The sequence below is a fragment of the Aedes albopictus genome, chromosome 2 (genome assembly GCF_035046485.1).
Source record: "Aedes albopictus strain Foshan chromosome 2, AalbF5, whole genome shotgun sequence".
Lineage (NCBI taxonomy): Eukaryota > Metazoa > Arthropoda > Insecta > Diptera > Culicidae > Aedes > Aedes albopictus.
This window is the reverse complement of record NC_085137.1, coordinates 224,849,387-224,921,475: the sequence shown is the minus strand read 5'-3', so window position 1 is coordinate 224,921,475 and position 72,089 is coordinate 224,849,387. Positions and strand designations below refer to the sequence as shown.

Below are 72,089 nucleotides of genomic sequence, written 5' to 3'. Positions count from 1 at the left end.
TAATGGAACCAACATATCCAACGACGATTCCTCGGCTGCGATTGCGATGGCGTTGATGATCTATGGCGTCCGGAAGATCGACTGTGCGAGCGATTTCGCGGTCGTTGACGGTGGTGGAAATTTCCGGAGAGGGCTTGTTCCAGGCGTTGTGACAAGGCTTCGATGCGTTGTTCCAAGTCGGAGGGCTGCGAGATGCTTGGTGACTGGACTGCCGAAATCTCGTTCTTCGGGGCTTCCATGATTTTGTCGGCCACCTTCGCTTGTTCGTTCAAGGTGGCGGTGGGCATGGCGGCGATGATGGAACGCACTGTAGTAGGTAGAGCACGTAACCACAAATTCGGACAGAAGAATACTCGGTTTCTGGTCACCGAGCGTAATGACAGATAGCAAGCTGGTTAGCCGTTGGGCTTCCGATGGTTGGAAATGAGCGATAATCGCGGCTTTCAGTGTGTCGTAGCGATCGTTGTTGTTCGCATTGTTACACTGTGCGATAGTGCTATACACGAACTTGGCGCGTGGACCGAGAGCGACGATAACGGCGTTGAACTTTTGTTTGTCCACCTTCACCTGATTGACACTGAACGCGGCTTCTAAGCACATATACCAGGTGTCGATATCGTCGGCATCGAATTCCGGATAACTGATTTTCGCGACTATGGTTGGTTCGCTCACTTTTGGCACAACCAACGGGTGCAGGCAGTTCTTTTTGTTCGTCTTCAGCCATTGTTCACGGTAACACGGTAACACGGCGATGGCGAGAGGTTCACAGAAGTGGGTTTTGGTTCACAAATGTGGTTGGAATTTTAGCATTCGCGGCGGAAATTGGCAAAATCATGTATAATTACAAATTCGCGACTCAAGGTATCGATCACGTCGGGGTCACCAAAATTTGGGGTAGACCAATAGCTTCGAGATTGAAGAGCTGCGTGTTGTCGGTTTAAGAGTTAATTTATTACTAATTATATTTTCATATGATCGATCGTTTCTGTAGTTACTGTGTGTACATTATTGATGAATGGATGTTGCGTGTATGTGTTGAGTGTTTGCTGTATGTAAGATGTAATCCGCCACAAACCTCATGAAGACAACCAAATACATCAGTAGATCCAGTGACCTATACGCAAGGCAGCTCTTGGATATCCTCTCGTTCAATTAGTACCTCTCGTAGATTCAATGGCCTTTATTTGAGGAAGTTCTCAGAGTCCCTTAAATAATCATTGAACTTATCACTGTATAAATTACAGATAATTGAGGCTGTGTAAGTATGTATCACAGTCATTAAGCTCGTAGAGTTAGCAAATTACGTTGGTAGAAATTTGCATGAGGCTATGCAAGCATAAATTTCATTCACAATAATCCAATGTATCACTGATTACGCTAGTAGATCAGATGGCCTAAACTTCAGGATGCTCTCGGATAGTCCTATACAATCATAAAACCCATCACTTGATGGAACATGAATGCGTGGATTGCAAGTTTCGTCTGGAAAGTTGTTGACTACCAAGCAGTGGTGTCATCGGGGTTACTCCAAGTTACTCATTGAGTAACCAGCTCTTGAGATAAGCAAAATCCCCAAAATGAGCGCCATTGCCTAAAAATGAAATACGTATTTTTTGCGCCTCTACATGTAAGACATGTAAGAAAATAGCTTCCATGTGAATTATGGAACAGCTTCCGCTCCACCGCATACAAGCGAGTCGCCTTTGAGATTTTTTCGATATGTTTGCGCCCCAATAAATATAAGAAACATTATATTCTATGTAATTGTTTTAGCCCAAACTTGTATATTTTTTTTTTGTGATATTGCAATTAACTGATTTTTTTTTAAATTCTTCGAGCAATTCCTACAGAAATTTATAAGGATTCATTTAGAAAACCATTCTTGAATATTTTCAGAAATTCGTCACTGAGTTTCTGTAAAAAAAATCTTCTGGTATTTTTTCGGAAATTCCTCCTGCTATTATTTCAGATAATTTTCCAGGGAGTTGTTAACATTTTTTTTTTTCAGGAATGCATCTGGAGATTTCTCAGAGAAATTCATAGTTTTTTTTAGAATTAACTTAAAAAAAATCTAGAGGTTACCCCAAAAATGAGTTTCAACCATCTTTAATAAAACCTTCCTTCCTTTACAACTTCCTTTACAAAATACTTCAGGAATCCCTTTCAGAAAGTCTTCCACAGATTCCTTTTGAAAGCTCCCTTAGAACATCTTCACGGAAAAAGATGAGTCAACCTCGAGCTAAAAATCTATTTATTAAGAACATCTAATCTTCCATGGATTGTTTCAGAGCCTGGAGGAACCCCCAGAAAATTCTCCAAGAACTCTTCTAGAAGAGCTTCCTCAGTTTTTGTTGGAAATTCCTTCAGAGGTTCTTGCAGAAATACATACAGATATCTTTCCATCCACCGATTTCTTAAGAAATACTTACAGAGATTTCTTCAGAACATCAAAAGCTCAGTTACTCCAGGAATTCTTTCAGGGATTGCTTTCAGAATTTTCTTTGAATTCCTTCCAAAATTGCTCCATGCATTCCTTTAGAGTTGCCTGCAGGGATCCCTTCTAAAATTTCTTTCATACATTATTTCAGTGGTTCGTCGGAAAATCCTTCTCAAATTCCTTTAGGAATTCGTACTAACATTTGTTTATGAATATTTAGGGATTGTTGATTTTGTTCGGTGATTTCACCGAACAAAATCAACAATCCCTAAATATACAACTCAACGGTGACCAAAACCCTTAAGAATTTGTTTATGAAGTTTACCAGAGATTTTTTCAGGAATTGTTCTAGGGATTGCATTGAAAATACCTTCAGACGTGTGTCTAGGAATTTCTACAGGGTTTCATCCAGACAATCCTGCAGGCGTTCATCTAGAGATTGTTGCATTATTGCTTCCAGTGAAGAAGAACTGGTGGAAGAAATTCCACCAGAGATTCCTTCAGGATATACTCCAGATATTCGTCCACGTATTTCCCCTTCTCAAGATTTCCAGTCAGGGTTTTCTTCAAAAGTCCTTCCATGTAGTTTTCTGGAATTATTTTAAAAATTTTCTTCATAAATACAATTTATTGAGAAATTAATAGAAGAGCTTTTTTAGAAATCCTCTGGTTCCGTCACATTTTCCTCTTAAGATTCCTCAAAAGATTTCAGCAGGAATTGATTTAGATTCCTCCAGAGATTTTTCAGAAATTCTTCCAGAAATCGCACAAAACATTACTGGAAGAATTCTGGCCAAAATTCTAAAAAGATTTAAAGATTCTTCGATAAACTTCTAGAAAATTTAGGAAATCTAGAATTTTCATTTCTGTACAAAAATTCTTGAGGAAATTTCCGAATTTATCATTGGAAGTAATCCTGGATTACTGCCTGGGTAAATACCCTGAACAAACTTCTTGAGATATTCCCTTAATTGTGAAGGAATTCTGAAAGTGATTCCAAGGAAAAGTTGCATAAGAAATTTCTAGAAGAGGTAACCGTAGAGAAATTTTTGAATGAAACTCTAAAAACCCAGATTAATCCACCTAGTGGTGATAACGCCTTTCTCGTCGACTATGTACTCATGATATTTCCTTCGACGTAAACCGAAGTGTTCCTGAAACCTGAGAATACTTTATTGATAAAAGCAAGAATTTTATCAAAGCCATCATTGAATAGGAACACTTATTGATGGCACACATTCCGAAGTTACGTTCAACGTATAGACAGAGCTGAAAAATATCATACGTCTCAGTTGACTGCTTGACCACCTTCACTGTCACTGGAGGCCGATCAATATCAAGACGATGATTAGAAGCTAAGATATAATTTGCTTCACAATCACAGATCCTTTTGCGGTCTTCAACAACGTTTTTTTCTGCACACTACTAACCGTTCACCAGGTTATTGAAAAAGCCGTGATTTCATGTACGGCATGCATGAGTTTGATTCAATTTTACATTTTACCACTTCCGGAGGGACATCCGGAACCGGTTCCAGGGCAGTATCGATTGTCCCAAATATGGCATGAGAATAGTTTCTGCCTAACTGTTCATCAGGTTTCCTAAAAATCCACGAATTGATATGTCGCATGCATGGGGTTGATTCATTTTTACATTTGACCAATACCAGCAGGCAGAGATGGCATAGATGCACTGCTAAACAGCTCTGCGAACACATCTTCAATAAAATGCGCGCAGCTGTGTTCTGCTACGAATGTGGCCCGGTAGCAAACACACACCACTCAGCCGTAAAACTTTGCGTGAGAGTGAGAGTGTGTAAAAGGTCACATCAGCTGCGCGAAACGCTGCAGAGCTCAAACATTATTTAGCGTGAGCTTCGCTCATTCCTAGCGCTGCGCGGCGCTCTGCGCTGCAGGATGTAGGCACTCGGCAATACAGAGAAGCGCATCATATGCGGTGTGCGGTGTGTGTTGAATTGTACTTTCTCTTGCTTTCCTGCGCGCACCGTCCTGCGCGATGCGACAACGATGCCGAGTGCGTACAGTTGAACTACGCAGAAGATAATTCTTAACACGCACTCTTACTCTTCCTGATGGTTGCGTGTAATGTGTATTTTTTTCTCTTCTCACTTTAGGCTCTGAGGAGCAAGCCATCTCTGCCAGCAGGGCACCCGAAACCGGTTCTGGAACACTACCGGTAGTTTCAAATGTGATCTGATATTGTTTACTTACTGACCGTTCTTCAGGTTATTGAAAAAGCCACTATTGAATGAGCTGCATGCATGTGTTTGGTTCCCTTCTACATTTGACCACTTCCAGCGGGACACCCGGAATCGGTGCTAGAACACTACTGGTTTTCCCTAATATGGTCTAAGTTTTTTTTTCTTGTTAACCGTTCATCAGGTTACCTAAAAGCCGCGGTATGCTGTGACGCATGTAATGTATAGGTTTGGTTCTCTATTACATTTGACCACTTCCGACGGGGCACTCGCAACCGGTTCCAGAATACCGCCGGTTCAGATATGAACTAAGACGTTTTAACTGCCGTTCATCAGGTTATCGAAAACCCCGCGTTTTGATGTGTCGCATGCATGGGTTTTTCCCACTATTATATTTAACACTCTCGGCGGGACACCCGGAACCGGTTCCGAAACACTACCGGTTCAGATATGGCCGAAGACGTTTTTGCTGCTTAACGTTCATCAGGTTATCAAAAAACCGCAATTTAATATGTCGCAAGCATGGGTTTGGTTCACTTTTATATTTGGCCACTTCCGGTGGGACACTCGGAACCGGTTCTGGAACACTACCGGTTCAGATATGGCCGAAGACGTTTTTCCTGCTTACCGTTCATCAGGTGGTCAAAAAAGCCGCGGTTTAATGAGTCGCATGCATGGATTTGATTCACTTTTGCGACACTCGGAACCGGTTCCGGAACACTACCGGTTCAGATATGGTCTGAGACGTTTTTACTGCTTACCGTTAATCAGGTTATCAAAAAAGCCGCAGTTTGATGTGTCGCATGCATGGGTTTGGTTCATTTTTGTATTTGGCCACTTCCGGCGCAACACTCGGAACCGGTTCCGGAACAATACCGGTAGTTTCCAATGTGGTGTAAGCCTATTTTATTGCTAACCGTTTATCAGTTTATCAAAAAAGCTGCTATTTGATGTGTCGCATGCATGGATTTGATTCACTTTTATATTTGGTCATTCTTGGCGGGACACCCGGAACCGGTTCCGAAACACTACCGGTGCAGATATGGTCTAAGACGTTTTTCCTGCTTACCGTTCATCAGGTTATCAAAAAAGCCGCAATTTGATGTGTCGCATGCATATGTTAGGTTCACTTTTATATTTGGCTACTCCCGGCGAGACACCCGAAACCGGTTCCGGAACACTACCGGTTCAGATATGGTCCAAGGCGTTTTTGCTGCTCACCGTTCATAAGGTTATCAAAAAAGCCGCTATTTGATGTGTCGCATGCATGGATTTGGTTCACTTTTATATTTGGCCACTTCCGGCGGGACACCCGGAACCGGTTCCGGAACACTACCGGTTCAGATATGACCTGAGACTATTTTCCTGCATATCGTTCATCAGGTTATCGAAAATGCTGCGGTTTTATGTGTCGCATGCATAAGTTTGTAGCATTTTCATATCTGGCCCCTTCCTGGGGTACCGGTCCGGAACACCTAAATGGCCATAACTCCGGAACGGCTGGACCGATCCGAACCATTTTCAATAGGAAACAATGGGACCAGATTCCCCATCGAATGAACCATCGGTCATTAAAATCGGTTGAGGTTTACTGCCAAAAAGTGATGTGAGTTTTTTTGTCCACACACACACATACGCACACACATACACACATACACACACACACATACACACACACAGACATCACCTCAATTCGTCGAGCTGAGTTGATTGGTATATGTGACTTGACCCTCCGGGCCTTCTATCAAAAAGTCATTTTTGGAGTGAACATATAGCCTTTCCAGTACACTTAGTGTACGAGAAAGGCAAAAAATGTCTACAGAAATTCCTGCAAAAATTGTATACCAAGTTACTGGTGGAATCTTTGCAGAAATTCCTAAGAAAATTTCATAACGATCCCTGGAGGACTTTCTGGAGAAATCCTAGGAAGATCTCATGGAAATACCTCTGGAAAAAGTCATACAAGCATTTGTTATACAATCTCTGATGCAGTAAGCACACAAAAATCCCTTGCAAGGGGCGATTTCTCTTGCAGAAACAGAAAAAAAAATCCCGGAGAAAGTCTTTAGAGAAGCACTGAAGAAGTTCCTGAAAAATATATGTTTTTTTTTTGAAGGAATCTTATAAATAATACGCAGAATAACTAGAGAACCCTCTGCAGGTATTCACAAAAGTTTTTTATTTAAAAATTACATGAAAAATGCAAAGGAATAGATTCTGCAGTGATTCTCCAGGAATTGCTGAGAGTATCTTTGCAATAATTTCTGAAAAAGTTCCTGAAGAAAAGTCTGGATAAATATTAAACAATCTCTGAAGGTTCGCCCATCGTGCTCTCTGCCTCCTAATACATGGAGTAATACCTGAAGGAATCTCTGGAGAAATTTCAACAAAAGTTTCTGAAAGAGCTATTGGAAAAAAATCTGAATTTCTAAAGGATACGCCAGCAGAAATTTCTGAAAGTATCTCTAAATATTTATAAAAACACTAGCTGTCCCGACAAACGTCGTATTGCCTGCTAACAATGTTTTTTACTTGCAGTGCTGGAGAAAAATGGTAAAAAAAAGAATTTCATATTTTCCTGTTTGTGTTGCTTTCCCGGTCGATTTTAGTAATTAATTTATCTTACGAACACTTCGCAACCCTGCACAAACGCTACAGTGAAAGAATTATGTAGATCCGTTGATGCGTTCTCGAGCCAAATCGTGACATACAAACACCATTCCATTTTTATTTAAATAGATTTCTTCAGGAATTGCATATTTGTAAGAGGTATTCCTGTAGAACCCCATAGTGGAACTCCTAGAACAATGGAGGGGGTTAGAAGCAAAGGGGTCTAAGAAACAAAAAATCACTTTCGAGTAAATGGAGTTTAAAGTCTTGCCAATTTTCCATTCCATACAAATTGAATGGAACCGATGGGCTCCGATTTATTGTGATTCTTCTTTTTTTTATGTCTTTATTTATGAGATTTTCAGCCCGAGGCTGGTCCATCTCAGCGTGATTCTTCTAATCATCGTAGAAACAATCTTAGAAAAGGTCCCAAAAGCTTCAAATCTTATGAATTATATGATTTGCTCAGTCGACAATATGAACAAAATGGCCACTAACACCACTTTGCGTCTGGGCCCCTCAATTACTGGAGAAATTTCTCGAAAAAAAATTAGAGTAATTCAAAAATAACTACTGGAGGAAATTCTAATAATGATCCTTGAAGAATTTCTTCAGAAATGTTTCAAGAAATAAATAAAGGAATGCATCCACAATCTTCAATAGCAATTTTATAAATAAATATAAAATCCTGAAGGAGTCCCTGAAGGAATCCCAGGAGGATTTTCTGAAGAAACTCGTGGACTTGTTTCAAGATGAATCTTTCAAGAAATTTCTTGAAAAAATCCTGAAGAAGACCCAATGCGTTCAAAAGGGATACCTGAAGGAATCTTTCGAGAAATTCTTGCTGAAATCATTCTAAAGTCCTTTATTTCTTCATTCGATAACACTTCGAAAAAAAATGGTTAAATCTGAAAGAATCCCAAAAGAATTTTCTGGAGGTGTCCCTAGAGAAAATTCGTAAGCAGTACATGGGAAGAAAATTATTTTAAAATAATTCTCGGAGGAATCTTTAGAAGAACTCTTGCTGAACTTATGAAAGGAATTCCTGCAAGAATTCCCCTTCCGTGGTAATTATAGAAATCGTGAAAAAATAATTCATGGATGGGACTCCGCGGGTTATTTTTAATAAGATTTAATATTGAAGTAATTTCCATAGGGGCGTACCAATACAGAAGGCGCTAAAATTAGGAAACGTTGAGTAACCAGCTCTGATTTTACCATGACAGTACTGCTACCAAGAATTCTCGGTTTGGGAATTCTCTAGCTGGTACTCCGATACTATCTGCTAAGCCGGTCGGTACAGATTATTGCCTCTACTGTTTTGTTTAGGAGAGTAAGCAAGAAAAAAAAGAAAAAGCTAGATGCTAGCGAACACAACCAGATCCACCTTGGTAGTATCGTCACGATAGACGGAGATACCTTCGAAGGGTGTAGGAATTTGTCAACCTTGGATCCTTACTGACGGCTGACAACATTGTGAGTCGTGAAATTCAAAGGTGCATCATCAGTGAAAGTTGTGCCTACTACGGGCTTCAAAATAAACTGAGGTTTAAAGAGATTCGCCCCATACCAAATGCACCATGTACCTACAAATAACTAATAATACCGGGGGTACTCTACGGCCGCGAAACATGGTCCGTACTCGAGGAGGACCAGCAAGCTTTAATTTCCGAGTTGCGCGTGCTGAGGACGATCTTCCGTGGTATGTGGCGGCGAATGATGCACCACGAACATGCTGCACTCTACGAGACATATTCATTCATTTATTTAGTTAACATCAAATTCATGATAATACTGAATCAACAATTTGCCGCCATAATACTCGATTTGCAGCTGCAGCTCTCCAACGTCGGTCACGCCCAACTCTCGCCAGATCACGCTCCACCTGGTCCGCCCATCGTGCTCTCTGCGCTCCACGCCTTCTTGTACCAACCGGATGGTTAGCAAACACCAACTTTGCAGGGTTGTTGTCCGGCATTCTTGCAACATGCCCTGCCCACCGTATCCTTCCAGCTTTGGCCACTTTCTGGATACTGTGTTCGCCGTAAAGTGCAGCGAGCTCGTGGTTCATCCTTCTCCGCCACACACCGTTCTCCTGCACGCCGCCGAAGATCGTCCTTAGCACCCGTCGCTCGAAAACTCCGAGTGCTTGCAGGTCCTCCTCGAGCATCGTCCATGTCTCGTGTCCGTAGAGAACCACTGGTCTTATTAACGTCTTGTACATGGTACATTTGGTGCGGGGGTGAATCTTTTTTGACCGCAGTTTCTTCTGGAGCCCATAGTAGGCACGACTTCCATTGATGATGCGCCTTCGTATTTCACGGCTCACGTTATTGTCAGCCGTTAGCAAGGAACCGAGGTAGACGAATTCTTCTACCACCTCGAAAGTATCCCCGTCTATCGTAACATTGCTGCCAAGGCTTGTCCTGTCTCGCTCAGTCCCACCTACCAGCATGTATTTTGTCTTAGCCGCATTCACCACCAGTCCGACCTTTGCTGCTTCACGTTTCAGGCGGGTGTACTGTTCTGCCACCGTTCCAAATGTTCTAGCAATAATATCCATGTCATCCGCAAAACAGACAAATTGGCTGGATTTCGTGAAGATCGTACCCCGGCTGTTGAGCCCGGCTCGTCGCATCATACCTTCCAGGGCGATGTTGAATAGTAGGCAGGAAAGTCCATCACCTTGTCGTAGTCCCCGTCGAAATTCAAATGAACTGGATAGTTCACCCGAAATCCTTACGCTGTTCTGCACACCGTCCATCGTTGCTCTTATCAGTCTAGTCAGCTTCCCGGGAAAGCTGTTCTCGTCCATAATTTTCCATAGCTCTGTGCGGTTGATACTATCGTATGCCGCTTTCAAGTCGATGAACAGGTGATGCGTTGGGACCTGGTATTCACGGCATTTCTGGAGGATTTGCCGTACGGTGAAGATCTGGTCCGTTGTCGACCGGCCGTCGATGAAACCGGCTTGGTAACTTCCCACGAACTCATTTACTTTAGGTGAAAGACGACGGAAGATGATCTGGGATAGCACTTTGTAGGCGGCATTCAAAATGGTGATCGCTCGAAAGTTCTCACACATTAACTTGTCGCCTTTCTTGTGGATGGGACAGATTATCCCTTCCTTTCACTCCTCCGGTAGCTGTTCGGTTTCCCAGATCTTGACTACTAACTGGTGCAGACAAGTGGCCAACTTTTCCGGGCCCATCTTGATGAGTTCTGCTGCGATACCGTCCTTACCAGCCGCTTTGTTGTTTTTGAGCTGGTGGATGGCCTCCTTAACTTCCCTCAGCGTGGGAGTTGGTTCGTTCCCGTCCTCTGCTGCACCACCATAGTCATTTCTTCCGCCGCCTTGGTCCTCCGTGCCTACATTCTCTTCGCCATTCAGGTGCTCGTCGAAGTGCTGCTTCCACCTTTCGATCACCTCACGTTTGTCCGTCAGGAGGCTCCCGTCCTTATCCCTGCAGATTTCGGCTTGCGGCACGTAGCCTTTGCGGGATGCGTTGAGCTTCTGATAGAACTTGTGTGTTTCCTGTGAACGGCACAGCAGTTCCATTGCCTCGCACTCCGCTTCTTCCAGGCGGCGCTTTTTCTCCCGGAAGAGACGGGTCTGCTGCTTCCGCTTCTGTCTGTATCGCTCCACATTCTGTCGGGTTCCATGCTGCATCATTACCGCCCGCGATGCATCCTTCTCCTCCAGAACCGCTCTGCACTCCTCGTCTAACCAATCGTTTCGTCGAATCCGTTCTACGTACCCGATAGTGCTCTCGGCTGCGTTGTTGATGGCTGCTTTGACTGTACTCCAGCAGTCCTCTAGAGGGGCCACATCGAGCACACCCTCGTCCGGCAACGCTGCATCTAGATTCTGCGCGTATGCGGTGGCGACATTCGGTTGCTTCAGTCGCTCTAGATCGTACCGGAGCGGCCACCGGTAATGTACGTTGTTAATAACGGAGAGTTTTGGGCGCAGTTTAACCATCACCAGGTAGTGATCAGAGTCGATATTAGCGCCACGATAGGTCCTGACGTCGATAATGTCGGAGAAGTGCCGTCCATCAATCAAAACGTGGTCGATTTGCGATTCCGTTTGTTGTGGTGATCTCCAGGTGTAACGATACGGGAGGCTGTGCTGGAAGAAAGTGCTACGAATGGCCATGTTCTTGGAGGCGGCGAAATCGATGAGGCGTAGGCCATTTTCGTTCGTCAGCTGGTGGGCGCTGAACTTTCCAATCGTCGGTCTGAATTCCTCCTCCTGGCCTACCTGAGCGTTTAGATCCCCTATGATGATCTTGACGTCGTGGTTTGGGCAGCGGTCGTACTTGCGTTCGAGCTGCGCGTAAAATGCGTCTTTGTCATCATCAGTGCTACCGGAGTGTGGGCTGTGCACGTTTATTATGCTAATGTTGAAGAATCGGCCTTTGATCCTCAACCTGCACATTCTTTCGTCGATCGGCCACCAACCGATCACGCGCCTCTGCATATCACCCATCACGATGAAAGCTGTTCCCAGCTCGCGTGTGTTGCCGCAGCTCTGGTAGATGGTATGATTACCTCTAAACGTTCGCACCATAAATCCTGTCCAACACACCTCCTGCAGCGCTACGATTCCGAACCCGCGGTCCTTCAGTATATCGGCGAGTATGCGGGTGCATGAGCATGAGCATGAGCATAGATGACCGCACAATTCGTAGTTGCTACTCCGTGATTGACCAGAGAAATCGAAATTGCACAAGGAACCAATGAATAGGGCTTGGGACTAGCTTGCTATTCTCAATGTACACAGGTCGAGAGCTCTCAACTTTAATAAGGTCAATACCGGCGCCGGCCACGTCCTTACGGTCATCGAGGATGGAAGAGAGTGTTAGTAAGACAAACGTTGTTATAAAGACCGCGACTCGCTGCATTTCCACGTTTGTCTCAGGATGGAATTTTTTGTTAGTAGGGTAAGGTACATTGTCAGTCCGGGAGTCACCTATGGTTGGTGATATGATTTGACAATGGATCAATATACACAAACCGCCGTTAACAACCGACCACTTTTCGACGCAAGAACTAGCCAAAAAGAAAATTCTATCGCGCGTCTCCACTCCACTAGGGAGCAGAAACCTTTAGTCTATTCCACACAGAAATACACTGAACGCGACTCACTTGTCGGCGCCCGGATTTTTTCTCGACCGGCGAACCCGAACTAACATTTTTCACTCTTTTGTGTAAATGCAAAAAATGAAAGAAAATATTTATTATCAACTAAATCTCATCTTGCTTATCTGTGCTTATCGAATGACGTGCTTACGGTTTGCTCGCGATTGAACGCAAATTTCTCGCAAATTTGAACGGTTATATTCCTACCGTGATCAGTAAAACATCACGCCGTATGCATACTACAACGATTCAACGAGTGATTTTATCTAAGCTGTGATTAAGCTTTCAAAATCTGCCTTTTTATACCCGAAATTTTGCGGTACATGATCGTGACCAGTAGTGCTCCATTGTGTTGCTATTCACCATGAAATGCGAAAAGTGTTCGGAAATCATCCACGAAGGAGACATGTATACAGTGTGCGAAGGGAAGTGTTCAAAACGCTTCCACATATCATGTGTCGGTATGGAAGAAGAGCAATGGAATGCGCTATTCAACAACGTCATTTGGATGTGCGATTGCTGTATGTCCGATTTCTGCAAGTATCGCGATCGTCGGGAGCCAGCCCATGTACCCGATACAACGCGATCCGTAAGCGAGGAGATCACGGACTTGAAAGCCAAAGGGTTCATTCAAATATTACGTAACACTAACGGGGGAGGGAGGGGGTCTAGCGCTGTGTTACGCTTCATACAAAATTTCGAAATCTCTCATACAAAATTTGTTACGTGGGGAAGGGAGGGGGTCTAAAATTGCCAAATTTTGCGTTACGTAATATTTGAATGAACCCAAAGTTGCAACCAAGGTTGTTAATCGATAAATTATCGTTATCGGCGATAACGATAATCAAGTTCAACGTTATCGCCCACTGCGATGATGATAAATTATCGCAGGATTCATCGGCGTTCGATAATTCAACGTAAGTTAACTGAAGTTAACTTTGGAAGTTTCGATCATAGCAATCTTGGTCGAAAACGTTTGACATTTACATAGCTGTTTGGACGGTTCGGACGTTTAGGGATTCGAGCGATAATTCTAAAAGGGATTTCATTGAACATTCCGCGTTAATCCCCCAGGGGTTCTACCAGGAATTTCTCGCTCGTCTTACGGGGATCCTGCCAGGAGTTCCATCGATAAATTCCACAGAGATTGCATCGGAAATTCCTCCGATGAGTCCTTCGAAAATCCCAATTCCGCGCTATTCCTACGGGGACCATGTCTGGGGTTCCATTCACAATTTGCGTCATCCAAAATAAATTCTACATTGATTGCTTCGAGAATTCCTCTGAAGATTCCTTCGAAAATCACGCCAGAGATTCCGAGTATTTTGCTAGGAATTCTATCGCAAAAGTTGTAACGTATTTTTTTCAGTTATTCTTCGCATTTATCGGAAGTTCCAGGACCCCAACTATTCCTCTAACCACGGTTCCATTTGACATTTTTCCAAATGTTTCATCTGACCAAGCATTTTTGTAAAAATTCCTTCGAGAATCCTACCGGTTCCTGTTCATCACAGTATTAATCCTAAAAGGGATACCTCCATGGGCTCAGTTTCATCACCTCGCTGAGTGTGTTCCATCAAAAACGAGCTCTAAAAGGCGCCTGGGGTCCATTGGACCCCAGGTATCCCTTTTAGGGTTAAGCTAGAGATTTTTTCCCTGGTTGTTACATTTTACTCGTAATACCTAGGTTGCGATGCATATAATTTAAGTTAATCTTAAAAAAAAAATACCCAACATGTTCATACTTTAATCACACACACGGACGGGAAGAGTACAAAATCTCCACTCAAACGATTTTTTTTCTCTTGACATTCAACAGTTAACTCGATAATTTTCGATAAATTATCGAAGGCGCGATAACGATAACGTTAATGTAACGCACTATTTATCGTTAACGTCGAATTATCGAAAAACTGTCAACGAGGTCATAGTTGGCGTTAAATTATCGATGATAATTTATCGATTAACAACCTTGGTTGCAACGATATGCGAAACGTTAGCTGCTATCACCGCACCGAAGCCGCCTTCGTCCGAAGAGAACACACAACTGCATTCTACTCCAGTGTCGTCGCCCTGCTTTCGTGGAGGAGCTAGGCCTGCGTGTGTATATTCGCATGTGGATGGATGTGAAGCAGACGAACAGCATTCGCGGAACAACGACGACAATAATTTTGATTTGTTTCTTACAAATATTGGCCCGAATGTTACAGAACATGAAATAAGTTTAATGGTATCTCGGTGTTTAGGAACTAATTCAGCCGATGATTTAGATGTAAAAAAACTGGTATCGAAACAAACGGATAGTTCCAAACTTGACTATGTATCATTTAAAGTAGTACTGAACGAAAAGTATAGAATGAAAGCTATGAGTGGTGCTACCTGGCCCAAACGAGTTAAGTTTCGCGAGTTTGTGAATCGACATAACGATACATGGAGGAGGCCGTAACTGATACTTTTTTTATTGTTTTGTTGTCATTTGTAAATGCTGTTTCTTGAAATTGATGTATTTGCTATTGTATGCCGTAATGATTGTAGTGTTTAGAAGTGATATGTTTGATTGATTATTGATGTTGATTTGTATGTATTTTATGTGAATTTTATTTTGTTATGATCTAATCTAGTTTTTAAGATTTCATTGAGACCAGTCAGGTCAGATGGATTTATAAATAAATACAAATACAAATACAAAAGTGTGTTGGAAACTAGCGCCGAAGGGAAGCGGAAAATTCGGAACCGACTCGAACCACGGCGCGCGCACACTCGTCCCGTCGTCGGAGCCCCGCAGAGAGAAGAGAAAAAAAAATCGTAAAAATCTAGCAAAGCGAGCGCGCGAAGCTTTCCTGCTGCCAAACTACCGCACACTACTGACTGCTTGGCGTCCCGTCGTCGGAGCCCCGCAGAGAAAAAAAAATCGCAAAAATCTAGCAAAGCGAGCGCGCGAAACTTTGCTGCTGCCGAACTACCGCACACAACTGACTCTATATCGGCGAGTATGCGGGTGCTCCCGATGAAGTTGAGAGATCTGCAGTTCCACGTACCGAGCTTCCAATCGCAAGTCCCTTTTCGTCGCTGTGGTCATCGCCATTGGTATCGGTTCGCATTCTTCTCTTGTTGATTTTCCGGTGCTAGTCTTTTTTACGGCTGGCTCGCAGGGCCTGACACCAACCCACTAACCCAGGGAGCTGGGCTTACCTTCCCGGCTACGGGTTCTGCATTGGCATTTCCTCCAACTACAGTGCTAAATAGCTAGGCTCGAGCGCCAATCTTCGGACATATGGTGTACCTAAAAGTGGCCCATTATTAGATGGTCCAATCATGGATGGCGTGCGTTTAATTGAGAATGCCTTCAAAGTCCTAGTGAGTCATAGTGAGAAGCTCGGAGATTAGGGACTCCGCAGTCCTCACAGTGCTATCGGAAACATCAAAGATGTCAACTCTCGGCAACTTACTTACATTTGTACCACTTGAATCTCCTGAACAAGTGGTGCTCTCTTCGAACAGTTTTCTTCTGATGAGCACCAGTGGAAAGTGCAATCTCCTGCGCATTGCCATCGACCAGCCGATTTCACTGTGCACGAGAAAAAACCCCTCCTTTACTGCCCTTTTTGTGCACGGGCCTGAATTAAGAAGTAATGAGTATAGACCTCTTGGGCCAGTTTTGGAAAACCAGGATCGAATCATACCAATGCACCATGTTCGTTCGCTGCCGACGCTTGGACTACGTAATACATAAACGTCGGCAATACCTGTACATTAGGCCTGTCCAGCTTTTCAAAAATGTTCTCTGATTCTCAAGTCCACCCCCATATTTTGATTGGCATCCTAAAAGAAGTAACTGGTCAAAATTTCAGCCAAATCCATTAAAATTAAGAGGTGCATCAAATCAATTTTGTGTTTTTCGACTATTTTTGAACTTCAAAAAATCATAACTACACTAAAACATGTCAAAACTTAATTCTTTCGGCAGAAATTGAAAGCTATACTTGTTTGCTACAACTTCTCCGAACAACGTGTGCCAATAAAATTGAAGGAAACAGGTGTAATTATCACATTTCTAATCAGAAAAACCTTAAAAAGTTGATTTTTTGATAGATTTCGTTCTGGAATACCCTTATATACGTAATAAGTTGGATTTTTCAAAACGGCATCATATTCTCCAATGTTTTTTGGTTATTTGCTTCTTTGGCACCAATGCTGTAGGAATTGAGCAAAAATTACTAAAATTCGTGAAAGCCAAATGTGGCCTAAAAACTTGCTTTTCGGGTGCAATCACGCTTTGGCGCGCAAAAAGTGGCATCGCGTCAGCACTGATATGATAGCCAATACCTGTCATCGCGCTTGTTTGTTATCATCCGTGGTAGGGGGTAGCTAAGGCAAACTACACGGAAGCAAAGCTACTACGTTCAGTACAATTTCGCGCCACAACGTGATTGCCTCCAAAAAGCAAGTTTTTAGGCCACATTTGACTTTCACGAATTTTAGTAATTTTTGCTCAACTCCTACAGCATTGGTGCCAAAGAAGCAAATAACCAAAAAACATTGGAGAATATGATGCCGTCTTGAAAAATCCAACTTATTACGTATATTAGGGTATTCCAGAACAAAATCTATCAAAAAATCAACTTTTTAAGGTTTTTCTGATTACAAATGTGATAATTACACATGTTTCCTTCAATTTTATTGGCACACGTTGTTCGGAGAAGTTGTAGCAAACAAGTATAGCTTTCAATTTCTGCCGAAAGAATTAAGTTTTGACATGTTTTAGTGTAGTTATGATTTTTTGAAGTTCAAAAATAGTCAAAAAACACAAAATTGATTTGATGCACCTCTTAATTTTAATGGATTTGGCTGAAATTTTGACCAGTTACTTCTTTTAGGATGTCAATCAAAATGTGGGGGTGGACTTGAGAATCAGAGAACATTTTTGAAAAGCTGGACAGGCCTACTGTACATATGCTGCTTGAAATGACAAGGTGTGCTGCATAGTTTCCAACAATTATATTCAATTTGAAAAATAATTTGCTTTTCCATTCCTAAGGCAGCAAAACTATTACAACTTTGTTGTACTTCAAATTGAAAAACATCTTGTTTTACCCGTTATACTAGAACTAGACAATACGAATAACGGTCAGACCATTAATCGTTGTTTTGCTCTGGGATCCATAATCCCATTTGCTTGAACAAAACAATAAATCATGCGTAAATCTGGACTTACTGCCTTCAGCAGTGCATCGTCAACCTTTGTCAAGTTCAGTGCTAGATCGAAGCCATGATTGTAACGTTCAATCAAATCAAAGTATTGTTTCTATCGCTAGCTCTCCCGACTTTAGTGCTATCAATCCAAGTAAAATCGGACCAACATCGATACGCCTGCGGACAACGTCCAATCAACGGCATCGGAGTAATAACTTCCGGGCAGTCAACATGGCCAGGACAGTTCCCGTGGCATGCAGCCCTCTACCGGACAAAAGGCTTGGGAAGCGAGTACATCTGCGGGGGGTTTACCATTGCAGATCGCATTGTCATAACGGCAGCTCATTGCGTCACGGCTCCCAATGGCTATCAGGTTGTTGCAAGTGCTATTTCCGTACGGCTTGGGTTGTACGAACTGTTGAGGATGACCAAAAACACTCAGGAACATCGAGTGGAGAGGGTCTATCGGCATCCTAATTACACCGCCAGCTCATATAAGCATGACATTGCTTTGTTACTGCTCAGAACAGTGATTGAGTTCAACGACTACATTCAGCCAATTTGTTTATGGGATCAGGAGAAATACGGCCCAGGAGAAACGCTTGTTGGTATTGTATCAGGATGGGGAATAACGGAGTACGATACGTTGGCTGATGATCTGAAATCGGCCAGGTTACCTATGGTTAGTCTTTTGGAGTGTCTTGAGAGTGACCGGGACCTATTCTCCCACGCAATCTTCGATGGAATGTTTTGTGCTGGAATTGCAAACAGTAAGCTGAACACGGTTCATATTATACACATAATTGTAGCATGGAATGATAATCGCTTGACATATAGAACATATCTAATTATCTACCTTGTCATCATTTACCTGATTTGAAATGTGTAAATGGCACTTTAATCTGTTTAGATATTTAGCCATAGATTTATAAGTGTTGCTGTTTGTACTAGCAGAGTGGTCTGAAATATGCAAATCTGGATTGTTAAACTTAGCACTCGAAAGGTGGTCCTTGAAAATTTTAGCTTAATCGATACATGAGAAAACCTAACTTCACGAGCTTACAATCATCAACCCTCTTTATTTTTATATCTGGGCACTACAAGGAAGTTTATTGGTATCGTGTAGTATTCTAGCAGAGTAAAACTTCGCACTTTTCGGGTATTCGGTGAAGTGCTACCACCACATTTCAATCACCTTACATCTCAGAGGACAAAGTTCTTTTATCACCAGAAAAAAAACATGTAAAGTACACCGAAGTTATAAAATAGATTTCAACGTATTTTTTTTCCTTCGCTAAAATATTATTTGAATCAAAAACTATGTGCTATGGCGATCAAACAGTTTATCGTCATTAGAAAACATCATGTTAACCCGCTGTTTCATCTTGCCCCACCCGTTTCAACTTGCCCCGGTGTACCTTATGCTTGTGACAATAGCCATGCTTAAAATCTTTAACGATAATTCAATATACCTAGCTTAGCGCGTAGGGTAATTCATGTATTTTGGGCAGGCTGAAGACAACGTTGGAAAAATCATCCCCTAGCTTCCTTAGAAAGTAATTGATTATTTCGCAAAGTTACTAATACGCTTATAATATGACTGTACTTTGCGTTCCTGGTGACAAAAACCTTAACGAAAGCATTTTCAGCTGAGAAAATCACAATTTCCTATCGCCTGTTAGAATTGCTTTTTGGACACCGAATATATGTTTTGGACACCCTCAGGTATATATAATTTGGACAGGGCAATTATCTCAATGTTTAGCCAGGAATAATGCTAAATCATGGAAATAGCATAAATTAACAAACATTTTCTTACGAATAATCAAATTTCTCTGCTTAACAGGCATTTATTTTGATAACTATTACAGTTTTTGTTAAAATCGAGGAAATATTGCCAGACCCATAGAATACGCCTCCAAGTATGCAATTGTGCAGCATCCCAATGTAGTTCGTCAGATGACCAAAATATATTTACAGTAGAAAACTTGTAATGTATTTTGGACACCACCTATTTTAAGCGTTATAGATGAATGTTAAGAGATTGGCTGCCTAATGCTTCTTTATTGAACATTTTTCATTGTAATGAGGCTTTTAAATTTCTTACAATTATAAATTCAACGATTTTGAAGCGAATATTGTATGTGACTGCGAAGTGTATGTCGTCTTGCATACCGGTGCATTTGAGGGGTTTTAGTGAAATAATTTACATTTTCGATCATTTTGAAGTAAATTCTTAATTGTTAAGCGTATTTTCACCGTAAGTCATCAGAATAGGGTCTACTTGATCCAATAATCGATATTGAGAAGTATCTACTTTTATAAGCTCTCCGGAACAAGGCATACAACGCCGTGCCTGTCCAAATTACATACATGTCCAAATTATATTTTTTACCCTATTTTGAATATTTTCTACAGGTACTAATGTTTGCAATGGAGACAGTGGCGGTGCTTTCGCGGTAGACGTCAATGGAACATGGGTTGCACGAGGAATAGTATCCTTCACGGGCCTAAGAGATTCATCGGTAACACTGTGCAAGACGGAAAGCTTAGCCGGTTTTGTCAACATCCCTCGATACGTGGAATGGATTGAGAGGATGGCAAACAAAGATCGCTTCGTGGCAATTGAACCCCCTGAACACAATAGCGGAGAAAAATCCTATTCAGATGCTGTGGTGACACCCACTACGATAGCACCTTCCTACAGCATTAGTGAGAAAAGTATTGAAATCAATCACCATCGTTAGCTAGACGCAATACAAAATATCTAATTTCTCGTTTGAAATGTCTAGAATGTGTCGAATACCACAGCGGCTCGAAGAAGAAATCCCGAGAATTGTCCTATTTGGCATACGTTGCAAGATTTTTTCTATTCATGCGTAAGATTGATTGTTTCGCAGTATTGATAAGCGAGCGATTCCTCCTGGCAAGGGCTGACTGCCATTCACCTAGAACCTCACAATCTACCTATTCAGGTGAGTTTCAAATGTGATGAATGATTATATGCTCCAGATGAACACCGGTTAGCACTACGATAGACAGGAGCAAATAATAGATCGAATATTTTATGTTCGCCACTCCCTCCTTTTCCCCCCAATACGTAGAAGGCGAGCAATTTATTATTGTCGAAATGGAAGGTCGAGCGCTGCAGTACGAAATAGAGACCTTCCACCAGCATCCAGCCTTCGTACGAAATCCAGCCGAAAACAACCTTGCACTAATTGAGCTGAACCGGAACGTATCGTATGGCCGCACTTTGCACACATGTTTAGCATTTTAGTACCAAACCCCTTTAGCTTTCACACTCGTTTCAGGATTTGCAGCAGCCAGTTCGTGTGCCTGTGGAGCCGGGGCGAATTCGGTTTGGGTAAAATATTTCTTTACTCGGCGATGAATGAGACTGGCAAACCACTAATGGATTCGGTAAAATGCTTCAATCAGTTACTGGCGCCATCAGTTATGATAGAGCGAGATTACTATCATTTGGTCGGAATTGTGGTTAACAGCACGTGCGCGACGATAAGATTTATTAAGCTGGAAAAGTTTATCCCGTGGATTGAAAGCATCGTGTGGAAGAGTGGTTGATCAATGGGGTTTTTAGTGTGACGGAGATAAATCTATATTCTGGATTCAGAGAATTTTATTGCTTTTTGCCTTTCTCGTACACTAAGTGTACTGGAAAGGCTATATGTTCACTCCAAAAATGACTTTTTGATAGAAGGCCCGGAGGGTCAAATCACATATACCAATCAACTCAACTCGACGAATTGAGGTGATGTCTGTGTGTGTGTATGTGTGTGCGTGTGTGTGTCTGTATGTGTGTGTACAAAAAAACTCACATCACTTTTTGGCAGTAAACCTCATCCGATTTCAATGTCCGACGGTTCATTCGACGCGGAATCTGGTCCCATTGTTTCCTATTGAAAATGGTTTGGATCGGTTCAGCCGTTCCGGAGATAAGGCCATTTAGGTGTTCCGGAACGGTACCCCAGGAAGGGACCAGATATGAAAATGCATCAAACCTATGCATGCGACACATCAAACCACTGCATTTTCGATAACCTGATGAGCGGTAAGCAGAAAAATAGTCTAAGACCATATCTGAACCGGTAGTGCTACGGAACCGGTTCCGGGTGTCCCGCCGGAAGTGGCAAATATCAAAGTGAATCAAACCCATGCATGAGACACATCAAACCACGGCATTTTCGATAATCTGATGAGCGGTAAGCAGGAAAATAGTCTCAGACCATATCTGAACCGGTAGTGTTCCCGAACCGGTTCTGGGCGTCCCGCTGGAAGTGGCCAAATATACAATTGTAGCAAACCCATGCAAGCGACACATCAAACCACGGCATTTTAGATGACCTGATGGACAACGAGCAGGAAAATCATCTCTGATCATATCTGAACCGGTAGTGTTCCGGAACCGGTTCTAGGCGTTCCACTGGAAGTGGTCAAAAATACAATTGAACCAAACCCATGCATGCGACACATCAAACCACGGCATTTTCGATGACCTGATGGATAATGAGCAGGAAAATCATCTCAGACCATATCTGAACCGGTGGTGTTCCGGAACCGGTTCTAGTCGTCCCGCTGGAAGTGGCCAAATATACAAGTGAATCAAACCCATGCATGCGACACATCAAACCACGGCATTTTCGATAACCTGATGAGCGGTAAGCAGGAAAATAGTCTCAGATCATATCTGAACCGGTAGTGTTCCGAAACCGGTTCTAGGCGTCCCGCTGGAAGTGGCCAAATATACAATTGAACCAAACCCATGCATACGGCACATCAAACCACGGCATTTTCGATGACCTGATGGATAATGAGCAGGAAAACAGTCTCAGATCATATCTAAACCGGTAGTGTTCCGGAACCGGTTCTAGGCGTCCCGCTGGAAGTGGCCAAATATACAATTGAACCAAACCCATGCATACGGCACATCAAACCACGGCATTTTCGATGACCTGATGGATAATGAGCAGGAAAATAGTCTCAGATCATATCTGAACCGGTAGTGTTCCGGAACCGGTTCTAGGCATCCCGCTGGAAGTGGCCAAATATACAATTGAACCAAACCCATACCTGCGACACATCAAACCACGGCATTTTCGATGACCTGATGGACAATGAGCAGGAAAACCATCTCAGACCATATCTGAACCAGTAGCGTTCCGGAACCCGTTCCGGGGTTCCCGCCAAAGTGATTAAATCTGAAAGAGAAACAAACCCGTACATGCGTCACATCAAATAGCGGCTTTTTAGATTACCTAATGAACGGCCAGCAAGTGTTTCGGAATCGGTTTTGAGTGGCCGGAAAAGGCCAAATGTAAAAGTAAACCAAATCCAGGCATGTGACCCATCAAATCGTGGCCGTTGCGATTACCTGATGAACAGTAAATAGCCTTACGTCACACTAAAGACAACTGGTAGTGTTCCGGAATTGGTTCCGAGAGTTCCGTCGAAATTGTCAAACCCTGCATGTGACACCTTCAATTTGCAGCGTTTTTGGTTAACCGATGAGCAGTTAAAAAGACAATAATGTTAGACCACATTTGGTTCAGCCGGTAGTTACCCGGAATCAGATCCGGGTAGTAAAATGTAAAATTTAACCAAACCCATGGATGCGGTACATCAAATCACGACCAGTCTTGTAAACATTCGACACTTTTTACTACCTTCATTTCGTTGCCGCAGTCGAGTTTCAGTCGGCTTTGTTACATTCGTGCGCTATCGTTACCTCTTACCTACACACAATACGAGCAGTAGAACGAAGATCAGTAAACATAAGAAAGGGCCAAATCAATGTCATCTGACACGATGACATGTGTCTAATTCTAGCTTCACGCATAGATTTTCAGCCAATTCCGATTATGAATGTTAATATTAGTTTATTATTGCATGTTGCATTGAATACTACACAGATGGGCAACATAGCTCTTATTATGGAAGAAGACAGGAATAACAAAAGCCGAACCGTCTCCCGAAGCCGCTATCGTGGTGAAGTGCATTCGTTTGACATTTTTGTTTCGAACAGTAGTTTGATTGCTAATGTTGCGAATGTCGGAGACAAAGGAGGCCGAATATCAACGAAAAGGTTCAAATGACTGTGATCTCTAACAAGACTGATCACGACTTATCGACAACCTGATGGGAAAATAGGGTCAGACCACATTTGATTCCCGGTAGTGTTGTGGGTTCAGCTGTGGCTTCGAAAGTGGTTAGAAGTAAAAGTGAAGCAAACCCATTCATGCGATATATCAAATCGCGGTAATTAGATAAAGGTGAATAAATAGCAATAAAATATTCTCAGACCATAATTGGAACAACCGATAGTGTTATGGTCCATGACTCATGGAATCAGATCCGGCTATCCCACCGGAAATTACCAAATATAAAAATGAACCAAACCCATACACACGACACATCAGATCGCAGATTTTTTGATAATCTAATGAACGGTTAGCAAGAAAATAGCCTTAGATTACTTTAGAGACTAGCTGTTGTGTAGCAGAACCAACGTTCATGTGAAAAATCAAATCGTGGCTTTGTTTAATGGCCTGATTAACATTAGGTATGAACAACAGTGACGAATAGGTCTAAGTTCTCATATATGAGAACAAAATATAGACAAAACTAAAGCGATCTCATCAAATCGTACCATTTCAGATTCCTAAGGTGTAAATTTATAGCCATTCTACGTTGAATGGAAAAATAAGAATTTGATCGCGTTAACAGAAGAAGGTGGCTGTTTTAAGGAATTTTGAGCTCTAAAACTATGTAAAGTAAATGTATTTGGTATGGGAAATATGTTCGGAGTCCACCAGGGTATCCAAGATAGCGGTCCAAAGTCCAAGATAATGGCCCAGTATTCAAGTTAGTGCCATTTTGTATGAAAATATGTCCAGAATTCAAAATTTGTAATCAGAAAACCCAAGCTGTGCGCTGTTTCACAAGGTCTGCAATATGACTATAGTTTGAATGGGGAAGAATGCCGGTCTTCGTCCAAAACTGGTAACCAGAAAATCATAAACGACATGCCAAAATTCAATACGGCGACTATTTTATGTACTAATTTTAGGTACGAAGTCTAAAAATGAATACCAGAACATCCAAGATGGTGTCTCAATGTTCAAGATGGCGGTTAGTTTAGTTGGGGTAGAAATCAATTGATGACCGGAAAATCTAAAATTACGTTTCAAAATTTTGCGGCTTCATGACACTTGTTTGGTTTGAGTTTTGGAACGTTGTCTTATATTTTCTGAATATTGGATGTTATGCTAATATAAAATGTATCCATATTGAGTAGATTTAGCAAGCAGTTTTCATTTTGTATTTATGTCAATTTCATCAGCATGTCGCTCGAGTTTTGTTGAACGGATATTTTAAAGCACGAGAAAGGCACCATCACCGCTAGGTGGATTAATTAGGGTTTTTTTCAAGGTTGTTAATCGATAAATTATCGTCGATAATTTAACGCCAACTATGACCTCGTTGACAGTTTTTCGATAATTCGACGTTAACGATAAATAGTGCGTTACATTAACGTTATCGTTATCGCGCCTTCGATAATTTATCGAAAATTATCGAGTTAACTGTTGAATGTCAAGAGAAAAAAAATCGTTTGAGTGGAGATTTTGTACTCTTCCCGTCCGTGTGTGTGATTAAAGTATGAACATGTTGGGTATTTTTTTTTTAAGATTAACTTAAATTATATGCATCGCAACCTAGGTATTACGAGTAAAATGTAACAACCAGGGAAAAAATCTCTAGCTTAACCCTAAAAGGGATACCTGGGGTCCAATGGACCCCAGGCGCCTTTTAGAGCTCGTTTTTGATGGAACACACTCAGCGAGGTGATGAAACTGAGCCCATGGAGGTATCCCTTTTAGGATTAATACTGTGATGAACAGGAACCGGTAGGATTCTCGAAGGAATTTTTACAAAAATGCTTGGTCAGATGAAACATTTGGAAAAATGTCAAATGGAACCGTGGTTAGAGGAATAGTTGGGGTCCTGGAACTTCCGATAAATGCGAAGAATAACTGAAAAAAATACGTTACAACTTTTGCGATAGAATTCCTAGCAAAATACTCGGAATCTCTGGCGTGATTTTCGAAGGAATCTTCAGAGGAATTCTCGAAGCAATCAATGTAGAATTTATTTTGGATGACGCAAATTGTGAATGGAACCCCAGACATGGTCCCCGTAGGAATAGCGCGGAATTGGGATTTTCGAAGGACTCATCGGAGGAATTTCCGATGCAATCTCTGTGGAATTTATCGATGGAACTCCTGGCAGGATCCCCGTAAGACGAGCGAGAAATTCCTGGTAGAACCCCTGGGGGATTAACGCGGAATGTTCAATGAAATCCCTTTTAGAATTATCGCTCGAATCCCTAAACGTCCGAACCGTCCAAACAGCTATGTAAATGTCAAACGTTTTCGACCAAGATTGCTATGATCGAAACTTCCAAAGTTAACTTCAGTTAACTTACGTTGAATTATCGAACGCCGATGAATCCTGCGATAATTTATCATCATCGCAGTGGGCGATAACGTTGAACTTGATTATCGTTATCGCCGATAACGATAATTTATCGATTAACAACCTTGGTTTTTTTCTCGTGGAGTCAAATATACGAATTTGAATAATTATAATTCCTTATTAATGTCAATGTGTGGAACGTGTGCGACCGTGTGATGATAGTGCCATATCTTTGTACGTTAGACTTCCTAATCAATCCTTCGAGTGTCATGTTCAACAGCAAGTCTAAAAAAGCACCATCCTTGTTCAATCCTTCGAAGGTCACAAACGAGGTAGACACTTTATCTGCAATTCTGCATTACTAATATTTGATATTTATTCATCCAGTATTGTGCTACTTTCAGTCCTGAGCACCCACGGTTATGCCGAGGGCCGAATTGAAAGGCCTCCTCCATCCTGGGCGATTGCCCACCATCGCCTTGACCTGTGGCCGAATCATACTTCTGTCGACTTCTTTTATTTCGTTGTTGAGGCTGCGCCCGCCATGAGCCTCTGTGTCTGCCTCTGCTGCGATGTCCTGCCCAGACAACCAGGAATCGCATAACGATGTACGCTGTACATCGTATAAAGTTCTATTTTAACTCACTATCGCATATATGTACGACTGAGAAACAATTTTCATCGCATATGATGTTATTTTTTGATCTTACTGCGATGAATCTGGTAGAATCATATAAGAGTGCAAATGAACTTTCATAATGTATAACTACATCGTAGTAAATGATATTCTGATGTTTTATTGCGACGAACTTTACTTATTCGCAAAAAAAAGTTCGAGCGGACTCGCAAAGTGTCAATTGAATTTGCATAATTGCGCACTGCGATGATTATACGACTCCTCTTGGTACTTTTCTTATAATGTCAGTGAAACTCGCATTGGTGTACAAACAAAATCGCAGAAAAGTAAAAATAAACTCAATGAAATGTGTATATAAACTCGCATAAGCTAGAATCGTTAACGTTGGTATATTGCGATGTGATAAGTTATAACAATGAAAGAGGTGCTGTTGGAGTGCCAAAAAGCTACAAGCAAGTTAACAGTCATAATTATGGTAACAAAACAAGTTATATCGTCATCATTTTTGTTCTAATGATCAGATAACTTATAATGGGTGTGCTAGCAAGAGAGAGGTAGTGATAAGTGTGCGGAAAATCACGTTTCGTCATTTTGAGCTCCGGATAGTGCAGGGAAAGTAAGTGCATTCCAACACTGAGGTGAGTAGAAGGTAATGACATTTAATCAGTATGATTCATAAGCAGTGTTTGGTGTTCAGTGTGAAGTGTGGATCGAAAATCCAAAACTTCTTAGTTCGATACTGAGGTGGAAAAAATTGTTTTTTTTTTCGAATATTATTAAGTCGCATAAAATGCTATATTACATGGCAATAGTGCACACCATGCATCGCATAAGATATCGCCTGAAGTCATATAGCGTTATTATTTTTCCGTCAATGCGCGTAGAGCGCCTCCACTTTTATACGCATAAGGCACTTTTACTGCATCTCATGCGATGTAACTTTACCGCATAAAAGTACGTATAACATGAACATAAACTTCATTATACGTGTAAATTGGTTGTCTGGGTGCTGGGTTCCAATCTAACACTCGGTTGCCAATTCCGTTTCCGCCCCTGCGTAGAGTGTGTCCGACCACTTTCGCTCCCGAATTTCTGTCACTATCGGCTTTTGATGATATGGACCATGGAGCTCCACGTTGGAGATCTAATTGTGAGACCAACATGCACGAATTATATACCGCAGACATCTATTGAGGAAGACATAGCCTAGCCGTTGAGTGTTCTCCACTGATACACACCAAGTTTCACTGGCGTACAGCAGCACAGCTTTCACGTTAAAGTTGAAAATGCGGATTTGGGTGCGTCTTCTAGTCTGGCTGTTTTTCCATCCATACATTTAAACTCCCAAAAGCAGCTCTGGCCTTCTCGATCCGTGCACCTATGTCGATCTTGGTGCCGCCATCGGCCGTCATATGGCTAACAAGATATTGGAAGCTTTCAACATTCTCCACTGCTTGCCCAGCTACCGTAATGCTGGACGGGTTAGCCTTGTTTCCATCTAGCGATTTGGTCTTGTTGGCGTTGATGGAAAGACCTGCCGCTGTGGAGCGATTGGCAAGATCATCGAGCTTACTCTGCATATCAGAGCGCCGTTGAGCTAGGAGAGCAACGTCATCAGCCAATTCAAAGTCATTTAGGCGTTCCATGGTAATGGACTGCCACAGCATCCCACGTTTTGGTTCAGATCAATCACACCTACCAGCTCCTGTATCCGGTTAAGGGTCAGTTTGCAGAGGACTTTGAGAACGATACACAGTAACGTGATGCCAACGTTCATCTTAGTCCCACTAAAGCGACATAAGACATCGTAGAAGAGATAAATGTCGCTGGTATTTGCGGTGTTCTCGCCAAATAGCGCTGACGGGCTATGGCTTTGGCTCCTCGTATTATCACTCGCTCTATCGCGGCGTTTCTTCGCTCCTCTATCTCCCTCCAGGTGTCATCTGTGATCCACTGCTCGCTCTGGATGCGTAGCTCACCCAAATTATTGTCTCCAGTAACGATGAGGGTGTTCTTGATGGCGCTCCATCTGCTATGCTTCCACCTTCCGGAATATCCGCCGCTCCTCGACGAAGGACCTTTCCATCGCAGCGTCTTCCAGTCGGCGTATGTTGAATCGGCGCCCGATTCTCGGATGATCGGATGCAATGTCGGCGCTACGTTTGTTCCTCACATCAATCAGGCTCCGTTTCCATTTTCGGCTGATGCAGATGTGATCGATTTGATTTTCCATGGAGCCAAAACGGGAAACACAAAACTATGCAAACAGCTCTTCGTTCTCGCTCATTTCTCCGAGACAATGACGTCCCTTGACTTGCTTATAGTCTTAGTTGTCGGAACCAACCTTCACGTTGAAGTCGCCCATGAAGATCATGATATCACCTTTTGGAATCTCATCCACGACAGTATTCAGTTGGCTGTGAAAGTTCTTATTGTCTTTGGATCATGGTAAGATTTCGAATCAGTGTTCTGAATCTGGCAACAGTTATCCTCTCATTATTCACTGGTTCCCACTTCATGAGCGGAACCCAACTCCACGGTGACGAGGAGCGTGTTCGCCTCGTAGGCCAGAGTATAGCAGAATTTATCCCGAAGTCAATCTGTGTTCTCCAAAGTTCGGCCAACGGACTTCGCTCAGTCCTAGGATTTCAAGCTTTATAGGGCATGCGTATAAGGCTAGTTGTGCCAGTTTACCGTGTTGGGCTAGGGATAATACATTCCAATTTCCAATTCTTGTCCGTTGTTTCGCGCAGAAAAGTCGTTGCCTTTGAATTAGTTTGTAATCTTACATTTCCGGTTTCTGTAGAGATTTTTAGGTTGCGAGAACAGTAGATTGTTGGCCTATCCACCGTTGTGAGGCTGCCACCTTAGGTATAGCTTCCGGTGGAGAAGCATTACATACTCTGCCGCTGGATGCCAGAACAGACGTTGTTTCAGCCGCATCTCCTTGGTTAACAGACGCTCGGGACGTACCTCCTCAATCTAGCTGAAGCCAGAAGAACAACAGAGCCGAGGCTGCACTACCAGCTAAGCACACAACTCTCAGCTGGCGGTCTTTATCATCATTTGACCCGTGAAAACATGAGATAGGAAATTGTGAAGACCTGAGCTATGTTGGACGCTCCTCGCCGACTCACCATTTTGCAGCCTTTAATGACCAACAGCATTCACAGAAACAAGCGTTGATACTTTTATTTCATCGCCGACGTTTCGATCCGCGGGTTTGGATCTTCTTCAGAGCCTCTGGTTTACTGTTCCGTTTTATTATATCAACCTGGTAAGTTTTGATTTGGAATTTTGACGTGGATACACTATAATCACAGACAAACAGACATAACACTCTGATAATTCCCATCGTACTTCGATTTAACGATCTTTTTCAAAATTTGATAGTTGGCCAACTACCCACCTGTGGCGCTCACATCGTTTTTGTTCGAGTTTGACGTTTGCTCACTACCGCCACCTAGTTGATGGTCGGCCAAACTTAGTCATTTTAGCATTGGGCGAATTTGTTTCCGTGACTATGATTTGAATCGAAAAATGTTCGAAGTGTTACGTCTGTTTGTCTGTGCTATAATTTTTATTTATCCTTCGTCACTGATGTAAATTAAAAAGAATAGGGAAAGGTCTGTTTATCTCTGTATGTCATCATAATAGTTATTTATGTAACTAGTTGCAAAAAGTTGATTTTTTCAGCACGAGTCGTACATTTATCCAACGAGGCTTGCCGAGTTGGATAAATACGAAGAGTGCTGAAAAAATCGAGTTTTGCAACGAGCTCCATACAAAATTTTATGCAATGATTTTCTCATTATACAACTCATTTGAGTTGCATAATGTTCATAATGCAACTCAAATGAGTTGCAATGAACATTATGCAACTATTTTTTATTATGCAACTAATTTCAGTTGCATAATGAACCGGTACGGAAAAGAAGGCCATTATGATACTCAAATGAGTAGTATAAAATAGAAGTTATGATACTGAATTGCATAAAAAAAATATAGCAATAACCAGACGGAACCGACAATTTCATTACGCAGGGGAAGCAATGCATGCTGTTAAAGGTTTTCGGATATTTGAAATAATAAAACATGTTGTTAAGTATCAATTTAGTTTGTTCATTTAATTTCAAATTTCCTCAAATTGTGCTTCCTGCTCATATTTTTTTTATTAAACAAACAAAAAGCAAAAGTACACAGCACTACATTTCAACTAAAAATCAGTTGCTTAAGAATAAATTGATAGATTCTTGTAATACATAATACATACATCCTTAGAAAAATTTTCTTGCGAGGATGAAAATAAGGTTTCGACTCTTTTACGATAGGTACTCCTAAAACTGTTTTGCACAACAAGAATATTCTGCACTGCAGCTTGTTTTTTTCACTAGATCATTTGAACATTTCTGATTTTGTTCTGGTCTGTTAATCACATTTAGTAACTTTGCATTTTTTTACACTCATAGATAATTATTAATTCTATTCACTAGGTCATTAATACGTTAGGACAGAGAGAGATTTTTTTCCAAATTGTAGGAATATTTGGCATCGCAGCTGGTGATTCATTTCACTGATATAAATATCTGAACAAAATGTTGCAGATTGTTGTATTTTGATAGAAATAAAGCAGGTAAACGAACATAATGTTTAGCTTTAACTATTTGCGACTGCATTCCAAACAATTTTTAAGACGACTTTCTCTCCGATTTCAAGATAGCTGAGCCATTGAATTGAGGTAATAATTGATACGGAAATATTGACAGGTCCTGAAATTCAGTGTTGCTCTACGTTTCACGTAACTTCTTTAGCTTTGAGCTTTTTCAAGGAAAAAAATAGAACTCTAAACAGTCTTTTACCATACCACGCACTTGTTGACGGGATTCATTCTAGCGCCTGGACGACACTTGAAAGTGTCGGAGAATTCCTGCAAATTTGACAAGGATCCTATCACTCGATACATCGGAGGGGAATGTGGATCTTTTTCGATCTGAAGTGTTGTCGTTTCATCAGTTACCGTTGAGCACCACACCTGAGCAAACGACACAAAAAACAGCTGACGATGCGTCAGATTCAAACCAGGAAGCGGCAAAGTGTCAGTGTCCGTGATACTATATTTTTCATTTTTTATATACGCATGGAATGCCGCCTTAAGACCTCCGTTATCTGCAATATTTTCTCCCATAGTTTGCTTTCCGTTCAGGTTTTTCCCATTGACTTTGTACGAGCTATATTGTTTATTGAAACATTCGGTTTCCTTCTTGAACTTTTCGATTGTTTTATTATTCCACCACTGATGCAGATTTCCATATTTGTCGTACTCTCTACCCTGGTCGTCGAAAGCATGAGTCAGTTCATGTCCCATTACAACGCCCATCCCTCCATAATTTAAACTTTTTGGATTCTGCATTCCAAAGAATGGAAGCTGCAGAATTCCTGCGGGGAACACAATTTGATTTTTAGTTGGAGTATAATAGGCATTAACAGTAGGAGGAGTCATACCCCAGCGTGTCTTATCAACTGGTTGATCTAGTTTCTCCAAATTCTTCTTCAAGCTATAAATATTGAAATTAATATTGTTATCAAAGTACGTCTTCGGGTCTATGTTTAAATCTTGGTACTTCTTATCTAGTTCTTCAGGAGTCAAAATGTAATCAGGAAACCCAATCATATCGGATATTTTATCGGCCTTTTCGTTAGCCAGCCGCCTAGTCTCGTTGTCCATCCAAGCCAAGTTTTTCAAATTATCTTTGAATGCCGTTCGTACTTCATTAATCATTTCTTCCGCTCGACTTTTTGACTCACCGTGAAACACTTCTCGCACAAACATTGCTCCAATGGCAAATCCGAGTACGTTAGTGGTATCACTCACGCAGTACCTCCATGGTTCTTCTCCTCCGTCAGAGCCAATTAGTGCCTTCCGTAGTCCTTTATATGCATCACGGAACGCTTTCGATAGACAGGACGTAAGAGTTCGCACAGTTTGCCACACCAAATAGTTATTCAATGTCCTGTAGAAAAGTAAAGTATAAATTTTCATAATTTTCAATTTAAAAAAAAAAGTTTAAACGCTCTTTCAACTTACGTTTTCTTTTCATCGGTGCTGTTGTACTCTACAATCAATGCGTTTAATTTCTCTAGATATTCTGGCGCATAAACTACAACGTTTTCCTGTTCGGTGATTTTCCGCTTCACCAATCGGAAAGCTTCGTCAAAGTGATCTCGCCAAACGATGAAGGGAGCTTTCACTTGCAATTCTTTAATTGTCATCAAGTGGTACATTTCCTCTTCGTCACGCCGCTGGTCCTGTGGAGTTGTAATGTTGGCCAGATTGGTTTCGAAGTCGATAACATCGGCCATCTGTCGTCGTGCATCAGCTTCGTCTGCCCCCAAAAGTACCGACACCTTTACCATGTAGTCCAGATAGGCTGTCAGAATCTTGGCGTTGGCCGTCTTATTGAGATAGTTATCCCGTGACGGCAACGTCAATCCGCCTTGATCGATCTGATGGTTGAGAAATATGACATTCAATATAACACCCTTTTACCGAAAAACCAGAATAGCAATATACCTGTATAATATGTCTACTCGAATTTCGATCATCTTCTCCAACGGCCCACCCAAACAGTCCACCCATGTTGTACTTGATCTGCAATACTTGAAGAGACTTTTGCAGAGACCACTTCTTCACATCGAACCCAGTGACGTTGGCCGTTATATTCCAGCCACCGATATTCTTCAACAGTTTCAACAGCGGATCCGCTCCCAATTTCTCCATGGTTTCATCTTCATCCAGACAGGACTGATAGTACAGCTTGGCCTTTTTCTCAGACTTGGATTTGAACTCGGCCTCTGGCCGTTCCAGCACGTTCTTAACGACCAGCTGGTTCTGCTGTTCCAGCTTGCCGAATGTTCCCCACATGGATTTGCCATCCGGAATGGGATTGTTCTTGATCCACTGGTTGCAGGAGTACGCGTAGAAGTCATCGCACGGATCTACGGTGGAGTCAATCGAGTGCAGTATTTCGCTAGCGGCAAAAATGCAGTGCTTGTTTAGACATGGCAGGGACACGTCGCCATCCAAAGATGCTGCAATCCGGAACGTTGAAGAAGAATAGAAGGAAGATAGAAACATATTGGTAATCCTCGAATAGGTATGAGCGAAAAATAAGGAAAGGACAAAATCCCGAGACACAAAAGATCGGTGGAATATGGATGTGTAAATTTCACAAGAATATGGTTGGCGTTAAGTCAGAGGGGACCAACTAACAAAATTGATGAAAATGTTATTTTTAAGGCATTTAATTGAGAATTAGATTACCTACATGACACTTCTACCCGATTTGCTTAATGTTACAATTAACGAGAGTGTTGTAATAAAATTCCATTTTGAGTGATCTGCGAAAATCGATTATAGTGTGCAGTTAGAGTGGACCAAATGCTTGATGACATGAGAATTGAAAAAGTATCTTTTGGCTGAAATCTAATAATCAAAATAATTCATCACCAAAACGTAATATGTTTGATGAATCGTCAAAACGTTGTAAAGTCACAGTAGAATAATGCACCTAAAAGCCCCTCTGAAACATCCGACCCGCCTTACCTCCCTCCCAAACATCCTTTTGTATGGCAATCCCAAATTTGATATTTGCGGAAAGCGTGGTGGGAACCCCTGACGCAGGGGTTGCCATTCTACTTCTTCTTCTAGTTTTTTTCTGCTTCTGCTTCACTTTTCTTCCTCTATAACTTCTTCATCACCAGGGTGTTCACTGTTCCCACACTTGACAAGGGAACCAAAGTCTGGTGTCGGATAGGCCACTGTCGCAAAGGCCATTGTTTCTAGCCCGGGGAATGGTACCGATAACGCGCTTGTAACTTTAAAATGGTTTAATCAAGCGAGTTTGCATCACAAATTGAGCGGGACAGACACAGTCTTTACACAATACCTTTTTTCTCCTATTCGCTCACCACTCTTAATCTTTACATCGCAGTTTATTGTTCATATTGTTCTCTTGATTTAATTACTATACAGTTTTGTCCATGTGAGATTAGCGCGACTAGATTTTACGGAGTTCAAGATTGGTGCACTAGGCACGGTAAAGGCTGGGTATGCTGCGCAATTCAGATCCCATTGTGATCCACTAGCCTCTGCCCAGCAACTCCTATCCCTACCTCCACGCGGAACCGGCCGGAAACTATGAGCAACCTTAGGGAAGATCGGGTAACCAACCCCGGTGGGAACTTTGGTCGTAGGCTGACAGGGAAGGGGGGGTTTGCTTCGGCAAACCTGAGCGTCTGTTCTCCAGGAGGAGCGGTTCACAACAGCGTCTGATCCCCATGTTAGGGGCGGCTGATTTACGTCCGAGTGCCAGGGAAGGACTCTAAGCTCTACTGTGCACTATGGTCCTCCGGAAAGTAGGGGGTTGGTGTCAGGCCCTACGAGCCAGCCGTAAAAAAACCATTGTAACGGAAAATCAGCAACAGAATAATACGAACCGAGACCAACGGCAACGACCCCAGCGAACAAAATTTACTTGCGATTGGAAACTCGGTACGTGGAACTGCCGATCTCTCAACTTCATTGGGAGCATCCGCATACTCGCCGATTTACTGAAGGACCGCGGGTTCGGCATCGTAGCGCTGCAGGAGGTGTGTTGGACAGGATCTATGGTGCGAACGTTTAGAGGTAATCATACCATCTACCAGAGCTGCGGCAACACACGCGAGCTGGGAACAGCTTTCATTGTGATGGGTGATATGCAGAGGCGCGTGATCGGTTGGTGGCCGATCGACGAAAGATTGTGCAGGTTGAGGATCAAGGGCCGATTCTTCAACTTCAGCATAATAAACGTGCACAGCCCACACTCCGGAAGTACTGGTGATGACGGACGCATTTTACGCGCAGCTCGAACGCGAGTACGACCGCTGCCCAAGCCACGACATCAAGATCATCATAGGAGATTTGAACGCTCAGGTAGGCCAGGAGGAGGAATTCAGACCGACGATTGGTAAGTTTAGCGCCCACCAGCAAACGAACGAAAACGGCCTACGACTCATTGATTTCGCCGCCTCCAAAAATATGGCCATACGTAGCACCTTTTTCCAACACAGCCTCCCTTATCGTTACACCTGGAGATCACCACAGCAGACGGATTCTCAAATCGACCACGTTCTGATTGACGGACGGCACTTCTCCGACATTATCGACGTCAGGACCTATCGTGGCGCCAACATCGACTCCGACCACTATCTGGTGATGGTCAAACTGCGCCCAAAACTCTCCGTCATCAACAATGTACAGTACCGGCGACCGCCACGGTACAACCTAGAGCGACTGAAGCAACCGGATGTCGCCTCATCATACGCGCAGAATCTCGAGGCTGCGTTGCCAGACGAGGGCGAGCTCGATGAGGCCCCTCTAGAGGACTGCTGGAGTACAGTGAAAGCAGCCATCAACGACGCAGCCGAGAGCACCATCGGGTACGTGGAACGGAATTGACGGAACGAATGGTTCGACGAAGAGTGCAGAACGGTTTTGGAGGAGAAGAATGCAGCGAGGGCGGTAATGCTGCAGCAAGGGACTCGACAGAACGTGGAACGTTACAAACAGAAGCGGAAACAGCAGACCCGCCTCTTTCGGGAAAAAAAGCGCCGCCTGGAAGAAGCGGAGTGTGAAGAAACGGAACTGCTGTGCCGTACCCAAGAAACACGGAAGTTCTATCAGAAGCTCAACGCATCCCGCAACGGCTTCGTGCCGCGAGCCGGAATATGCAGGGATAAAGACGGAGGCCTCTTGACGGACGGACGTGAGGTGATCGAAAGGTGGAAGCAGCACTTCGATCAGCACCTGAACGGCGTGGAGAACGTAGGCACGGGAGTCCACGGCAATGGAAGGAAGGACGACGCCAGTGCAGCGGAGGACGGAAATGAACCAACTCCCACGCTGAGGGAAGTTAAGGATGCCATTCACCAGCTCAAAACCAACAAAGCAGCTGGTAAGGACGGTATCGCAGCTGAACTCATCAAGATGGGCCCAGAAAAGTTGGCCACCTGTCTGCATCGGCTGATAGTCAGGATCTGGGAAACCGAACAGCTACCGGAGGAGTGGAAGAAAGGGGTAACCACCTGTTCATCGACTTCAAAGCGGCATACGATAGTATCGACCGCGCAGAGCTATGGAGAATCATGGACGAAAACGGCTTTCCTGGGAAGCCGACTGACTAGACTGATTAAAGCAACGATGGACGGTGTGCTTCAACATCGCGCTGGAAGGTGTGATGCGACGAGCCGGGCTCAACAGCCGGGGAACGATTTTCACAAAATCCGGTCAATTTGTGTGCTTTGCGGACGACATGGACATTATCGCTAGAACATTTGGAACGGTGGCAGAGCTGTACACCCGCCTGAAACGCGAAGCAGCAAAGGTCGGACTGGTGGTGAATGCCTCAAAAACAAAGTACATGCTGGTAGGCGGAACCGAACACAACCGGATCCGTCTGGGTAGTAATGTTACGATAGACGGGGATACTTTCGAGGTGGTGGAGGAATTCGTCTACCTCGGATCCTTACTGACGGCTGACAACAACGTGAGTCGTGAAATTCGGAGCCGCATCATCAGCGGAAGTCGGGCCTACTACGGGCTCCAGTAGAAACTGCGGTCGAAAAAGATTCACCCACGCACCAAATGCACCATGTACAAAACGCTAATAAGACCGGTGATCCTCTACGGGCACGAGACATGGACCATGCTCGAGGAGGACCTACAAGCACTCGGAGTTTTCGAGCGACGCGTGTTAAGAACGATCTTCGGCGGTGTGCAGGAGAACGGTGTGTGGCGGAGAAGGACGAAACACGAGCTCGCTGCACTTTACGGTGAACCCAGCATCCAGAAGGTGGCCAAAGCCGGAAGGATACGGTGGGCAGGGCATGTTGCAAGAATGCCGGACAACAACCCTGCAAAGCTGGTGTTTGCAACGGATCCGGTTGGCACAAGAAGGCGTGGAGCGCAGAGAGCACGATGGGCGGACCAGGTGGAGCGTGACTTGGCGACCGAGGATGGAGAGCGGCAGCCACAAACCGAGTGTTGTGGCGTACTATTGTTGATTATGTCTTGTCTTAATGATGTTGAACAAATAAATGTATGTATGTATGTATGATTGGTGCACTATTGTCTAGTCGTAGGTGGTTTCACTCAACAATTTGAACGTGTTTTAGGTGTTTAAGGTATTTTAGCTGTGATTTACGCGATTATAATTTATTTAGATAGTTAGCAAGTTTTAACGTAGTTATCACTGAACTAGAAAGAAAAAACATACACGGAACTTTCAGGGATAGTTTGTGTAACGTTCTATACTGTGCAACGACACACTATCTTCACTCCTCCGGGCTTCATTCAAAAAAAGAGACCCCACGCTATTTGGTGCATCATGAAGTTGCGAAAATTTCACGGTCATGGTCAAGAGAGCCGTTGAGAGAGGGAGGGACTATCGAGATGGCGACGAACGACGATACGACGATGAGCGAACGAAAACTTACGCACTAACAGGGATTGGTTGATGATCTATACAACTTTACACGCTAACTCCGACAAAACTGGCTGCATGAATAGCCTTTACAATTTGAAATTCGCCACTCTTGTCTCCGCAATTTAGGTATAAATGAATTTGAATAAATTTGAATATATGAAAATAGATATGAAAAGAAACTCTATAATAAATATGAAAAATAAATAAAAGGAAAATGTTAATAAAGCATCTATTTGGCTCACAAAAAAGTGTAAAAAATCATTAAAAAAAATAAGTAAATAAATAAAGAGTTAAATAAACAAAAAATAAATAAATAAATGAATAATCTAAACTACAGTCGGAGAAATTAAAAAAAAAATAAAATAATTTATACGAGGACATCAACCAAGGGCTACTAAATGCAAAATAAACGTCACTCAAACACTAATAAAAGTGGAGACAGACATCCCGAGCAGAGGGGAATATCAAATTAATAACTACGAAATCACAAAACCTGTTTTTATATCTTGTTTTGTTATTATTGAATTATCAAGGCATTACGTTTCCATAACATGTTTTGTTGGACAATCTTATTTTGTTATGACCAAGCAATTGGTATGCAGCCCATAAATAACATTTCAATATTACATTCTGTTGTGGAACAAGTTTGGTTATTATTGTATTATTAAGAGTGCACAAATACTTTATGGTATTGCTATCTAAACTAAAACAAATTTTGAAACAAAACCTACGTCATTCTACAACGTTATTTACAACATTTGAGGGAAAGCAACTGCATATTCACTCATCAATTTGTCTTCCTCTTCCATTTATCATTACATCCAAACTGAGACAAAGTGCATACCCCACCCCATATCACTAACTAGTATTCCGTGGGAAAAAGTTTGCATAATGCACCAGAAAAACTGTTTAACGATTTTTTGAAAAGTGCGCATAGTTAGGCCCTAGGTGCGCAAATTATGGTACGCTTACGGTATCACATTTGATAAGAGGTGTGGTATATTACGTGACATGGAGGTGCTGTAATGTGTACAAAACAAAGTCCCTGCTGGGCGGCGCGAGGTTTTGCTAAATTTCTGAAATTGACTGAGTTGTAGCTGAAAAGTACCCAAAATACCAGCCACTGCCCAAGTGGCGCAGTACCCTGCATACATCTAAACGAGAACATAGCAGAACATAGCAGAAGAAGAACGATGGTGTTTTGAAAAATCCTATCCCTATCACACAGGAGAAGATTTTAAAATGCCTCTATAAAATCTAAAACAAAATCTAATTAAAAACGGTTTCATGTACGGTGTAAGACTTTGGACGGACTACATATTGAACGTATAAATTTAAATTTAACATTTTTTTCTTGGTAAGGTACTTAATTTGTACCAATCACCAATTGGGTTTTTAAATTAAGAATAATATATTGATTTTTTGATTTTATTCGAAAGAGCACCTTTTTATAAGCCAGTATGATTTTTTTCAGATTTTTAAAACTTTATTTTGATACCTAAATTCAATTACAAAAAGATTTTTTGAAATCATCTTTTGACAGCTGGGCAACTGCTTGACAGCTCCGCCCAGTACGAAATGCGACGAGGGGTGATTCGACAAATCGCTCCCATACAAACTTTAAAACGATTTTTAAATAGGTTCCCGGGTACCAAAGTTCATGAAAATTTGGATTTCGGCTCAGTTTGGCATGTAGATTGTGAATATGGAATTATCTCAACACCACTAAAGAAGCCAATTGCAGCTGGTTTATGGGAAATTCCACGTGTATGGCAATTCAGTAACAAATTTTGAAAACGACGTATAATCAATGCTACACCATTGATTATACGTCGTTTTCAAAATTTGTTACTGAATTCAGGTTTTTTCTTAACTCACGATGACCAGATCGGTTCAGTCGGATTTGTTTTTGATGGAAAAAATAAATCTGGATCAAATGAGATCAATATTGTCAAAATCGGAGAAAATTTATCGCAGATATAACCATTACATAGTTTACCTGCTTTATTTTATTGTCTGCTGTTTCATATTATGAAGTAAAAAATAAAGGCATTGCAATATCTAGAAATTTCATCAGACTCTTCCGTATTTTTTATTTTATTCATTGCTATAATTTGAGTTTTGGGTAAATATAGCATCATAGCTATTGATATGTTTATCTTTGTATTAATTTCCTTCTTTCAATATCCCAGTCCCGTTACGGTGCCAAATTCCTATCACTTTTCTACGATTCCCAATTCTTATAGGTTAAGTATAATTTTAGCTTCAAAAAGTGATACATCTGCAAATGAGTTTTTTTTTTATCTCAAAATTGAGTAAACTTAGTTGAATTTATATGTCATTTTAACAGTACTGCTATTCTAACCTCTAATTATAACGTTAAAAAGTACCGAACAGACTATGTATTACGAAGTAATGAATGTTAGTGAGAGTGGAGATAGCAAATATGGTACCTACTAAATAATTCTAATCAATAAAAATGTCAACTATACAGACAATTCTGCTCAATTGGTGATTGCATTTGTCTATTATAACTTTTTCCTTTCGATCTATTATTATTCGATCATATATTGTTTGACATTATGTCATAAATATCCTTTTTCATTACTAAAAATAATCCTAAACAGAATAAAACTAAACAGCATCTACAGAAGTAATCATATCGGCATATGATATAATTACCTTTTACCTTCGCTCACGTAGGTACGTGTATAATCGCCGTTCTCACTACGCGAACAAAACAAAAAATAAAATAAAAATCATCTCCGTCCGGAAAGAATCTTTGTCGCCGCCAAAATACACCCCATGACGAAGCTCAATCATAAATAGTCGACTACCTAGAACTTTTTCATCGTTCTCTTTACTCCATGGAAATAGCCGACGACGGGCCATGCCGCCACTGTTATTAGTGTTTCAGTGCGCATGTCTGCGCACCGCGATAGCGCTGTTGGTAAGAGAGAGAGGTTCATTGTTTGATCTTGCATTCAAATCTCTGCTATTTTTGTCCTGCGACTGGCAAACATGAAATGGGGGAATGGGGAAACTGGCAATACGTAGAACCAGTAAAGCTTCTATCGTCCCTCACTGCAAGTGCTGTGATAGCCTCATAGGTAAAGGTGACTGAAAATTAACGATAGCAGGATTGGAGGTTCAAATCCCGTCCATGTTTGTAAGTTTTATAATGAAATCGAAATTTTTTTTATGTGATCTATTATTTTCTAAAAATAGAATAACACACTTAAAATCATTACCCAAAAATGAGTAAAAAAAGTTAGTTTTTACCCTAATTTTGCTTTTGGAATGTTATCAATAACTCTTTAATATCAAAATTTGTTATTGATGTATTTCCCAAATTCACTGTTATTAAGTTGTTATTGCCACTAACAAAACATGTTATTAAATTGATTTTTCTGGAACAAATTTTTGTTATGTGACTTGTTATTTTGCCGCTTATGACAGACAAGTTTATAACTCAATATGTTATGTTAATAACATGAAAATTACTAATTCCATTATGCAGTTATTTTGCCAAAATAACGCATTTTGTTATGCTGTTGTTATTCTCTTCTGCTCGGGATCGACCTTACATTTAGACATTTACTCCAAAAAAAAAAAACAGTAAACAAAAAATGACAAAATCTTTGGGCTAAACCACTAACTGGCCTTCCCACTGAGTATTCGAATTATGACTCGAAATGAACGGTCACAAATTTTGTGTATGGACCAAACGCTTGGTCATAATCAAGTGTAATGCATTGCCACTACCATCACTGTCGGTACTACCAACACTAAGGGAGCGTTTAGCCTGTGCGTTAATGTACTATCAACAGTTTTGTAATCACAACGTGTATTGGAAAGAACCGTGATTTTGGTTAAAAGGTGAGCAATTAGTGAGCACCCCTATTGTTTTAACCCTTAAAGGCGCACGACAATAAAAAACTGATTTAAAAAATAAATTAATAATTAATAATAAAAGTGAATTTCAATTATTTTGGAGCGTTTTTAGGTATGTTGTTTTAAAACAACATTGCGCTTTTAAGGGTTAATTAAACTGCTGAAAGTACTATTCCAATAACCATGAAATCTGGCAGACATAATTTACACTTGAAATTTTCATGCAAATCGACAAAAACATTTGAACGTTATGAGTATACCAATAAAGCATAAAAAACCACGAAAACTATTTATAATCACTCAATCACATTAACACTGATAGTTTTCAAACCAATTGTTCAAAACTGATTAAATTTTGTAGGAAAGTGCCTGTGTGTGTATCATAACTGCTAACGAAGATGTATCACTATCCTTACTGTACTTTGAACTGCACCGGAAAAGAATAATCTGTCATGTAGATAAAAAATGGTCACGATTGAACGCCTTTTTTGATTTTGGCCTAAAGTTAAAAGTAATACACCGATTTTTTTATTAATTTTGGCACCTAAAATAAACATACATCAAAGAGTTTTAGTAAATATGTTGAAAAAATTTACCGATTCATTTCAGAGTTACAGCCGTATTTCTGTGTCCCGATTATTGCGGATACTACAGGCTTTACATAGACTGTTTTTCTGATCGTCTGATCACTGATTTCACTGTGCGCCAAAATTTTCAAGGCTACAATCCTGAACAAACTTAAGTTTTCAAGTTTTTGAATCTGCATCGCACTCAACTTTTCACATTTTACCCACTACTCTTCCTATGTGTGTCCGCACACTGCTAATCGAATTTCCACCCATCTCGACAACGTCAAACAGTCAGCAAGCCAATCAACCCACTGACTGCCTACACTCACTCACCTTTGTAGATGTTGGAGTCAACGTGAGGCTGCACGTGCAGTATCCTGGTGCTTTCGGTTGCCAGTATGCTGATCAGGGCGACAATCGTCACTGCCGATATCAGCACCAGCAGTAGGAGGACCTTTTCGAGCTTGCTACGGGCATTCCACAGCGACGTCCCCCTGGCTGTGTGATAACGAATGTGCCTCGTCGGACTGTGTCTGGTTTCTGTGATCTGTACCGAGCCAATGCTACTGCTATCTTCATCGGCAAACTGTGCCTGTTTGTATCGGGTCATCTGTGGGAAGCAAAGATATAGGAGAAATTGCGACGTTTAGAATTTTCAGCTGCAAGATAGTGGAACTGCACAGCAAATAAAAGTTGTCTTCAATTAACGACCACCTCAAAGGCACGCCAATGACTTTCGATTCGTTTGAGCCCGTACAAATCGCTATTTCACGTTAGGACGCCTGCAGATGAGTGGGCGCAAATCAATTCTGCGTCGACAAGCTGTACAATGGATGGCGCAATTATTTAGATTCACGCTTGCAGTTTGAGATGCACCTTGTCAGCACTAGGTTCAAACTTTCACTCGCGGCCAAGTGCAAGATCAAACACCGTGACTAACCTTAGACTGTGTTTATATAGGCAGGCGGAGATATGGCCGATCACTGCTCCCCGGTTCTAGCTGCTGATAATGTAAACAAGCACTGTTTTCGCGAGTAGATACGATACACTCGGTTTAGTAGCGGCCGCATCTGGCGAAAAGTAGCGGTGTACTACGCATTGGATGCGCCTTCCACTTGAAAATCGGTTGCCGCCGACAACATTAAACGACATGGTACTAGCTAAACTCGTATACCGTAATATGCAGTCGAAACGAACAAGGATTTGCTTACTATTATACCGCATTTAGTTCACCACTGGACTATCACACAAGTTTTCAAGAGTGCGAAAACGTAAATAAAAGTGCGCGATTGCAACAGATAAACTCGGTGTGTTTAGAGCACTTATTCAGAATAAATCAAAGGAATAGTGCGCCGAAGACATCAACAAAATTTGATGCAATCGCGCACTCTTTTTTAACGTTTTCGCACTAAGTGCGCAGTCCAGTGGTGAACTAAATACGCAATGGATATAATATCGCGTTCAGTGTATTCGGGCGGAACTGCAGTGATCGGTTTCGTTAAACCCGTATTGGCGTTAATATATGTTTAAATATATTGCTTGAAAATTTACAATACATAAACCATTTTTGTTAATTGCGAATTTTTTATGAATTCAAGTTCCTCATGGGTAACTGGGAGTGCGAAGAAGAGACTCGGACAAGTAAGATTCGTTTCTCCTTGTGTGCACCTGTGTGATAGGCTTTCTGATCGATTTCCACATATTTCGCTGGTGATACATATGGAAATTCGTGAGTTCGATTCCTGCTATTATTTCACTGTAAAATTTTCAAATAATATTAGTTTTTTTTTCTAGGGCGGAAATTTCTTTCGTTTTCTACCAAACCATTTTTTAGAAATTATGATTGAAAATGGTTTTTTATAAACGAAAATCAAAATCGAAAACTGAAAAATGAGGAAACGCACTCACTATCGCCTTATAATCAAAAACAGTTTATAAGGTGCAATAAAACATTTCAGAAAAAAATCTTTTTGAATGCCTTTGTACTTTTTCTCCATAATTACTTGAAAGTTGCACAAACCCAGTTAATTTAAGTACATGTTAGTTGGTTAGTTACAATTTTATAATTTGATTAGTGTCTGGAGCCTTTTGTATTAACACTAAAATCCCCAATTTACATAAATCATATTCTTAACACTTCTGATAATCATGTAGGTTAATAGACTTTATTCTGCCCCTTTAATCCAAGAAAACTAATATTGCATTCTGGCTACAACAATCAAGTTCGTATGTTACATATAAAACCGAATTTCCGTTCGAACAGACCTAGAAAACAACACGCAAGTTTGGAACTGACTACCTTAAAATGGGGTAACTTTAACAGTACTACAGACGTTGTATAATTCATCTTCTAACTATGATTCCTCCATTCAGAAGACAAACGTAAACCAAAACTTAACATATAAAAGTTTATCAAGTCATTATAGCCAAGCTTATACAGGTCGGACTCGATTATCCGGAGTCGGGTTCTGCAGCTTTGCAAGCATATATCTCCGGACAGGATGTTGTATTAAACTGAAAATTTGATATTTTGTCAAGCTAACATTGATTAGTAATCTGTAAAAAAATTTGCTTGATTCATCATTCCGTTTGCCAGATATATGTACAAAAAGCTTTAGAACCTGACTCCGGATAATCGAATACGACCTGTATTAAAAGTTTTGGGCAAAAAATAAAAATTGCTGGTATCATTCATCAACCCTTTCGAACAATATGCTGTACAACATCGATTCAAATATTTTCTAAATGAATAGCCTTCAATTCTCGATTCGTTCATAGAAGAATCTCATTCTGGCCTTGAATCTCTTAACGAAATGTGTGTTTACGAGCTAGAATCAATTTTATATGTTGGAACCTAAATTTCAAAAAAAAAAAAAAACCAGCAATGTTATTTACCTCGTTTTACGGTACGAGCTCCAGCCACAGCGATGATAATAAAATCATCCCTCGCCTTGTACGGGTTCAGTAAGTATGTATACCTATCGCTCGGTAGCTCGGCATAGATCTGACGCTAGCAGACTAAACGGCACGGGCAGAGTAGTAGTCCTATACACATTGCGCGCGCATATTATTTTATTAAGTAGCACTGTTGTTTGCAGCTAAGCTGACGCTCAATCAATCTTAATCTATTGATCCGATAACGGGCAATTTCGGCCTGCCGCATGAGATTTCTTTGCCTCTTGAGACAACGTCATGCAATATTCTAACGTGCCTTCTTCTCAGCCGGGTCAAGCACAGTTACTGTTGATACTAGAGGCAGAGAAATACCTTTACTAAATTAACCGTTTTTGTATAGGTTCACTGCTTGACAGACATGGCACACATGCCTTCCGATTTTCGCGGTATGGACGATGGTTGGTTCTCTCAGTAGCTGATGCAGCTCGTGGTTCCGTCTTCTGCACTCCGCAGTAGATGGTAACTTCGTGTGACGGTGAACTTTATTCGATCGTAGAGTTCTGCGAAGTCCAAAGTAAGCACAATTTCCTGCCACAATGCGTCTCTGAATTTCTCTGCTGGTGTCGTTGTTGGCGGTCACCAGTGAGCCCAAGTATACGAACTCTTCAACCGCTTTGATTTCATCACCGTCGACAGAAATACGGGGTGACGGGCGCGGTAATCGTTCACTCGTTTTTATCCCCGCTTTTCTAATTACACCCTCTAAAACAATGTTGAACAGCAAACACGAAAGACTATCACCTTGCCGTAACCCTCTGCAAAATTCGAAGGGACTCGAGAATGTCCCTGGTACTCGAACTACAAACATCACTCGATCCATCGTCGCCTTGATCAATCGTATCAGCTTATCCGGGAATCCGTACTCGTGCATAATCTGCCATAGCTGGTCTCGATCGATTGTATCATGCGCCGATTTAAAATCGATGAACAAATGATAAGTGAACACCTGGCGGATGGCGAACATCTGGTCCGTTGTAACGCGTTCACCCATGAATTCATCCTGATATTGTCCCACGAACTCTCTTGCAGTTTGTGATAGACGGCGGCATAAAACTTGAAATAGTATCTTGTAAACAGCGCTCAGTAGTGTGATCGCGCGGTAGTTCCCGCAATCCAACTTGTCGCCCTTTTTGTAGATGGGACACATGATACCTTCCGTCCATTCCTCCGGTAATACTACCTCCTCCCAGATCTTGGTAATGATCCTGTGTAGTTCTCTCACCAGTGCTTCTCCACCGTATTTTAGAAGGTCGCTTGGTAGTTGATCTGCTCCAGCGGTTTTGTTGTTTTTCGACCGGCCAACCTCCTCCTCAACCTCCTGGAGGTCAGGGGCCGTAAGTCTTTCGTCCTGTTCATATACTCTTAGATCTGTTACCACGCCACCTTCGGTACTTGAAACGCCGCCATTGAGGTGTTCATCGTAATGTTGCCGCCACCTCTCCGCCACATCATGCTCGCTCGTGAGAATATTCCCGTGATTATCTCGGCACGTGTCGGCTTGTGTGTAGATATGGGTTACGTTCATATGTATTCATTTCGCCAAAAATATCAAAAGGTCTTTAATATTCTGGGACGTTCAAGGTGTTTCAAACTGTCCTATAATAAAGCCCTCTAAATCTAAAGAATAATTTCATGTGTTTTCGCCATAAATATTAGCATTGCATATTCTATTGGTATTTGTGAAACTCTTAAAACCTACAATGGAATTTATATAGACACTATAAAGATATTCCAGATCAGCCAAACTATCTTGGAGTTAAGAACTTCAGTAAACTCGTAACAGCAGCCACATCTGATATACAGAGTAACATTGCATAATCAATTGCGGGTTTTGGACCAACCTGAAGTCCTATATATTATTATGAACTTTTGTGACATTGAGGGTCGTCCAAACTGTCCTGAAATTTAGCTCTTGACAGTAACAGTAGATATTCTCACAATGAACTGTAACATGTACACAACCAAATGTAATCTGTAATTCCCCTGACATTTCATGAGTCACTCCAAGATACTTTTGATATATTCCAGATCAATCAAACTGCAATCACTAGTAAATAGAATGGATTATGCAACATAACTCTTTATAGAGAAAAAGAAACGTCAATTTCTGTAGATGCTAGGTTTTAAACATTATATGTAATAGTTTGGATGACCCCAGCTGATCTGATTATGTCCATTGAACATTCAGAAGATTTACTGGACTGGATAGATTACCTATTGCAGCTTTGTATAATGAAAAAAGTTACCATTACATCAGTGAAACGGTTTGAATGACCTATGATATCTCAACAGCTCTGATACTGTCTATTGAACTTTCAGAAGATTTACTTGGCATGATAGATTACAAATCGTAGCTTTGTACAATTAAAGAAGTTACAGTTATAACCGTAGAATTTAGGATTTAATTCCAGAACAGTTTGGATGACCCAGGATATCAAGAAAAATAATTCTACCCTTTTAATGCAGTTCAATATCAAAAATACAGAAAAACGTAAAAAAAAACTATTACAGAGGAAAAGTTTTGGACATTCACAAGACGCGACACGCGAGACAAGACATAACACTCATCGTTCTTACAATCGTCAAAGGGTTAAAATTACCTTTGTTGTCGACCGGTTTCGGGTGCGATGTTACCCATCCTCGGGACAATGTCCGACTGGCTACGTCGAACAATTGTACGTTGTTCGTACTCGTCCGAGATGAAGAGAAATCAGTTGATCGTCGTCGTTTTTACCAGGCCAAAAAGACTTGATGTGATAGGGGGGTCATCTTCGTTCATCAATGGCTGCGTTTCGTTTGATATGAGCATAGACTCCCAGGCGTTGAGATGCGAAGCCTTTCTAACTGCCTTGATCAGCTTCGCATTCTTCCAGTCTATGCTATGCGTAGAAGCTACCGTATGTGCTGCAACTCCGGATTCGTTGGGTTTGTTGGTTTCCACTGCGTTTTTATGTTCTTTCAAACGTACCTTGACCTTGCGGCGTGTTTGACCGATGTAAACCGCCGGGCAGTCGTTGCAAGGTACCTGATATATGCCAGATTGCTCTTCCGGTGGGACTTTGTCCTTCAAGTTACACAGTAGATCGCGTAACGTGTTGTCACTCTTATGTACAACATGAAGTCCTTGTCGTCGGAGTGTATTTTTAATTGGATTTGTGACTTTCGGGTAGAATGGGAGACTGATTCTTTTAACTTCTTCTGTTGCAGGTTGTAGGGTCGTGATGTTCTGCCGGCGTTTTTTCCGTTTATGTTTTTGGAGAATTTTGTCTACGAAACCCTTATCGTAGCCGTTAATTTCAGCTGCTTTAAAGATCCGAGACTTCTCTTCGTTAAATTCAATGTTATCCATGGGCACGTTGTGGAGTCTGTGTGCCATTGAATGAAATGCAGCTTTACACAGACTCCACAACGTGCCCATGGATAACATTGAATTTAACGAAGAGAAGTCTCGGATCTTTAAAGCAGCTGAAATTAACGGCTATGATAAGGGTTTCGTAGACAAAATTCTCCAAAAACATAAACGGAAAAAACGCCGGCAGAACATCACGACCCTACAACCTGCAACAGAAGAAGTTAAAAGAATCAGTCTCCCATTCTACCCGAAAGTCACAAATCCAATTAAAAATACACTCCGACGACAAGGACTTCATGTTGTACATAAGAGTGACAACACGTTACGCGATCTACTGTGTAACTTGAAGGACAAAGTCCCACCGGAAGAGCAATCTGGCATATATCAGGTACCTTGCAACGACTGCCCGGCGGTTTACATCGGTCAAACACGCCGCAAGGTCAAGGTACGTTTGAAAGAACATAAAAACGCAGTGGAAACCAACAAACCCAACGAATCCGGAGTTGCAGCACATACGGTAGCTTCTACGCATAGCATAGACTGGAAGAATGCGAAGCTGATCAAGGCAGTTAGAAAGGCTTCGCATCTCAACGCCTGGGAGTCTATGCTCATATCAAACGAAACGCAGCCATTGATGAACGAAGATGACCCCCCTATCACATCAAGTCTTTTTGGCCTGGTAAAAACGACGACGATCAACTGATTTCTCTTCATCTCGGACGAGTACGAACAACGTACAATTATTCGACGTAGCCAGTCGGACATTGTCCCGAGGATGGGTAACATCGCACCCGAAACCGGTCGACAACAAAGGTAATTTTAACCCTTTGACGATTGTAAGAACGATAAGTGTTATGTCTTGTCTCGCGTGTCGCGTCTTGTGAATGTCGTGTACCTAGTTCTTACGTTAGCAAAACAAACCAATAAGTGTTGAAAAGTTCTGGCTTCAAAGGGTTAAGTAATTGTTAAAACCATTGCAATTTTTCCTTGCTCCAAACAAGTGTTTCTCCGAAAGCACTGCTTGAAAATACAAAGACAAGCAGATTTTGTTCTGCATATGGTGCGATAAAAGTGCCATTACCGGATAAGGGTTCTCAAATGCAACCGTTGTTCGATTCATGCTATCTTATCAGAGAAACAAAAGCAGCAACGTTCGTTACCCATATATAATATAAATAGTTCGCCACACATAGGTAAGCCACACGAGATAAGAAAATGCAAATTTACATTCTCCATTAACCCTCCATCAGTCGCATCAAAAAAAGTTACACGAGCGGTCGCGTCGTGTACTCAGTACACGGCATACGCTTTCAATTATGGTTTATATGCTTTAGGGCCTGTCCATAAACTACGTAGACTCTTAGGGGGGGACGGGGGGGTCTGGCCAATGTCTACGCTCCATACAAATTTCGAAAATTTTGTATGAACAAAAGTCTACGAGGGGGGAGGGGGGGTCTGAGATGGCCGAAAAAAAGTCTACGTAGTTTATGGACAGCGCCTTACTAGATACAATGTTGGTGTCTTCAGCAAAAAAGTCCAACTGGATAATGCGCGTCTGATAGTGGACATGTGGAACCGGTCAACACGATCTGGTCCTGCCCTGGGTGTCGGAATGGCCCTCGCGGGAACCTGTTTCGAGGACATTTCAGTTATTTCACCAAAACTAGGCATGCGACGGCTCTATCTTCATGATTTCCCATATCCATTATTTTAGTAACCATGCAAATGATCAGTGACCTCCCTGGCCAACCCGTGGCCACCGGAATGTGCCCTGGAGGAACCTGTTCCGAGGACATTTTGACCATGACACCAAAACTAGGCATGCGACGGCTCTATCTTCATGATTTTCCATATCCATTATTTTAGTAACCATGAAAATGACCAGTCACCTCCTTGGCCAACCCGTGGCCACCGGAATGTGCCCTGGAGGAACCTGTTTCGAGGACATTTTGACCTTGACACCAAAACTAGGCTTGCGACGGCTTTATCTTCATGATTTTCCATATCCATTATTTCAATACCATGGAAATGACCAGTGACCTCCCTCACTAACCCGTGGCCACCGGAATGTGCCCTGGAGGAATCTGTTTCGAGGACATTTTGACCATGACACCAAAACTAGGCATGCGACGGCTCTATCGTCATGATTTTTCATAATCATCATCTAAGTAACCATGTAAATGACCAGTGACCTCCCTGGCTAACCCGTGGCCACCGAAACGTGCCCTGGAGGAACCTGTTTCGATGACATTTTGACCATGACACCAAAACTAGGCTTGCGACGGCTTTATCTTCATGATTTTCCATATCCATTATTTTAATAACCATGAAAATGACCAGTGACCTCCCTGGCTAACCCGTGGCCACCGGAATGTGCCCTGGAGGAACCTGTTTCGAGGACATTTTGACCTTGACACCAAAACTAGGCTTGCGACGGCTCTATCGTCATGATTTTTCATAATCATCATCTAAGTAACCATGCAAATGACCAGTGACCTCCCTGGCTAACCCGTGGCCATCGGAATGTGCCCTGGAGGAACCTGTTTCGAGGACATTTTAACCTTGACACCAAAACTAGGCTTGCGACGGCTTTATCTTCATGATTTTCCATATCCATTATTTTAGTAACCATGAAAATGACCAGTCACCTCCTTGGCCAACCCGTGGCCACCGGAATGTGCCCTGGAGGAACCTGTTTCGAGGACATTTTGACCTTGACACCAAAACTAGGCTTGCGACGGCTTTATCTTCATGATTTTCCATATCCATTATTTCAATACCATGGAAATGACCAGTGACCTCCCTCACTAACCCGTGGCCACCGGAATGTGCCCTGGAGGAATCTGTTTCGAGGACATTTTGACCATGACACCAAAACTAGGCATGCGACGGCTCTATCGTCATGATTTTTCATAATCATCATCTAAGTAACCATGTAAATGACCAGTGACCTCCCTGGCTAACCCGTGGCCACCGAAATGTGCCCTGGAGGAACCTGTTTCGATGACATTTTGACCATGACACCAAAACTAGGCTTGCGACGGCTTTATCTTCATGATTTTCCATATCCATTATTTTAATAACCATGAAAATGACCAGTGACCTCCCTGGCCAACCCGTGGCCACCGGATTGTGTCCTGGAGGAACCTGTTTCGAGGACATTTTGACCATGACACCAAAACTAGGCATGCGACGGCTCTATCGTCATGATTTTTCATAATCATCATCTAAGTAACCATGTAAATGACCGGTGACCTCCCTGGCTAACACGTGGCCACCGGAATGTGCCCTGGAGAAACCTGTTTCGAGGACATTTTGACCTTGACACCAAAACTAGGCTTGCGACGGCTTTATCTTCATGATTTTCCATATCCATTATTTTAATAACCATGAAAATGACCAGTGACCTCCCTGGCTAACCCGTGGCCACCGGAATGTGCCCTGGAGGAACCTGTTTCGAGGACATTTTGACCTTGACACCAAAACTAGGCTTGCGACGGCTCTATCGTCATGATTTTTCATAATCATCATCTAAGTAACCATGCAAATGACCAGTGACCTCCCTGGCTAACCCGTGGCCATCGGAATGTGCCCTGGAGGAACCTGTTTCGAGGACATTTTAACCTTGACACCAAAACTAGGCTTGCGACGGCTTTATCTTCATGATTTTCCATATCCATTATTTTAATAACCATGAAAATGACCAGTGACCTCCCTGACTAACCCGTGGCCACCGGAATGTGCCCTGAAGGAACCTATTTCGAGGACATTTTGACCGTGACACCAAAACTAGGCATGTGACGGCTCTATTTTCATGATTTTCCATATCCATTATTTTAGTAACCATGAAAATGACTAGTGACCTCCCTGGCCAACCCGTGGCCACCGGAATGTGCCCTGGAGGAACCTGTTTCGAGGACATTTTGACCATGACACCAAAACTAGGCATGCGACGGCTCTATCGTCATGATTTTTCATAACCGTCATATTAGTAACCATGAAAATGACCAGTGACCTCCCTGGCCAACCCGTGGCCACCGGAATATGCCCTGGAGGAACCTGATTCGTGGACATTTTGGCTTTGACGCCAAAACTAGGCGTGCGACGGCTTTATCTTCATGATTTTCCATATCCATCATCTTAGTAACCATGAATATTACCAGTGACCTCCTTGGCCAACCCGTGGCCACCGGAATGTGCCCTGGAGGAACCTGTTTCGAGGACATTTTGGCTTTGACGCCAAAACTAGGCATGCGACGGCTCTATCTTCATGATTTTCCATATCCATCATCTAGAGAAAATCGCCAATTGTTACACACCTTAAAAACTCGCCAATTGTTGCACACCTCATAAGAAGAGCATGGAGTGTGCAACAGTTAACGAGTTTCCAAGGTGTGCAATAATTGGCGATTTACCCTAAGTAACCGTGAAAAAGACCAGCACTCACGGTTCCTACTCTGTATGAGGGCGGTCATGCATATAACTTTCGCTTATAGTATGGTGAATCTGTTAATTTGATACATATTTGCCTCCCAAAAGCGCTTTTTTGTATTGTATAAAAATATGTCCAATCTAGTTTTGTAATTTTCTAATAGAAAGAAATAAAAAATAGTTTTTTGTTTGCTTCACGGAGCCGACTTTTTTTTGTTTTGTGATTTTGGTTACCAACTGATTTGTATACAGTCATACCTCGGTATAACGTAGCCTCGATATTACGTAACTCAGTATAACGAAACCTTTACCTCGATGTAACGTAACTTTTTTATGGTCCCAATGTTTTGCTATTTGTAATAAGCGTGATTCACGGAATAGTCTTTATGATATTACGCTCCTCCTGGAACCAAGTCTGCTAACCACTTTATTGCCCCTCTATGGCAATTGAGTAATGCGACATGCACTACACTAAGGAAACGGGTAATGTCACAATAGATCTTAAAACTGGTCGCAGTGACAAACCCGAACAGGAATAAAAAAAAACCAGTTTAGCGTTATACGTTTCGCAGTTATATTATAGTTTTCAGTGTCAGAAATTTTGTTTAGCTGCTAACTGCAACATGTTTACGTTTCACTTTACGAATGAAATTGAGTAACTACAATGCCTGACAGATGTTATAAAGCCATCAATTGACGTAAAATGAACGTGAACTTCATGCGACTGTTCATAGGCCAGAGGAACTTATTCACCTAGCGTGAATGAGCATGAAGCATCAGTTACTTCTGCATTTTGTTATATGAAGATCCTGCTTTTTCTCTTCGTTTAATTCATCCACATTCATTCAATTCCTCCAGCAAACATGGCACATCATTTTGACGTTTGGCGGTGCGATAACTCCAAATTTGTCTAACTTACCGGACTTACAGGTAAAAAGCATTGCAGTTAAACCGTTTGCACCGACCGAACGTCTACCGTACTTATTCTTGACATATCATTCCTACTGAAACATAACCTTCCAACTCCAAAAGACATGACAGTAGACAGCAGTGGAAGCAAATTCGGTTTCATGCGATACTGCGAGTTATAACGCCAGGACAAGTCCGCCTAGTCTTAGAAGAACCCTGCAGAAAATCGCCCAAGAAATTCTCTGATAAATCCCTAGAGAAATTTCTTGATAAATTTCAGGCGAAATTTTGTGATATATCCCACGGATGAATTATTTCGGTGCAAATATTGCAAAGGTATTCTTGGTATAATTCCTAAAGGAATTCATGGAATAATCACATGAAGAATTTATGTAGTAAAGCCACGTGAAGTACCAGAGGGAATTTCTGGAGGGATTCAAAGCAAACTTCTAGAGGAATCACAGCGAGAATCTATGGAAAAGGGGAAATTCCTGAAGGAATCATTAAAAGAAATGCGTTGAATGAAAATGAGGCATCCCTGGAGTAATTCAACAGGGTTCCTGGAACCAGCAATCTTTAATTGGATCTCTGAAGAAATTCCTGGTGGTTTTTGCCGATATCCTAACATGAGCTTTCGGAAGAATTACCGGTGAAATCTCTGGAAAAAAAAAATAGAAAACAGTATAAAATGTGCAGAATAAGTTCCAGCAGGAATTACTGGGTGAATCTCAGCAAATACTTATTGAGCAGGAATAGTTGAGCTATTAGAGCATTGCAGGTATGACTGGGAGAATCCCAGTTGAAATTTTAAAGGGAATGGCGGGATGAATCCTTGCAAAAATCTCTGGAATCCCATGGGGAATCCTAGAGAAGCCACAGGGGAAATTCCTGGAGGCATCATATCGAGAAGTTTTGGAGTAATATGACAGATCGAAGAAGTACTTTTGTAGTAATGAGCTGAATTTTTGTATGGTGAGAAGTTCAATTCTCCCTTTCTGCAATGAAATGGTGCAAAAAGCGTGGGTACTATTATTACTTGCCTAATTTGATGCTGTTTGAGCAAAAAATTGGGCAACAGTGTTGTTGTTTTCTCCATTTCTTGCAACATAAACAACATAGTTATCCGTAGTTTTGCTCAAACAGCATCAAATTAGGCAAGGAATAATTATACTGCACGCCATTTCATGGTCAAAATGTCCTCGAAACAGGTTCCTCCAGGGCATATTCTGGTGGCCACGGGTTAGTCAGGGAGGTCACTGGCCATTTTCATGGATACTAATATGATGGATATGAAAAATCATGAAGATAGGGTCGTCGCAAGCCTAGTTTTGGTGTCATGGTCAAAATGTCCTCGAAACAGTTTCCTCCAGGGCACATTCCGGTGGCCACAGGTTGGCCAGGGAGGTCACTGGTCATTTTCATGGTTACTGAAATAATGGATATGGAAAACCATGAAAATAGAGCCGTCGCAAGCCTAGTTTTGGTGTCATGGTCAAAATGTCCTCGAAACAGGTTCCTCCAGGGCACATTCCGGTGGCCACGGGTTAGCCAGGGAGGTCGCTGGTCATTTTCATGGTTACTAAAATGATGTTTATGAAAAATCATGACGGTAGAGCCGTCGCATGCCTAGTTTTGGTGTCATGGTCAAAATGTCCTCGAAACAGGTTCCTCCAGGGCACATTCCGGTGGCCACGGGTTGGCCAGGGAGGTCACTGATCATTTGCATGGTTACTAAAATAATGAATATGGAAAATCATGAAGATAGAGCCGTCGCATGCCTAGTTTTGGTGCCATAACTGAAATATCCTCGAAACAGGTTCCCGCGAGGGCCATTCCGACACCCAGGGCAGGACCAGATCGTGTTGACCGGTTCCACATGTCCACTATCAGACGCGCATTATCCAGTTGGACGTTTTTGCTGAAGACACCAACATTGTATCTAGTAAAGCATATAAAACATAATTGAAAGCGTATGCCGTGTACTGAGTACACGACGCGACCGCTCGTGTAACGGTCTGATTCACAAAAAAGTTACACCAGCGGTCGCGCCGGTGTACTGAGTACACATTTAAAATGTGAGGTTAGAATTACGTATTTTTCGAGTACTTTCCGTGCATTTTTTCGTTTTTTTCCTTTCTTACTAACAAGAAGAAGAGTGGATCTTGGAATAGGACCAACACCCGGTTCAATTTGGTGCGAATTTCGATTATTTTTTTGCATTTTTCTGAGACGCGTGTACTCAGTACACGCAAGCGACTGATGGTGGGTTAACCTTCTTCGTGCATTCTGAGACACACCGCGCTGGTGTAGAATACGCTCAGTGTTTGCGTCTGGATCATAACGACCCCAATGCACGACTAGGGTTAAACGCGTGATGAGCAAGTTTCATTGATCACAGATTTATCAAGGCCTTTTTGAATAACGTCCAGGTGCTTCCCTTTTAAGAACTATTTAAAAAATGCAATTTCTTGTTATCTCCCTTTCTTGTTACTACCCTCCCAACGAGATGCATACTCCCTTCCCTATGGTAGAATCTACAACAATATATCTTTGCAATTCAAGGAGAACTTTATTGTTGATAATGGATAATCGGTAACGCATTGACAGAAAACAAATTTCTCCCTAGAGACATAGCCATTGTAGTACACAATGAAGCTCATACGCATCAGCTTACAAAGCAGGAATACCTAGTTATCAATGGAGGAAATTGTATTACCTGAACGGACATTATAAGACTCATCTAGTTTGCTGATTCCTGCACTAGCCACTCTAAAGTAAACGACGTTTAGCACGCTTTATTTCACATCGGAAGCTCCTTTCGACGCAAACCACAATATTTATAAGCCTGTTCGTTTTTGCGTGCGGTTTTATTGCATATTTTATCACTGGCATGCGGCACGAGAAAACTTCACCCCTGCCTGTTGGGTGCTTTGTTTATCCTTTCGAGAAAATCAATAAACACATCTTCTGACACTTTTCTCCGGTGATGTCAATTTGTTTGCATATTTAAATCACTGATTGGCTTTACTTTAATTTGTGTGAGTAATGGATATGGTTGAGGACAATTAAACGATAGTATTAAAGCATTGGTAGAACGAAAAAATAAACACCAAAACCACTTTCTTTTTTGTGACTCTGCTCTTGCAAGGAAGCATCCAAGCTTAGGCCAATTATCCCAAATACTCGTCACATTTCACGGACTTAACCACTTCGTTAGTTTTCTTCAATCACGAATACATTTCTAAATCTGCATTTTGACGAGTCACATTAATTAACAACCAAGTTTTCCCGAAAAACGGAACAATTTTCTACGCGAACAATTTTGTTGTTTCGAACGGCGTATCCATATGGGAATGGCGATAACAACATCCATAGCAGGCATGCGCCGGTTTGCTCCCGAAGGCGACTGCGCGAAAATTGTATTAGCTGTTGTCTGTCAATCATGCAATAACGGACAAAATGTGGAATATGTAGAACAACCAGGAGGCAGCAGCTACAGACCGCGTGTTTGAACTTGAAATCACAAGTCGCGTGTGCGAGCAACGGACGTAGGTTTATCAAATTGAGTGTTCGCTTCTTTCGAATCAGAAGTGGCTGTAGGTACGTAGTAAATACGTACTTCATGCAACATACATGATATAGACTTACAAAACCGCTATTGCAACAACTAATAATCTCATATAGATTATCATCATATAAAAGAATCTCGGCCTTCTGAATGTCTACAGCAAACTTACTCAGATGTCCAAAGTCTTCGCTGTAGATGACATCGCGGATAGCTATGTCTATAGGGGCCCTTGTTTCATAGGGATCCAATGCATACCGCTCCACGGCATACCAGCTCTCCTAATGGCTGCTTCAAGAGCGATATTGAACAAGTTCAACAGCACACACCTCCACATTATTCCGTCTAAGGTTACGAAGGACGATGAAATTTCATCCACAACCCATACACTTGATTTCGAACCATCTAATTTGGCAAAAATCAGCCAAATTAGTTCTACCATTATATGCCATAACTCATTTCTTTCAGTGAATCATGTTTCGCTTTGAAATCACAAGTTGTACTTCAGGAATTTATCTAGGGTTTTTCACAGAGTAAAATTTGATTCGCCATTGATCGGCCTTCACGAAAACTAGCTAGATCGACTCCTCCAACGGTCACAATTTGTTAAACAGAATACGTAACATAATTTTGTACGCCAAATAAGGAGAGTAATTCCTCGGTAATTGGCGTACTCTAATCTGTGTCACTTTTTGTAAGAGGGGGCGGCGTTTGGGCGTCTGTATGCTCTTCCACTCCTACAATGATATCAAGATTTACCTCTAGTAGTGTCGGGGGCTCAAAGTATCGTGTGTCCCATCTACAAAAAGGGCGACAAGTTGGATTGCGGGAGCTATTGCGCGATCACACTACTAAGCGCTGCCTACAAGATACTCTCCCAAATTTTATGCCGCCATCTATCACCGATGGCAAGAGAGTTCGTGAGGCAATATCAGGCTGGATTTATGGGTGAACGCGCTACAACGGACCAGATGTTCGCCATCCGCCAGATGTTGCAGAAATGCCGCGAATACAACGTGCCCACACATCACTTGTTCATCGATTTCAAATCGGCGTATGATACAATCGATCGAGAACAGCTATGGCAGATTATGCACGAATTTGGATTCCCGGATAAACTGATACGATTGATGAAGGCGACGATGGATCGAGTGATGTGCGTAGATCGAGTATCAGGGGCACTCTCGAGTCCCTTCGGATATCGCAGAGAGTTACGGCAAGGTGATGGCCTTTCGTACATGCTGTTCAACATTGCTTTAGAGCAGCGTTTCTCAAACTATGGGTCGCGACCCACTGGTGGGTCGCGGGCTGATTTTTGGTGGGTCGCGAAATCTTGGGCGATATTGTAATGAACGTCCTAATTATTTTATGTCAAATGATATTGTTAGGCATGTTTTAAATTTATAAATTCTATTAGAAAATCAGCAGTTATCTCCAGATATCAGGATTTATCCTTATTCCATTATATTTTGTATACTGAGTGTTAGTCTGCAAATTGATTCAAAAACTATGAGTCCGAAGGTTTAAGATTCTGATAAACTTTCAGATTTTCCTTGTCTTCTGGAAAAAAATGAGTTCAAATTGTTACTTGAAGTTTGCATTTTCAGTAACTCAATTAATTTTATACGTTCAGTAGTAAAAGTTTCAGAAATAATGAAATTCCAAAAAAATAGCAGAAGCAAACTAATGAAGGTTTGGTAACCTCCACCAAATTATCTTTTTATTTTTCAACGTTTGATTGCTTTGAAATTCATACACGAATCAGAAACATATATTTGAAGAACAAATTGATATTTGAATTAAAAAAACAAATCCACGTGCCCGGTGGGAATCGAACCCATGACTCCCAATTCGCTAGACGGGCACTTTCTTCCTCCAAGCTACGGAGTCACTTGACTATCTTCGTCCCCTGAAGGCACAGCATTGAACTCGATTCCACAAATGCACATGGATTGTTCCCTTTTTTCCTTAATATTTATCCATCCATCGTAAATATAGAACAGCGTTCTCAACAAAACTGCTTGAAGAATTTAAAAAAAATGCTTGAAAAACAGAAATTTTAAAAGTTCTGCAGAAGCATAAAATTGCCACTATATCTTTAAAGACTTTGTATTAAGTCTATGTTTCCTTCGTTCCTAAGATTTGTGATAGAATATGTAAATTCTGTGGTGGTTTGTAGCATTGCATGGAGCCAGACTGGTTAAATTTGTAATAGAAACTTGATAACTTATCTTAAATTCTTAAGACAAACAGTTTGTCTGATGCTTATACTGATCAAATGGGCACGCCAACCTAATTTTGAATAAAAAAGAAACATTAAAACTTGAAAGATGTTAGTGTAAATGCTACGTTACGTTAGATTATAAAAAAATAGAAAAGCGATAAAATGTATTTACACGAAAAGTTAGTCCATTAAAAAAAAAATACTTATGATTTGCAAATACGAGCAAGTGGGTCGCCAAATTCCATGTAAATCAAAAGTGAGTCGCTAGCCGAAAAAGTTTGAGAACCCCTGCTTTAGAGGGTGTAATTAGGAGAGCGGGGATAAACACGAGTGGAACGATTTTCACGAAGTCCGTTCAGCTGCTTGCACAGATCGAAAAAAGAATGTAAAACTGTGTGACATATGATGCACATAATTGGATATCACAGAAGTTTACATGACATATCATGTAAATGTGATGCAATATCATGTAAATTTACATTATATGCCATGTAATTCAGCATGGCTCTGAGTGTTAACATGACATATAACGGAAATTTACATGATACATCATGTAAACAATCATAACAGTAAGTTTACATGACGAAAATGAAGTTTACATGACGTGTAAATCTCATTATTTTTATCTGTGTGGTTTCGGTGATGATATTGAAATTATTGCTCGTAAATTTGAGACGATGGCGGAAACGTACATCCGACTAAGTAAAGAGTGAAGCCAGGCGAATCGGATTAGTCATTAATGTGTCGAAGACAAAGTACATGATGGCAAAGGGCTCCAGGGAGGAATCACCGCGCCCGCCACCTCGAATTTATATCGACGGTGATGAAATCGAGGCGGTTGAAGAATTCGTGTACTTGGGCTCACTAGTGGTGGTGACCGCCGACAACGACACCAGCAGAGAAATTCAGAGGCGCCACGAGTTGCGTCAGCTGCTGAGAGAACCAAACATCGTCCATACCGCGAAAATCGGGAGGCTACGGTGGGCGGGTCACGTCATCAGGATGTCGGATAGCAACCCGACTAAAATGGTTCCCGAGAGTCATCCGACTGGTACAAGAAGCCGTGGTGCACAGCGAGCTAGGTGGGTCGACCAAGTGGAGGGCGATTTGCGATTTGTGGAACTGGAGACAAACAGTCATGGACCGAGTGGAATGGAGACGGCTACTATGTACAGCAGAGGCCACCCCGGCCTTAGCCTGATCGGTAAGGTAAGTAATTCAAAGCTCAACAGCATGTTCATCGTTACTTATTCTAAGTCTGTTCGTCGATACGCTACAGTACGCTACAGTAAGTAAGTAACAAAGCTCAACAGCATGGAATTTGGAAATATTCGACTGGGATTTTTGCCCTGAGGAAGATCCCAACCCAAGGATCGAAACGTTGGCAATGATATAGAAGTATCAACGCTTTTTCCGTGACTGAAAGCCGAAATACTCCCATAGTTCTCAACAGCATGTTCATCGTTACTTATTCTAAGTCTGTTCGTCGATACGCTAACGGCCCTTCCATTCAACAAAGTTTCAAAACGAGATCGCAGCTATACCATAGTTGAATCAGTCAGAAAATTACCTTCGCGGTGTGGAGCGGACCTGGTGTGGTGGTTAGAACACAAGACTATCACGCCGAGGACCTGGGATTGAATCCCACTCCCGACATACCCATAAAATGTGGGTTCTTCCTTCGGAAGCGTGGGTCCCGAGATGAACTAGTCGTGGGTTACAAATCTCGTTAATATGTACAGACAAAAAAAATCTTCACGGTCATTGCACTTGGTGAGAGATGGCACTGTTTTTCTCCGCTACCATTGACAATTACATAAAAAATACGCATATCATTTTGTTCCACACTTAGAGTGTCTGCTACCTGGACAACCTGGAAAACCGGGAATCCTCAGGGAATTTTGTTCAACAGGGAAAACCTGTAATACTCGGGAAATATTTTGAGTATTTAAGAAATTTTATTCCGATAAAAAATAAAACATTGGGTCGTATGAATAAAAAGTAGCGAACTATGCTACTTGTAGATCTACTCAGAAAAAGAGTCCATGGAAATTACTGGATTGTTGGTATGAACGAGTACGTAGTGTTCTCTTCCTACGAATATGAGCTTTTACTACATGTTTGTTAGTAAGAACAATCAAACCAAATACATATTTTCTCGTATTGCCGTATTAAGTTCTTACTGGTAGCTTGTGGTTCCGTGAAGACATTGAAAATTAATCTAAATAATTATTGCAAAGCAAGTTTAATCAAGAAGGAACCCACATAACCGTGGACTGGATTTTTACTAGAGTTCATCCAAGGATTTTTTGAGGAGTTTTTGTCGAATTTTCTGCTAAAGTTCCTCCCGAGATTTCTTCGGAGTTTTTCCTGTAATTTCTCCAAGAAATTTCTGTGTTTCTTCTAGAATTCCGTCCTGGTTTTCTACGGAGCTTCGGCCGGGATATTTCCCAATGATTCTCCCGGGGTTTATTTTGATGCTTTACCTGAGATTTCTCTCGGAGTATCTCCTGGCACTTCTCTCACATGATTTCCTTCCAGTGTTGGTCCTGGGATGTCTCTCAGAGTTTTCTCTGAATTAACCCTAAGATTTTTCGAAGTTCCTGCTGGGCAGTGTTGCGAAACTCATGCTCACGAGTAAAAAATACTCACTCACCTTACTCATTTGCGAGTAATGCTCACGCTGTGAGTTACTCGCGTATGAGTATACTCACGCGTGAGTAATGACGTCATACTCTCGCGTGAGTATTACTCACTTGTGAGTAATACTCACACGAGAGTATGACGTCATTACTCACGCGTGAGTTACTCATTTTACTCATGGTGAGTTTAGTGAGTAAGTTATTTTTGTTGGTTTGAAATGATGTTTTCGTTTGTTCTGTACTGCAATGGTGATTTTTTATATACAAGGCACAGTTTTCGAGGAAAGGTGGATCTGCTCGAGAGCTTTGGCACCATAGGCTAAAAACTCTTATTGTTTACCTACGCATGCAAAGTAATATCATCAATTAGGAAATCTCTATATTTCACCACACTTTGTCAATGGTATAACTTTTTTCGCATACGTCGGGTCACTTTACGGTATTCAATAAAGATGTTTGGCATATATTTACCTAACTTCAAATTAAAAATGGTAGGGTCAATTACAGCATCTCCTAGGTCCAAACATTTAAAACTTTTCTTTTCTGCATACATTTGATCGTTTTTTCCCATATGGCTAGTTTCTATTACTGTGCAAAAAGATAGGGCATGTAATGGCCAAATAGTAGTTTCGCTTCAAAATTACTTGAGCAGGCAAGTAAGGAAGAAAGTTTTACACTGGTAACGCCTCCCTTGTAAATCTAAAAGAGCTGTAGTTTTTTTCTGCGCGGAAAAATAGTCCGTTCTATTATTCCGTAAGGAAAAGTAACGTTTTTCCTCATACTAAACACTTGATCAGTTTGTAATTTAAAATTTACAAAAAAATAGTAAATTTACTTGAGTATTCAACTTTCGAACATGAAACTTACACACTAAACGCATCCAGCAAAGCAAAAACCACCAACACGAATAGTTAATTTTTAAGCAATTTTTTGCTAGAATCCGGTACAACTTTGTGCCCTATCAGCACAAATTGCTGGATGTTTCATAAAAAAGTACTTTGACTTGATAGAATTGAAACAAAACTTTATTGGAACTTATGGGTGACAAAAGGAACAAATTGCCAGGGCCCGAAGCGTAGTGGCTACACGTTCACTTCATAAGTGGATGGTTATGGGTTCGATCCCAGCCCGGCACTTGCAATTTTTCGTCAGTTGCTCTTCCCCCCGAGAGCAGCTGGCACCTGACCCTCTTCAGAGCATATGCTCCAACGGACCCGGACACCTGGATATCGGCTAACGGCAACTCATAATGGACCCCCAATCGGACTGGAAAAGGAACAAGAGCCTCACATCAACATCCTCGTGCTCATCATTCTACCATGATAGTGTAGAAAGTGAAAGCAGCGCAACGGAATCCAGTTCGATCTAGTAGAATTATAATAGAATACATTTAGGAGCTGTACAAAGTGTAAGTACAGCTTCCAATTGGAATCGCTCACGCAGTGCCCTGGTGGACAAAAGAGCAGTAAATTAGGTAAAGTGATTGAAGAATGAAAAAAAGGGAACAAATTCTGAAGGAATCCCATGAGCTTTTTCAAGTCTTAGTTTTTTTTTCATATAAAATTGGACCACCCTAATTATATGAGCCTCGGACCTAAAAAGAAAAAAAAACTGCCGAGCAAATTACTACCAGTAACATATGGCCAGTAATCACATCCAGGTAACCAATAAGCAGCTAAAATGGCATTAATTCAGCACCATTTGCGCTTTTGCAGCAGGTCTGCTGCTATCGAACTGTCAAATCCAAGGTCAAATCGGCTACCAATCGAGCACACCACACGATTCCGTAAAATTACTTTTTCTTAATTGCCATCTCTGCCAACCCCCTGAAGAAAGCGTTAGTTCTTGAAGCCGGCTCGAACGGGCTCGTTTACGAAATTTCAGCTTGCCTTTCAATCTGCTACGTGCGGAAGCGAACTTTGTCGTACGAATTATCGTGCATTTGAGAAACGATCGTTTACACATTTGTTCAATGCGTTAAGTGTTCTTCATTAAATTTACAAGACGCACAAGCATCCAAATACATTTCGTCCATTTAAAACAACGCTGAACTCAATTATATGTGAATGTCACGCCTGCACTAACAGAAAAAAATCACTGTTTTCAGCTTAATGCAACCGCCCATTCAAATCAGCACCACGTCCTGCACCAAATTTTTGGCTTCACGCCAGTTATATGTGGATGACAGCCATTTCAGGGGATTGATCTCTGTCTACAAGAGGTTTGAGTTCAAACAAAAGCCCTCACGTTGAGCTGTTGGGCTCAAAGGGGACCTCTTTAGGACCGCCCTTAACGGAGCGCTTAGAACTACCAGTAAGATACAATTCACTAGAATAAAAAAAAAAACAATATAATTATTGACAAGCAACCTTTTCTACTGATTCAATACATTCACCCCAATAAAACATACCATTTTAATGTTTGATAGGATTCCAAGCCTTTAGATAAATTTTAGATTACCGTATGAATGTGAGTAAAGCATACTCGTGAGTGAGTATCTGCACGTCAATACTCACGAGTGGGTGTGAGTTGTACAGCGCTTACTCAAATGTGAGTTGTGGAGCGGACCTGGTGTGATGGTTAGAATGGGGGGGGGGGGGGGATCTAGCGTAGTGGTTAGGCTTCTGACTATCAATCAGAAGGTCATGGGTTCAATTCCCACCCCCTCCAGGGGAGAGTGGGCAAGTCTACGGACTATAAAAGAATGAGACAGTCTTCGGACGATAAAACAGAACTGTAAAAAAGTCTACGGACTAGCAAGACTTCACTGTACCAAAAAATGAAAACACAGTCGATAAAGAAGAAAAACTTTGTAAACTCCACGGAGTATAAATAGTGACAGGTTGGACATATGGCCTGCGATGCCGGTCCATTAGGAGGTGTGTGCACAAAAGAAAAGCACCACCGAATCAGAAATAAGAAGAAGAAGATGGTTAGAACACTTGACTATCACGCCGAGGATCTGGGATCGAATCCCACTCCCGACATACTCACAAAATGTGGGTTCTTCCTTCGGAAGGGAAGTAAAGCGTGGGTCTCGAGATGAACTAGCCCAGGGTTAAAAATCTCGTTAATACAGATAAAAAAAAATGTGAGTAATACTCACGGTGAGTTTAAGGTGTACTGCTCATACTCACTCGTGAGTTTGACTAGTTGTGTGAGTACTCGCTCATTTCGCAACACTGCAGTGCTGGGATTACTACAGGAGCTATAGCTGATATTTCTCATTGAGTTCTTCCCGTGATTTCTTTCAATGCCAGGCAACTCCTACTTCCACCTCCACGCGGTACCTGGTGGGATACCTTTGCAGCAAGGTATGCAAGCGGAAGAGGGGGGGTTCCCAGCCCGGGAACCTCGAACGCAAACAGTCAGCGCCACCTGACTAAGTAGCGAGCGTGCCAGAACATCAGAGGACTGGTCGAAACTTGAACGCGCACCATCAGTCTGCAAAGCTGATGAAAGCACAAACCATCCCAAACAGCCACAATAGTGACTGGGTGGGATGGATCCATCTACTCTAAGTAGATGAAACACTCAAGGAAAATAAACAAAGATCCTAACAAAGACCCATCTCTCCCTCAACAGAATCAGCAAGCATGACTAGCGTCTACGTAATAGTCCGAAGCGAGGGGGAAATCGACCCCTTCGCCATCGGCAACACGTTGCTGAACCTGGGCATCAACGAGAGAGCGAAACTACTAAAAAGTGGTGACTACCTCGTCGAGGTGACAGATATATAGCGAGACAGCGAACAGCCTGATACAAGTACAAGAGCTTGAGGATGGCACCAAAGTGAAGGCTGAGTTACACCCGTCAATGAACGGGAGTAAGGGAGTCATCCGATGCCCGGCGCTGGCGAGCCGATCAGACGATGAGATAAAGGAGAAACTCAACATCCCAACGTTGACGAGGGTGCAGGGAAAAGGTAATGGAGTCTACGTACTTACCTTCCAGCTCCCGCAGCCACCCAAAGAAATACGAGTTGGAGCGCTAATGGTAAAGGTGAGCCGTTTCTACCCGCGCCCCCTGCTTTGCAGGGGGTGCTTCGTGTATGGACACGCACAGGAGCATTGCCGCAATAAAAGACACTGTAATAAGTGCGGCCAGTACCATGGAGACGCAGAGTGCGGGCCCACCAAGTGCCGCAATTGTGGTGGGCCCCACGTGCCCACACAACCGTGGTGCCCGGCGTGGAAACAGGAGATGGCAATAAACAAGATAATGATCGATAAAGGAATCCCGCCAATCAAGGCGAGAGCCCTTTACAAGCGAGAACACAAAAAATCATACATCAACACGCCTCGGGTCGACGCGGAAGTTCGTCGCGCAGAAGATGAACCTGGACCATCCCAGAAACGGCCCGCGAAACCCGTTCTGAAGTCACCAAGCGAAGGCGAGAGCGAGGACAACCGTCCAACCGCTACGCCACCGGCCAAGAAAGCTAAGGCGAAGATCCGACGCAAGTCTACTAAGTACTGAGATAGAACAGTGTAAAGAACAAATGAATAAATCAATTAGAAATCAACTTACTAAAGACTTGAACAAATTATTTATAACATATCCGAACTGGTTGCCCCAGCCAGACACGTGGTTCGGAGGGGAGGTTGATGGGCGTACCCCTGATGCGTTGAAGTCAGTTTGACGAGCAATGTGATCAGGTGGGGGCACATCTTCTTCTCCTCCGCTTGGGGAGAAAAAGGGCCAATGCACTTTACCTCTGCTGCTTAGCCGGCTATGCGAGAGGAGCTCCTTAAGAGCTCCTGAACATAGTGAACGGTGCGCAGGGTGTACTGTTGTGTTGGCCCTTTTTCTATGACCTCTGGAGAAGGGGCCGTTGCGGTGATCACATGCACAAGGGGTGCATGGGCATGACCATACTGCAGCGGCCCCTTTTTCTATGTCACCTGGAGGAAGGGGTCGTTGCGGTGGTCACATGCACTGGTGGTGCATGGGCATGACCACGCTGCAGCGGCCCCTTTTTCTATGACCTCTGGAGAAGGGGCCGCGGCGGTGGTCACATGCACAGGAGGTGCATGGGCATGACTACACTGCAGTGGCCCCATTTTTCATGTCACCCGGAAGAAGGGGCCGTTGCGGTGGTCACATGCACAAGTGGTGCATGGGCATGACCACGCTGCAACGGCCCCTTTTTCTATGACCTCTGGAGAAGGAGTCGCTGAGGTGGTCACATGCACAGGAGGTGCATGGGCATGACCACACTGCAGCGGCCCCATCTTCCATGTCACCCAGAAGAAGGGGTCGTTGCGGTGGTCACATGCACAGGAGGTGCATGGGCATGACCACATCGCGACGGCCCCTTTTTCTATAACTCCTGGAGAGAGGGCCACTGCTCTTATGGTCGCATGCACCGGTGGTGTGTGGGCACGACCATATGGCGGTGGCCCTCTTGCTATAACTCCGGGAAAGAAGGGCCACCGAGCACGGTAGCATGCAATAGGGTGGCATGAGTATGAATATACTACAACCGACAATGTGTGGAAAACTAGAGGCATAGAAACATGGACAAGAGCGGTAGAAATACGGGGAAACCCACCCCAAAGGACAGAGGAAAACAGGACCCCACAGAATGGGTCATCGAAGACAGATGAAGACAAATAGCACAGAAAGCTAACAAAGAGCACCCAAACCAGAAGTGACCAAACATAAGCAAAGACAGAGGGAACAACGAAAAGAACCAGAGAGGTACAACGACAAAGATACGAATGCGAAGCACTAACCCAACCATATAGAGCATAAAGTACACCAAGATAGAAAGCAAGCAAGCAACAAATACATAGGCAATAAGAGAACAACAAGAGAGACACAAACGATGCAGAACGAAGAATAACAGATAGAACCACGAGGAACAAAACCGAACACAAAGTCAAAACGGACAAAGATGCATAAGTGGCTGGAACAGGATAAGAGATGGAAGGAAAAGACCGAAAAGGGAACGAACAAGTAAAGACCATAGGCCAAAACGGATAGCATAGTAGCCTGCACTACCTAGTAAAACGGCGAACGCTACCAATGCACTACATGAACAAGAATAAGACAGACCAAATAAACCCTGTTTAAACAAAGCGTACTAACTGGGTGAGCCAAGCCGTGCGACACCCCAGAACAGAGTTGCTATACCAGCCATGTGAAATGGGAGCTGTTCAATTTCCTATCGCACAGGGCAACGGCTGGGAAGCATGACGAAGTAGAACAAAAAAGTCCAATATGAGATTCGAAAGGATAGAGCTCGTCTCGGGTGCCTACAGAAACACCCCAACATGCATAAATGGAAACATAAATGCATAGGTTCTGATGTTTGAAGGGACGAGAGGGTCGAATAGCGGAATAAGGACAAGATAGGGCCCATGGGCCACAGCGGATAGCATAGTAGCCTATAATACTTAGTAACATGGCGAACGCTACCAATGCACTACATGAACAAGAATAAGACAGACCAAATAAACCCTGTTTAAACAAAGCGTACTAACTGGGTGAGCCAAGCCGTGCAACACCCCAGAACAGAGTTGCTATACCAGCCATGTGAAATGGGAGCCGTTCAATTTCCTATCGCACAGGGCAACGGCTGGGAAGCATGACGAGGTAGAACAAGAAAGTCCAACATGAGATCCGAAAGGATAGAGCTCGTCTCGGGTGCCTACAGAAACACCCCAACATGCATAAATGGAAATATAAATGCATAAGTTCTGATGTTTGAAGGGACGAGAGGGTCGAATAGCGGAATAAGGACAAGATAGGGCCCATGGGCCACAGCGGATAGCATAGTAGCCTATAATACTTAGTAACATGGCGAACGCTACCAATGCACTACATGAACAAGAATAAGACAGACCAAATAAACCCTGTTTAAACAAAGCGTACTAACTGGGTGAGCCAAGCCGTGCAACACCCCAGAACAGAGTTGCTATACCAGCCATGTGAAATGGGAGCTGTACAATATCCTATCGCACAGGGCAACGGCTGGGAAGCATGACGAATTAGAACAAGAGAGTCCAATATGAGATCCGAAAGGATAGAGCTCGTCTCGGGTGCCTACAGAAACACCCCAACATGCATAAATGGAAACATAAATGCATAAGTTCTGATGTTTGAAGGGACGAGAGGGTCGAATAGCGAAAATAGGACAAGATAGGGCCATGGGCCACAGCGGATAGCATAGTAGCCTAGGATACCTAGTAACACGGCGAACGCTTCCAACGCATTACAAAAACAAGAATAAGACAGACCAAACACTAATGCTAATCAAAAAGACAATAATTCCCCCACAAGACCCAATCCTAAGGTGTGAAGCTCCGTGCTGAGAGGATGAATGGCGGAGGGTCTCTAAACATAGAAGTCACTAACGGAAAACTACATGGCACCAGGGCGAACCATGTAGTAAGCAGCCCTTGTCACATGATATAGGAGTAATGTGATCGACAGTTTGTATCCTATTAAACCAGACAAATATATGAATAACGTAAAAAACCTAACTAATCTCAATCCAAGACAAACCAAGGGTTACCCCAAAAGACAAATAGGAACTGCCGCACCAACGGTAGAACCAAAACGTAACAGAAGCCAAAGCGCAATAAACCCAGCCCAAAGGGCAGACCATATGCCAACAATAAACACCAACAGCATAGACAATAAAAACCCACCCATGAAACACCATGTAAAGCATGAAACAATCTACCAATGGAACATATGCGGACTCCGAGGAAAGATACCGGAGCTCCACCTGATAACCAATGAATACAAACCCAAAGTAATAGCACTACAAGAAACAATGTTCAACAACAAAAAATACGTAGATAGACTGGACAAAAGAAAATATAAATGGTACATAATGGCAGGTAAAAACCCATCCAAAAATGGTGTGGCCCTAGCCATAGACAAAGCCATACCTCACAAACAAATCGACATAGAATCTGAGTTACAGATAGTAGCATGCAGAACACTAGGAAAGAAGGCAACAACATATGCATCGATCTACATCCCTCCAAGGAAGATCAAACCCAAAGAACTCAAAAGAGAGCTATCCAAAGTAGTAAAACAACTACCGAAACCATTTATACTGATGGACGACTTCAATGCACACAGTACGGAATGGGGAAGCTTCAAAACGGATAGATGGGGAACAGCAGTCCAAGATGTAATCAACGAGATGGACCTTTTCCTCATGAACGATGGAAGTAGCACTAAAACAAGCAAAAACGACACATGCCTTTCTGCAATAGACCTCACGATTACATCCCATAAGCTAGAAAGACTAAAGTGGGAAGTAGAGGATGATTGTAGAGGAAGCGACCATTTCCCAATAATAATCTCGGAAGAAAAACAACCAGATCAAAACGAATTTAAACCAAAATGGAACCACATACAAGCAGATTGGAAGACATTCCAAAGCGTACTAATTGCAAACATCACACCGGATGTAGAATACACACTTGAACAATTAACAGAAAAGATAACAAACGCAGCAAATGCAAGCATACCCAAAACCACACCACCAAAGGACAAAAACGTACTCTGGTGGAACAAACAGGTAGCGGAGTGCATAAAGAAAAGGAAGACAGCATTACGCAAATACAAAAGATACATTCCCAATGATCAAACCAAGATGAAGCTGCTACGGCAACTCTACAAGGCCAAAAGAAAAGCAAAAAAGGCAATAAGGCAAGCAAAAGCAGATAGCTGGGAACAATTTCTCAACTCAATAAATAGCGAACAAACAGAAACCAGAGACCTCTGGAACAAAATAAACGCGCTGAGTGGTAAATAGAAGCGACAGAAAATAACAATATTTGACGGAACTAGCACAACGGAAGAACCAAAGGAGATAGCAGAAAAACTAGCTGACTACTTCTATGATCAATCTGCTACAAAGCAATACAGCAGAGGGTTCAAAAAGACAAAGAGAGATAAAGAAAGAAACAAAATTAAATTCAAACATAACAGCAACAAACAATACAACAAAAACTTCATACTGCAAGAGCTCGAAATAGCACTGGAAAAAGCTGAAGGCAAAGCCACCGGGATCGATGAAATCAGCTATGAAATGCTAAGACACCTACCAATAGAAGCTAAAACGGCACTACTTCAAACATACAACCACATATGGAACAATGGAAGCATACCAAAACAATGGAAGACGGGACTCGTAGTCCCAATCCCCAAGGAAAACGACAACCCACACGATATCAAAAATTACAGACCCATAACGCTACTGAGCTGCGTAGGCAAAATCCTCGAGAGAATGATCAATACAAGACTCATAACGGAACTAGAAG

General features: G+C 42.1%; 2 protein-coding genes and 1 non-coding gene across 7 annotated transcripts; 2 read left to right on the top strand and 1 right to left on the bottom strand.

The window, feature by feature from the left end:
* The first annotated feature begins 17,650 nt into the window (after positions 1-17,650).
* Positions 17,651-23,879, top strand: LOC109401430 (ovochymase-2). Of its 2 annotated transcripts, none has more exons than XM_029856226.2 (5): positions 17,651-18,373; positions 20,022-20,324; positions 20,396-20,578; positions 20,708-20,846; positions 20,918-23,879. In XM_029856226.2, the coding sequence occupies exons 1-5, from the start codon at positions 17,680-17,682 to the stop codon at positions 21,186-21,188; spliced, it is 1,590 nt and encodes a 529-aa protein (XP_029712086.2). In that variant the 5' UTR covers positions 17,651-17,679; the 3' UTR covers positions 21,189-23,879. The 2 variants fall into 2 exon arrangements, with proteins under 2 accessions (XP_029712086.2, XP_019529528.3); XM_019673983.3 differs by having other exon boundaries at positions 20,900-23,879.
* Positions 23,880-30,831: 6,952 nt separating this feature from the next.
* Positions 30,832-57,759, bottom strand: LOC109401433 (neprilysin-3). Of its 4 annotated transcripts, none has more exons than XM_029856232.2 (5): positions 57,085-57,759; positions 43,055-43,331; positions 33,305-33,822; positions 32,819-33,237; positions 30,832-32,744 (listed from the first exon to the last, which is right to left on the bottom strand). In XM_029856232.2, the coding sequence occupies exons 1-5, from the start codon at positions 57,106-57,108 to the stop codon at positions 31,589-31,591; spliced, it is 2,394 nt and encodes a 797-aa protein (XP_029712092.2). In that variant the 5' UTR covers positions 57,109-57,759; the 3' UTR covers positions 30,832-31,588. The 4 variants fall into 4 exon arrangements, with proteins under 4 accessions (XP_029712092.2, XP_019529532.3, XP_019529534.3 ...); XM_019673987.3 differs by lacking the exon at positions 57,085-57,759 and adding an exon at positions 43,662-43,821; XM_019673989.3 differs by lacking the exon at positions 57,085-57,759 and adding an exon at positions 43,433-43,648.
* Positions 57,760-65,394: 7,635 nt separating this feature from the next.
* Trnad-auc (transfer RNA aspartic acid (anticodon AUC)) lies at positions 65,395-65,469 on the top strand. The gene has a single exon. It is a non-coding gene; the product is annotated as a tRNA-Asp (tRNA).
* The last annotated feature ends 6,620 nt before the right edge of the window (positions 65,470-72,089 follow it).

Coding starts and splice junctions, on each gene's coding strand:
- LOC109401433 (XM_029856232.2), bottom strand. CDS start 57,108: ATGAGTCTTATAATGTCCGTTCAG. Junction 33,238..33,304: donor CGAGTAGACATATTATACAG/GTATATTGCTAT, acceptor CTCAACCATCAG/ATCGATCAAGGCGGATTGAC. Junction 32,745..32,818: donor AGCACCGATGAAAAGAAAAC/GTAAGTTGAAAG, acceptor ACTTTTCTACAG/GACATTGAATAACTATTTGG.
- LOC109401430 (XM_019673983.3), top strand. CDS start 17,680: ATGATTGTAACGTTCAATCAAATCAAAGTATTGTTTCTATCGCTAGCT. Junction 20,325..20,395: donor CTACAGCATTAGTGAGAAAA/GTATTGAAATCA, acceptor TGAAATGTCTAG/AATGTGTCGAATACCACAGC. Junction 20,847..20,899: donor GAGCTGAACCGGAACGTATC/GTATGGCCGCAC, acceptor AAACCCCTTTAG/CTTTCACACTCGTTTCAGGA.